The sequence below is a fragment of the Hydra vulgaris genome, chromosome 02 (genome assembly GCF_038396675.1).
Source record: "Hydra vulgaris chromosome 02, alternate assembly HydraT2T_AEP".
NCBI lineage: Eukaryota > Metazoa > Cnidaria > Hydrozoa > Anthoathecata > Hydridae > Hydra > Hydra vulgaris.
Window position 1 is genome coordinate 70,385,413 of NC_088921.1, and position 72,089 is coordinate 70,457,501.

The following is a 72,089-nucleotide window of genomic DNA, read 5'->3' on the forward strand; positions in this document are numbered from 1 at the left end:
TTGTTTTTTTATAACCACAAAAGTATTAATTACTTTATCAAATAAGCGCTCAAGTTACAATTTAATTCATGAGCAAACAAAAATTGTTTTTAATGGATGGTAACCATTCACGGTACATAGGCACGTGCTCAAAGACCTTGCAACACATCCTCAGAAATTTTTTACCAAAGTCTTTTTTTCTCACCTGGGACCTAGGGAGAAGTTACGTATTTGAGAGACATGTGGCATCAATAAATCAATATATTTTAAATAAAAGATAGTACAATCGAGGTGATTTACAAATAGTTAAAAACTAATCTTAAGTAAATACCATTAAATAATACTAACAATACAAATAATAATGATAATAATAATGAAGATAAATTAACAATTATAAGAATAATAAGAAAATTATATAATAATAAACCAATATCAATTTTAAAACAATAATTGAATATTACGCACAAACAGGAAAGTTACAAACAGTTATATACTGACAAAACGTAACAACCTACATTTAACTAAAACAACGACTGCAAAAAAAGTAACAATGATTCAAAAAATATAATAATCCTAATATCAATAATGATGATAACAACAACAAAAGTACTATAAATATTTCTTTAAAATATAATATTAAACAAACAAACTTTTTTTTCCAATAACACTCACACAAAACGTGTCACACACACACACGCACACACACACACACACACATATTTAGTGGCGAAAAGTATAGAGTGTTCATAATGAATGAAAATATTCAAATAAAAAAGAAAATTTTATTAAAATACACTTCTAAACACATATTAAAAAATTATTAGATTTTAAAAATTATTATCTTTAGTTTCTTCAAAAACGGAGAAAGATGATTTATATATATATATATATATATATATATATATATATATATATATATATATATATATATATATATATATATATATATAAATATATATATATATATATATTTTGTTATTTACCTCTTCAAGGCCAAGAAGGCCACTACAGATGAGGAGGCTACTTAATAGTGGTTATAACCCTTTCTCAACTCTATAACTCCGAAACACGAACCTCGTCGAACAAGGCTGCTGCGCGGAGAAACAAGTTGAGCGCGGTACTACCAGGGACGTGGTGGGGACCGAACTCCGAACCTCTCGCTTACGAAGCGAGCGCTTTACCACAACACCATTACCGCATATTATTTAAATACTTTTCATTTTCGAATATCTTTTTCTATTAACTTTGCTTTTTTATTGTCTTGTAACTTTTTTCTTTTTTACCTTTTGTTTATTTGTTTAATTTGGTTTTTAATTTTTTGTTTATGTTTTTTGCTTTTTTATTTCTTTCTTTTTCTTTTCTTGACTCTCTTTTTTTTTATTTTATTTATTTTTCTTCCATTAACCTAACCTTTAAACTTCCACTAACCTAACCTTTAAACTTCCATTAACCTAACCTTTAAACTTCCATTAACCTAACCTTTAAACTTCCATTAACCTAACCTTTAAACTTCCATTAACCTAACCTTTAAACTTCCATTAACCTAACCTTTAAACTTCCATTAACCTAACCTTTAAACTTCCATTAACCTAACCTTTAAACTTCCATTAACCTAACCTTTAAACTTCCATTAACCTAACCTTTAAACTTCCATTAACCTAACCTTTAAACTTCCATTAACCTAACCTTTAAACTTCCATTAACCTTTTTCTTTTCTTTTCTTATAGATTAATAGAACTTTCCTTATAGGCAAAAAGAACTGTTAGTTTTTGTACTTTTTTTTGTCTAATACGCATACTCATGTTTTTAGTATGTTGATACTGGTGTCAAATCAGAACGACTATTTTTTATTTTAATATATTTTGCAGCTTAAAAAAATTTACAACCATGATTTATATTTTACAATTTTTTACATTTTGAGGATCTTATTGTGATGTCCTTTACAATATCGATATTGAGATTTTGAGGATCTTATCTTGGAGTCCTTTACAATGCCTGGTCAATTTTTGATAAAAAAAAAAAAAAGAAAATACAATATCTGAAATGAAGTAATACCACAATACACATTTATTTAAAAAGTTTGAAAAGATAAATTGTTAAATGGAATTATTTTTAGATCTTTTTTGTCAATAGAACTTTTTTTTTTACAAAATTAATATCGTAAAAAATTTACTAGAGCTAGTAGAAGACGATGGTCTTATCATCTTGCCCCATTAATTTCAGTTAAATTTTATAATCAATATCAATAAAATATACAATAACCACAAATTATAAGATATTTGTAGCGCATATATATAAATATATATACAAATATATATAAATATAAAAACTCGTATAGATAAAATAGCCAAGTAAATGTATCTTTATAAATATGAATACAAGTAAATGTATCTTTATAAATATGAATACAAGGGTGTTCAAGTAATGGAAAAAACTACTTAAGTAATTTTAAGTAATTTTTTTTAAATTACTTAAATGACTTAAATAATTTTAAGTAATTTTAGTTATTTTCCAAGCAATGAGAAATTACAACTAATATTACATTTTTGTTTGATACAACATGTGTATGTGTGTATAACAATGGATGTGTATAATAAATCATAACCTAACTAAAATTTCAAGATAGAACGCTAAAAACTTAAAATTTATATCAATTTATCACTCAAAGATGTTCTCAAATTTGTAATGAAAAAAAATTCTATAGCACTAAAGCATCTTTCTGTAACAATTGATGATGCTGATAAAAACTTTAAAGTACAGTGCAATTTTTAAGTATTTTTGGACGGTCATTTGATCCTTCAAATTCAGCCATTTCTTTTTAGATGCAATCAAAAACATTTAAGCAAGCCTTGTTTTTATATTAAATTGGAGTTTTGAGCAAGAAATGGTGAAGTTCTTTAGTCTTATTCTTTTTTCGTAAAGATTCTTTAGTTTCAACATTTGAGGCTTTACATTCCACTGTTGATGCTTTATGATCTTTAAGATCATAAAATCTTTCATAAATACATATCTCCTTCTATAATATCTTATAACTTATATTTTATAATATATAATAACTTATAATATATAATTTCTTATAACTTATATACTTTTTGGACAGTCTAAATCTTTTTTTAGAAAATTTAGAAAAACAAAACCAAGAAATAATCAAAACTCATACTAAAAAAGTTATAACACTTTAATTTTAGGGTTCCAAATTAAAAATCGGACAACTTTTAAACAAATTTTTATAAAATATCAATTTTCTGTTGATTTAATTCGGAGCAAAAAATTACTTGATTTTACGAAAGCAATAAAAATTTACTCAAGTTCTTGATTTCTTTTATTAATTACTTAAGTACTTAAGTTACTTGAAACAGCCCTAAATAACAGTAAATGCATTTGTTAAAATACGGCATGCTTGTTTATGTTTTTTATTGACTGAAGCTAGTTTTGATTGGTAAGTACTTTCCCATGCAACATTTCAGTATTGTAGCTATGAACAAAAATAAAGTACCAACTTTTCAGAAATACTTTAATTAAAATATACTTAGTTTTATGCATAGTTTTTATGCATAACTTTAGATATTTTGTTTTCAAATAACTTGATGTGCCCTTTTCAGCTAATATGTTCATCTAGTATAATTCCTAAAAACTTCACAGAAAATTCTCTTTTTAATTTTGTTTTGTCAACTAAAATCTGGAAGTTTTAATGGTAATGTGTCTGACTTTGATAGTTTTGTGAAAAATGTATTTGTTTATGTTTGCTTTTTTCGAAGGAGTGGCGATGTATTCTTTAACGATGCATCGATGTATCATGTTCGATGCATTGAACAACTTATCGTGTTTGATATATCGAAAGCGATTAGTAGTTCAATGCATCGAACACGATGCATCGAACAAAAATGTACCGGAACGATTAACAATGTGTTATATAAAGAATAATTATAAAATGGTGTATAGTTTCTTAAATTAGTTATTTTTCGATTTACAATTATGTTCCTGACAATGCTTTTACCTTTCACTTGGGAAAAGCTTTTTCCGATTAATAATACATTAGACAACCTATTAATTATAAGATTATCAATACACTAGACAATCTATTTACTTTTTCCGAAAAAGTAAATAGATTGTCTAATGTATTGATAATCTTAAAATTAATAGATTACCTAATGTATCATTAATCGTAAGTCGTTAAATTAAATAAATCGTTTAATGTATTGATAATCGTAAATCGGTAACTTAAACGCCTTATAAATACGTCACACTGTTTAGGCACTTGTTAATAAGAAACATAAATATTACTCATTTTAAATTTTTACGTCATTCAAAAAACACATATCAGTAAATATTTTCTACAACAACCTTGTCCTTACAAGATAAAATCAACAAGGCAGGCTTTTGTTAAAAATATTTCTTTTAAATGTAGCATGATTTTAGATATATGATTTACGATGATAGATTTATTGTTTGATAGATAAATATATGGCTAGATTGTCGGATGTACAATAAATCATGTGCAATATAGCTAAACTACATTTCTTTTTACTTCTAGATGCCAAAAGTTTCTTTAATTTGGGATCATTTCACCAAGATCAATGAAAACAGTGCTATCTGCATTAAATGTGGCGAGGAATATAAGGTGCCTATAGGGAGCACAACAGGGATGAGAGGCTATGGACAAAGCACAAACCCAGCTTTGAAACACTAGATTCACAAAAGTCCTAAGCTTAGGATCAAATGTGTGCACAACAACAACATGCGACGGTGGAACAAATATGAAAAATGCCGGAAAATATAGTGTTATAAATGATGTGTTCTGGTGTGTTGATCATTAGATAAATTTGATGGTACAAAGTGCTGCCTCAAAATGTGTGCTGTGGAGAGATTTGAGTGATAAGCTGAAAGGACTGGTTGGCTTCTCCAATCATTCTCAGAAGTCAAAGAATTTACTAATTGTCAAAGAATTAAAAATTCTAGATATTACAATTTAAAAACTAATTCAATGTTGCTCAACCAGATGGAACAGTGAGCTCCATTAATTACAATCAATTAATAAGCTACTGCCTGCCATCAAAATTGTAGCAGAAAAAGATGTTTCACAAAAACTAGTCAACAAAATACCAGACGAAGAGGAGATTAAACAATTGAGATTAATGATTGAACTATGGAAAACGTTTGAAGACCACCCAACCTTGTAAGTTCAGAGAACGAAGTTTCAGTAGTCCATATTATTCCAAAACTCTTTAATCCGGAAGATGAATTGCATTCAAGATCATATGATCCACCCAATCCTATGATGAAAGAAGTCGCTGGTCATTACTTGTTGCAAATGTATGACAGGTTTCCCGAATGTGGAGCTACAGTTTTAGAATACGCATATGCAAACATGTTGGATCCACGTTACAAAGGATCAACATTGCATGGTATTGGGCAAAGGTTCAACATGACCAAGATATCTTTGAGTAAAGCTGTGTTCAATATGTGCAAGGTCGAATTTAGGAACGCCACATCACCCAACACATCGCAATCCCTCGTAGATGAAACGGAAGATACAATTACACAGACACACAGCCTCAAGAAAAAACATCAGTTGGATACGTAAGAAGATCTTGCAAAATTTTGAAAATCCAAACTTTTGGAAAAGTGGTTAATAACCCGGAAGGAAGTACCTCTTTGATAGCGAAGATAGAAAGCTATTTGACAACAACACCGATTGCCGATAATGGGGATATACTTCGTTATTGGAAGAAGCGTCTTTTAAGCACCTAAAACTTGCCTGCGTCGCCAGGAAAAATTGGCAATTCCAGCAGCTTCCTCCAGCTCTGAACGAGTGTTTTTCGCAGCTGGAAATATTTGTGGTGACTGGAGAACAAATCTGTCTGCGTCTAAAGTTGAAAAACTTTTTTACATAAAGCAAAATAAGACAAATGAAGAAAACGAATGGTGTGAATAACTTTATAGTTTGATTAATTTCCCGATAAAAAAATTATTTTAATTTTTGTAAAATTTCTTTGCCATTATTGTAGATAATTATTAGCAAATAACAAAAACTAAAAAAAATTTAATTTTTTAAATTTAGCTGTTATATATTTTATTTTTATTCTTTTGATGCATTGTTAAACAATCCAGACTTTCGATGCATCATGTAACGATGAATTGTTTGATGCATCAAGCACGATGAATCGTTCGATGCATCGTGTTCAATGCATCGCACACGATTAATCGTTCGATGCATCGTGTTCGATGCATCGCACACGATTAATCGTTTGATGCATCGTGTTTGATGAATCGAACACGATGCATCAATGTATTTAACGATGTCAAACGATACATTGCCACTCCCTAAATAAATGCACATATTTAATCATAGCGGTGAAATTTATAACCTCGAAATCATTAGTTAATCAATAACGTCTTTAAATCAAGAAAAATTGTAAAATATTGTAAGTATTTAATCAAGTCATTTTAGAAATAGTTTTACAGTTTTTAGTAACTTGTAGGCTAATCTAATAAAAATTTAAAAAATGCCCTTTTATCCTAAATGCCCTAAATATAATTTGCACCCCCATCTCTTTTAGGGATGGGGGTGCAAATTATATTTAGCTTTAAACAAAGCTTGCTACGGCAATGATCATCATTATGCTTAGCAAATAATTGGATAAAAAATAATTTTAGAAAATTTTGAAAACAATTCATCTACTTATAGTTGCTACTTATAGTTGCTACTTATAGTTGTAATCAAAAAATTTAACAAAATGCCGAGAAATATGTTTTTCAAAGGGGGCTTTCTAAAAATTTTGTAATCTGCTGCACAATATTTTACAATAAAATTGCCCATAGCAATTGCCTATAGAAAAAATAAAATTTTACCCATTAGTTATACAATAACTTATCTTTTTTTGAAAATTTCCAAAATTTCTAAAATATCTGGGAACTTTTCAATCCTAGTTGAACATAAATAATACATGTCAATTGTATAAATGCATGGTGTATTTGAGACACCATAATTTAATTTTATCAAATTAATTATTTAAAATCACAATAGCATGATTTTGTAAATTAAAAATGCTGTTTCAGTTTTAAGGAAACTTAAGTGCATACGTAGTAAAATTAGAATTGAATCTCACATACACAAGGTTTCGAACACTATCACAAAGACGGTGTGAAACAGAGTAAATTTCCGTGTAACGATCTCAATCGAATCCAATAATTGCATCTATAACAAGGAACACAACAGTATCCACTTGTTCAGTACCAGCAGTTTGAGTAATAAGAATTTGGATTTCATCACCAGTATAATTAAGATTTAGACCTCATGATAATGTTGCTTATGTTGTGTTGAACTACAAAACAAAATTGATCTACTGGAAAAAGAAAAACACAAGTTGAAATCTCAAATAAGCATTTTAGAATCTAAAAATTTTTTTTTTTTTTTTTTTTTTTAATATTTTGCCGTTTAAAAATATTACAATAACCAATTATATTTAACAATTTTTACATTAGTAACGACAGGACTTCTAGAAGATCATGTGGATCTTGTCATGAAGCCCTTTACAAATATGGTTAATTTTTGATAAAAATACAATGTCTTACGTGAAATAATAATAATAATACAACTTTATGCAAAAACATGTAAAAACCAAGATAAAATTTTAAAAAGCCAAGATTAAAAAATAAATAAAATATACAAAATAGAACAACAACGAATAAACAAACAAACAAAACAAAAAAACAGTTAAAAGTAAATCAAAATATTTTCAATTAAAAATATAATTCTTTTAAGTTTTTGTTTGAATGAGGCAAAAGTCAGTTGGGTAGAAAAATCAAAATTTGGTAAGACTATTTTGTTCCAGAGATAAGGACCTCGATAAGAAACAAAAAACTGGTCTTTGCTTTTATGGCAAAAAGGGGCAATAAGATTGTTATTAATTCGAAGATTATATTTGTTTTTAGGTTTCATACAATAAAGATTTTGTAATACGTTTGGCAACAAATTTTCTCTACATTTAAACATGAAACATAAAATGTTAAAGACATTTTGTTGATATACATTTAAAATATTCATTTCTTTAAAAAGTTGTTTCGTATGAAAAAACCGATTTTTAAAATTTATTGCGCGAGCTGCGTGTTTCTGATGAAGGTAAAGAGATTTTAGTTTTGTTCTATGAGTGCTTCCCCATATAATATTCGCGTAGTTTATATGACAATGTATAAATGAATAATATAATTGTGTTAACTGGTGTTTACATAATACATTTCTTGCTTTATAGAGAATTCCAATGCATTTAGCGATTTTATTGTAGGTATTATCAATATGATTTCTCCAAGATAGATTCTCATCAATATATACTCCAAGAAACTTAGTAACTTTTTCTCTTTTTATTATTATATTATCAATTAAAAGGTCTGGCATGATATGAGGCAGTTTCTGTTTTTTTGAAGGTGGATAAAAAAGTGTCCATTTAGTTTTTTCTATATTTAGAGACAATCTATTTTGTTTAAACCAAACAGATACTTTTTTTAATTCATTTGTCATATTAGTAAAAAGCATATTAATATCTTTATGAGACAAAAACAAGTTAGTGTCATCTGCAAAATTTATTGTTGTTAAGTTTGATGATTTATGAAGATCATTTATGTATATTAAAAAAATAAGTGGACCAAGTATGGATCCTTGTGGAACACCACATGTTATATTCATTAATAGATGAGATATAGAATCTTTATTGTAAACAAACTGTTTACGGTTAGTAAGATAACTTTCAAACCATAATAATTTATCTTTAATACCATATGATATTAGTTTTTTTAACAGAATTTGATGATTGATAGTATCAAATGCCTTAGACAAATCAATAAACACTCCTAGTGTAAAACAAGAGTCTTTAAAAGAGTCAGTTATATTGCGCGTTAGTTGAAGAATGGCATGCTCGGTTGAATTATTTTTTTTGAAACCAAATTGGTTTTCGTATAGAATTTTATTTTCAACAAGATATGAGTAGATTCGGTTGTACATTATTCTTTCTAAAATTTTTGAAAAAACTGGAAGAACTGAAATAGGGCGATAATTTGTTATATTTGTACGATCCCCTGTCTTAAAGATTGGAGTTACTTTTGCTATTTTTAGTTTATCTGGAAAAGACCCTTGTGCAATGGATGCTCTGAAGATTTTATAAAGAATATCTTTTATAACATCGTAGGAATCAATCACAATATTTGTGTTAATATCATCATACCCAGTAGCTTTATTACGTTTTAATGACTTAAAAGCAACCTCAAATTCATTAAAAGTTAACTCAGTATAATTTAGATTAGAGCTTATTGATGTTTCGAACTCATCAACAGATTTATCTTTAATGAATGAAATACTATCGCTTAATTTTGTACCGATAGTGGTGAAAAGCTTATTAAATTTAAATGCAATATCATTTGAGTCATTTATTAATTTGTTATCAATTTGTATAAAATTTGGAAGTAAATTTTTATTTGGTTTAAGTTTTCCAGACACCTCCTTCATGATTTGCCAGACGCGTTTTGAGTGGTGCTTATATTTATTAAGCAAGTTTGAATAGTAGTTTTTTTTTGCACTTTTGCGAAGCTTTTCAAATAAGTTTGTATAAGTTTTATAATTTTGTTTATGTTTTTCAGATTTTGATTTTAGGTATTTTATGTAAAGCTTCTGCTTAATTTTTGACGATTTTCTGAGACCTTTAGTAATCCAAGGAGATGATATTTCTTTATCGCTTAAAACTATTTCAATTAAAGGAAAATTGGAATCATACACTTGGTGAAAAGTTTAGAAAAAATTGTCGTAGATTATGTTGATATTATCATTAAAGTTAATATAACCCCAATCTACAAGTGATAATTGTTCTCTGAAAGAATTTAAATTATTATTATTGATAAGCCGTTTTTTTATAAAAACTTTTCCCTGCTTTTCTTTTTTTAAATTAACACATATAGAAAAAAAAATCGGGAAGTGATCGGAAACATCGGTTTTTATAATTCCTTTTTTTAGCGACTTATTAAAAAAATCGGTTGTTAAAATGTTATCAATTAATGATGATGAATGACTTGTGATTCTAGTCGGGCGATTAATTAAAGGTATTGTTCCAGTTTCAAATAAACCATTAAAAAATTTTCATTAAAAAATAAAAAATAAAAAATCGACTGAATCAATATAAAAGTAAATATATACTAAAGTTATCAAAATATGTCAACAGACAAAGAACTGTTTAAAAAATATACTGGCATTGAACATTTATTAATTTGTACAACTTTTTAAATCCAGGAAAAAATGGTGAAAATATTAAATACCACAACTCAGCATTATCTGAAAATATGCACAGGTTAGATAATCAGGCAAAAACTGGTCTAAAAACAAAATTAAACACAGAAAATCAGTTATTTATGTTTTTAGATTGAGTAAAAAATAGATTTACAATTTTGCACACATCTTGGTTATTTAAAATTTCAAAATCAACAACATCTCGTTATTAAATAACATGGACAAACTTTCTATTTTTTTTTTGGGAAGTGCACCTATTTGACCTTCACGCGAACAAGTTAATAAGTTTATGCCAGTAAGCTTTAAGATAACATTTCCATCAACAAGATGCATTATTGATTGTACAGAACTCAAGGGTTAGAGTAGAATAGGAAATCAAGTGGAATGATCTTAAAAAGTTCAAATTTTTTGTTCAAAGGAAATCTAAATAGCCCATTCTAATACGAAATCAGTCCTACAAGTTTTTGCTGTGGGTGTATTTTTATTAAGTGCATTTTTGCTGTATTTTGAGGTATCGCGTAATGACCAATGCTACTTCTGTCTACAATTATTTGCTTATGTCAAATTTTAAATTAAATGGTTATATTAAGAAAAAAACTTTAAAATGAGCTAATTTCTAGTGTCCAAACAAAAACATAATAACATAAACAAGAAATAGTTATGTTTATGAAGCTGTTTTAGTAAATTTATAATTTTTTTAGTAAATTTATAATTTATAATGAATAATAGCTAAGTTAAAAAAAGTAAAATAAGTATCAACTTGTTGCTCTCACGTTTGGGACAGAGGGGTTTCAAATTTTAGGGCTTTTTTTATTCCCAGGCTTTATTCATCACAACTTTTTGAAAAGCATCTTTATTTGACATAAATATAAACCTGCAAAAGTTTGGAGTTTTCTCCATGTCTGGTTAGCTAGCTCATACAAAAAGTTAGCTATATCAAACATAAAAAAATGCAAGTTTTTAAAAATAAGTTCTTTTAGATCATTCATAAATAACGCCAATTTTAAAAAAAAAAAAAAAAAAAGCAACACTCAAAAACGAGGAACAATTTCTTGATTTGTCGACTAAAGAGGAACGGCATTCCCCCGCGTCCCCCCCCCCCCCCCACTTTAACCTCTGACTGAACTGTTTTGTCAGAAACCTTCATCACTGAGACACCAGAGTTCTTTATTCTCTAGTTATAAACATCATGTAACTTACAAAGGATTGTTAGGTATTTCTCCTTCAGGAGCAATAACTTTTATAAGTCAACTTTATGATGGGTCTACTTCTGACAGAGAAATTGTTGTAAGATTAGATTTCCTTAATAAAGAACTATGGAACGAAAATGATTCAGTTATGGCTGATCGTGGGTTTACCATTTCAGATCATTTAAACACAATCAATGTTAAATTAAATATACGATCTTTTTTAAATGGACAACTACAACTAAGTAATGAAGATGCTACAGAAAGTCAAACCATTGCATCATTGAAAATTCATGTAGAACGTGCTATTCGTAGGATTAAAGTATTTCGTCAAATAAGTAATGAAATTCCTTTGGTGTTTCACAGTTCAATTAACTAATTATGGGCTGTAACTTGACTTTTATGTAACATTTTGTTACCACTTATCAAAAAATCAAATCAAAAATAAAAACATTTATTTACATATAGCGGGTAATATAGTTTCTTTGGTATTTACATTATTATCAAATATTTGTGGTAAAAAATAGTTAATGTAAAAATTATTTAACTTAGTCATTAATTTAAGAAAGAACTGATTGTCAAAAGGTGTTCTTATAATAGCAACTCTTTTAAATGTGTACACAACAAAGTCACAAAACTGGGAATTACTTAAGCTCATTGCTATTTTTAATTGTGTATAATAACCAGTGTAATGATCTTTTTTTAAATATGGGTGTCCATTGTCTAATCCAATATAAAAATCATTGTCATTCAAACATTCGGAAATAGACAAGTACTTTTTCATTCTAGGAAATTTAATTTCAATTAAACCATAATAATATTTAGCCTCTTCATCATATACAAGACCATCCGGACTCACAGATAACTAAAATAAATTAGGTTGTATTACAATTTCAGTTGTCCTAACTAAAATATTGCGATTTAATCTATTTTTTAAAGCCTCAATATATTTTTCTCGTGTATGTGGCTCATAAGCAAGTCCATGGTCTAAAAACTTTTGAATAATTTTAGGCAAATCAACTTTTTATGTGTTATTAATTAACTGCTGAGTAAGAGTTTCAAATATTCTTTTGCGTATACAAATTTTATGAGAAGTACTTGAAGTTGTTTAATCTAAGAAAAGCAATGTGGTTTAATCTAAGAAAATGTAGCTGTGGTTTAATCTAGGAAAAGCGATGTTTTCTTAGATTAAACCACAGCTGATTTTTATTTTGAGTAACTGTATCAGCTTCATACTTTCTGCTTTGTTCAGAAGATACTTTTATTGATAACAAAATATCTTTTTGTTTCTTTTTAGGCTTTTAATTATTGCAAGGTACATAGCAATGATTTTTATTATAAAAGCCAATTATAAAAAGGTAAAGGAGGTAGGGTATTAGGCACATTAAAAGAAATTGCTTTAAGTTTTTCAATATTAATGATAAGTTCAAAGTTATCATTTATCTGGAGTTGATAAGATAAAGGAGAACCGATTGGAAAATTTCCAAATGGTGTTTTAGTAAAATTAAAAATGTCAGGTACGCAATGAACATTACCAATATTTATTGAAAAAAGCAACATTTGATTTTAGATTGTAAATATTTTCTTTTTAAGTTTCTTCTTTACATTTTATTCTCCTTGAATCATATAAAGTAGGCTTAATGCCATGCTTAAATTAAAATTTTTGAACATTTGCAATGATGACAGGATTTTTAATTGTTTTAGTTTTATGACCTGAAATATTCCATAACCTTGATTTACTTGTACAAGCAATCTCTTCAGGTGCATACTCAAGTAAATTTAAAGAACATTCTGCAAGTTCAAATAATAAAGCCATCACGTGATTACAATAACCACTATTTTCAGCAGGGTACGAGCAATATGAAGTTCGTGATTTAAAAGTTTATATTAGTAGATTGACAGAGCTAGTCAATCTACTAATATAAACTTTTAAATCACGAACTTCATTTTTCATGCTTGCTTTGCATTTCGCTTTTACTATGATACACGTTAGGTTATATGAAGTGTAAATACTATCTGATGATATATATCGTTCAGATTTAAATCTTTTACCTCTTTCAAATGTTTTTTTGATTGCAATATTTTTGTTTTCAGCTTTTTTTTCTTCTGTAGTTTTGTTTCTTTATGTAGTTTCTATTTATTTAATAGTGAATAGTGGCAAGTATTATAAACTTTTACACCATGTTAAAGTTACAGATTTAAAAATAGGTAATATATTTCTATTTCTATTTATTTCTGAAACAATTGGTAATTCAGTTAAATAACTTTGTAATTCTAACAGAACATCTTCTACTTGAGAGTTCATTTTTTTAAACAACTATTTCGATATTTACCTTTTATCATTGCCTGATGTCATTACATCATTACGTCATTGGAAGGCGGGATACGTCTATTGGAGTTGTTATTTATGCAATTGTTAATAGTCTTACTGGTCCAGTAGGTGATAAAGGAAAGACCAATAACAAATGAGGTGACAAAGGTAAGAACGATGAAAAAGGAAAAACTGATGATCCAAAAAAAAAAGTAATCATGCAACTTACAAAGGATTGTTACGTATTTCTCCTTCAGGAGCAATAACTTTTATAAGTCAATTTTATAATTTATCTTGATCTTGAACGATTTTTAAAGTGGTTATTCTTAAAAGCTGCAGATGCGATCGCAATTACAGATAAAACTTTATATTGGATTTTTTATATATTATATAAAATTATTGGATTTATAGCAGAAAAAGTATGGATCCTTTTCATAGCTGCTGGAGCCATAATCATCCAAATTATTGATAGATTTAACAAGAAAAAATGTACTGTTAGAAATAAAAGACATTAAATTATAAAAATGACTTCTTATAAGCGAGGAACTATACTTATTACCAGATGACGCTTTAGATTTTTTCGAATTTAGATATGCTTTAGTTCAAGATAATACAAGAAATATTGGAAAACTGAGAGAAGATGCTAAATATTATGTTACTGAATCAGATCAGGCAAATGAATTAGAATGGCTACAACAACATCGCATTCCAGATAGCGATGAAAGATAACGTCTAAGATTTGTTAATAAACCACCAGCCGGCAGCGATGGCCAGTACATAGGATGTGGTCCTCATTACTACCCTTTAATGAGTATAAAGAAGAATTTATTTATAAACCTTACAAAGATCTACCAAACTACATTCTCAAAAATGAAGATGTAAAATTGAGTGATGTAATTCATTACACAATGGGAGGAGCAAGTCAATGTCCATTAGCTATTGCCGACATCGAAACCCCATTATTTTTGTTAATAAAGGTTTCAACTTTAAACCAAAGTATAAGAACACATTTTAAAGTTGTAGTTTTAAACAAACTCATGTTTCTCAAGATTATACTGCAATCTCAATGGCAGTTATATATGTCTTAAATTTTGCTGTCTGTTGTGCTTCGGCTTACTGTGATTTAAATAATGTTTTACTGTACTAATCATTTTGCGAGACCTTTTTTAGATTCCATTTGTATTATACTGTACGCCGTGTTTTATTGAAGCTTAGCGTTGTTCTCCCAAATGAAGCACGTGTTTTAATGCGTGGAAATGTGATTTTGATCTGATTACATTTAAAAAAATTCAAATTGAATTTAATATTGAAGCAGAAAAATTTCTAAGGAGTGGGAGTATGATTATGAACCAAGAAGCTTAGTTTAAGACGGAAAAACGTGTAGTTATTATACCATTAATTTAGCGGTAAGTCAGGTTGTTGATAAATCAGAAAGTCTTTCAAAAAGAGACCTTCAATTTATTAGTAAATCTCAACAGGAATATGCAAAGTGTCTTTTTTTCAGCGCAGCTAGCTGTTGGAAGTTCAAAAATTAGTCAAGATTCATCTGCGTTTTCAGCTCAACCCGAGTTTGTTAATGCTTTAGAAACACAAGTTAAACTTCTTATTGACTTAAATGCTGATACTAATGCTTATCAAATTATAATGCAAAATGCATCTCGCATCACAGATTTTGATTTTGGAGGAAGAATATGCATAGTTCCAAGTGATCTTAGCCTTAATATAAATAAATTGGTTTAACTTAATAATAAGTTGCTTATTGCCCCTATAAAAGCTCCTTCAGGGTTGACATCTGTAAATAAAATAAAAGGTTTATAATATACATTTGTAATAAAAACAAAATTGTCTCTAACACATACAGTTGACTACCAGTAACTCAACCGTTACATACACATTAACAATTCCGTTAATAACATCAATCTATTCAGAGATTGAAACTATGCGCTTGAAAATTGAGGGAAAAAGTACTTATAAAATTTTGGAACCAAGCAACTTGAGTTGGCACGCTCTTCAACATTATCAATTAATTAATCAACTTCAATTTAAGTTTTATAAACCCGATGGAACACCAATTAGTTTCTCTGAAGCTTTTCTTGTATTTGAAACTAGACAAAGGCCTTGCTGCAAATTAAAGTATAAACTGAATATATAAATAGTAATAGAAAAATGATTATATCTGGTGCACCAATGGATGAAATACAACTACAACAAGTACCTAAAAATCCGAGTACATGGGGCTTTAATGTACATTAACATGGATTCAATGCATCACTTCTATTTTGGACTACTTTTGCGAAAAAAACATGAAACGTAAAGCAATTTCAAAATGTCTAAGCATAGCTGCTAGCAGTTCTGATAAAACAGGTCTTTTAGCACGTGTGGTCGGTGGGTCTTGCTGGAGCTGGAGCCGAGTGTGGAACTGTTTCAGCTTTGCTTGGATTAGTTTAAAAAAAAAAAAATATTGAATATAGTTCAGCCTAAAAAAACTCCAATAAAAAATAGTTCAGCCTAAGTTGCTCCAGCAATCTCTTTTAGGCTGAACTATTTTTTATTGGAGTACTACTACTAAGGTTTTTTTTATTGATTCAGATGCTGGAGCAACCAGAGCAGCTACAATTGGAGTAACTGGAGGAGCAGCTTTATGTTTCATTAAAGTTTAAATTACCCGAAGAACTCCTATTCGAGATAGGTCCATTGTTTGGGTTTTCTCTTTTTTTTTCAACCTTTACTTCAACCCCTTTTTTAAGAGTTCGTGTTTTCTTCTTCCATTTTACTATTACCAATTTACGATTTTATTTACAATTGGTTACTCAGGATTGCTTAGCTTTTTTTCAGACCAGGATGCTTTTGTTACATCAACATGATTAATCGTAGCCAAAGCAACAGTGAGAGGAGCAAGTGCTAATCCAAAACGGTGGTAGACTTTCCCTGCTAAGACACATAAAGCTTGCTGAAGGACATAATTATTTTTGTGATCATCCTAAAGAGCTATGTGATCACCAACTGAAAAGACCTTTTTAGTAAACCCTACATACGTCTTCACAGCCATTTTTGAAATTGAGTTTCATATTCCACGCTCTATTCTTTCTGCAAGGCTAGTTATCTGTTCAAGAGTCATTTCTGATAACTCTTGATGAGTTAATCGCGGTCCAAGACGTTTTGCACTGTTTCCTTCTGAAACAGCCGCGGCTAAACGTGGTTGGTGAAATTTGATTGAACTATCCTCTTCTTAAGAAAACTCTTCCACATTAGCCGTACCCATTAAATCCTCTAAAAACACTCTTCATTGTTTTTTTTTCTTATATAACGTAATATTTTTTTCCTCCAAATACATGATAATACGAAACTTTTAATAATGATTTCATGCAAAAGCAAATTTATATAAGTAAAAATCATAGCATTCCACTCTTTCTTGAGCGTGGTTAGTGACATGTATTAAAGCAACAGCATTTTCTCTAGATCTAAGGTAATTTTTAATCAAGTAAATTTGTCCTTCCAAAACGAGTTCACCATTTTCATCCATAATAAGTTTAAAGGAAGATTGGTCTTTTAACAAAAGAATAGCTATTGCACTTAACTGATCTCTAATAATCAATGGTACAATATAACGCTGAGTTAAAATCCAAAGGTTGTGTTTTATATGACGACCGCTAATTGCCAAATTTGCTAAATGTGATCGGCGGCTGTCAGTTCAGGCTCAGTGATGCAATCATTGATAAAAATATACATTCATCTCCTTTCATCACCTTACTTATGAGCTTAACAAAACATTGCAAACCACACCGATCAATCCAAACCGTTGAAACAACATAAAACCGCTTATCATGAATAGTTTCGCATATCATGAATACACTCTAAAAAATCCATTAGAAAAAGCAACGGATTTCTTTTTTCCGTTAAATTAACGAAGTAATTCGTAACCAAAAATCACAAAATTAACGAAGTAAATCAAACTATTAATGGATTCTTCGAAATTTCGTTAATTCAACGGATTAAATATTCAAATCCGTTGAAAAACAACTGAGCTTTTTATTTAAAAAGGGTTTCTATAAGAAATTTTGAAGTGCTTATTCTGTAGATTATATTTTTAAGTCTTGTTTGTTTGATTTAGATTCGTCAATATATTATAGTTCTTTATTTATAAATGATGAAGTTTTAAAAGGCATTTTTCTTAAACCACATTTAAGTTGTAGATAAAGATTTGTTGCAGTAAGTTTAATTTGCCATTTTTTAAATAGCTTTACATTTCGACTAAATGTGAAACTATTTAAAAAAAGCGTAATTTAAATTGTGTTTATCCATTTGCTTTTTTTACTAAATTTTAGAGAAAGCAAATGGATAAACACAGTTTAAATTACACTCTGTTATTTGTAATTTCGAAGGTTGTTAAATTTATTTTAAATTTTCTACATATATATTTTTAATTTTTTTTATATGATAAACTAAAGGGTTATTTGGACAATTATTTCTATAATTAAGACTATACGACTTGTATATATTCTTGTGTAATTTTCTATTTTAAACGTGACATATAGTAACTTACGGTATAAATTTAAATCAGTTTTGTTTTTTGTCAATTAAAAATGTTAACATTTCTTTTGATGCCATCAAAAGACCCATCAATGATGGGTATCATTATTTGGGTTAGTTGCAGCTGTGTTTACACAGAGCTAGTTTATATAAGTTTTTATAATTTGCAATTTGTAAGTTTCATCAGTTGTAAAATATTTACTTGCACTTTTTCATAGGTGTTTATTTAGGCTAGTTATAGCAAAGTATATAGGGATTGTTTTAGTTTGTATATTTAAGTTTGTATAAGCTTTCATGATTTGCTATTTTAGACATGTGTAATGCTATATCACACAGTAAGTTTAAATTAGTTGTAAAACTTTTATTTTTTTTCTAGCAATTTTTTTATGTTAGTTACAAATAAGTTTATATATTGCTTGTTTATATTTGTTTATATTTGTTTATTGCTTGTTTATATTTGTTTATATTTGTTTATTGCTTGTTTATATTTGTATAGAGCTTGCTACTTTAGACATTTGGCATTCATTTTCTTTATTGTATTTTAAGGTTTGTTTATCTTTAAATAACCGACAACAGGTTGCTGGAATTGAAATGTGCACACGCATGAATTTACAACAGTATTAAAAATTGAAATCTAGAATAGTAGCAATTGTATACATGTCTGTTTTTTTATATAAATGTTTTTTGACCTTGAAATATAATAACTGCATTAATAAAATATATATTAAGAAACTGTTACTATTCTATTTTGTTGTAATTAAAAGTTTCTATATTGAATTAAATTATTATAAATATTTAATTAGTTTTCAATTAAAAGGTTAAAAAGTTTTTGGAGCTTGCTAAAAAGCTCTCCCGGTCAAGTTAGTTTGTATAAGTAGTACTGCTCGTATCAGATGTTGAATACCATAATAAAATAATCTTTATACTAAAAATAAGGGCTATTTTGTAGTGCAATTTCAGTTTTATCTGATTTAATTCCATTCTAATTTTAATAAAGGGAATAATAAGTTACGCAATACGGTGACGTAGTAAATTCTTTATTTTACCAAAACAGCAAAAGCCGCCCAGCGTAATAATTCCTTTATTTTAACGAACTGTTTGTTGCACGAACGGAATAAATCCGTAACTTCAACGGACTAATATCGACGAACTTCAATCCGTTAAATTTTTTATCCGTTAACATAACGGAGAACCCGTTGGTGCAATAGCGACAGATGCAGTTCGTTGTATATAACGGATTTTTTCTTAGAGTATAGTTTAGATATGTTCAATAACTTTCAATAGTTAGGCAAACAAAAAAGGAGGCTGTTAGCCTCCTCTTAAGAAGTCAAAAATTTTTTTTGTTTTAGTTAGTTACTCCCATAACTTATACATGACCCTGCATATTAAACAATACGTATACATATAAAATACATTTAGTCAAAATGCAAAATACACCTCCAGCTCCTATCTATGACATTTTCCAAGCATTGATGTTTGCAGAAAAGGTCAGAAAAAATAAATTTGAGGAAGTCCAAAAGTTTTGCTTAAATTATACAGTAACCGAAATGTTGATATTGATTTATTTAAACCGAGCTGTGGCATAGTAATCGCTCAATATTTAGCTCTTGAAAAAATTTTCGGAGTTTTATTTATTTTCTATTTGGATGAATAAGTCAATTTGAAGAAAAGCAAATATTATCTAAATAGAATATGAGCATGAGTATCTATAAAAAAGGCGATCTTTATAAAAAGATCTTTGTTGACGTTGTTTATCACATCGTCACCATCCGCCTTGGCAGAGTGGCATTAGCTGCTAATGCTAAAAAGGTTAAGTAACAAAGCCTACTCAGTTTGTATCTCAAATGATAGACCTTGATAATTTTGGTCTTTTTATAAATGGGGGTGAACTCATTTGTCAAAATACGGTTTATATGGAATAAATACCAGCCAGCAATATGAAAATTGATTTTTCTCCAAAACAATAAATTAAATAAACATAAATATTATGTATAACGCATATATTGGCAGGTATTGGAACTATTTTTTTTGGGCTTTTGCAAACGCTATTAGCTTTGTCGGAGCCCAAACAATTTTTACGCCAGGATTGATTGACGAATTAAAAAGACATAATGAAACCACAGAAAAGCTTCAAAAAGCGCTGATTCTCAACAAAAACAAATAGAAGTACTCGATAAAATAAATTAAAAAATTGTTGCTGAAAACACTTCAAAACAAAAAAAAAAACGATTATGTACAGACTAGTATCGAGAAGTTTAATAAGCTAAAAATCTTCAAATTGATAGTTTGTTAGACTTATTAAGAATCGGAACTTAAAGATTTTTACCAACCTAGTAAAGAACAAAAAATAAATGAGTATTTATTCGTTGCAAAGGCTGTTATTTTTGAAGGTGTTGTAGGGTGGTATCTTTTTTCTGGAAAATCTAAATAAATGACAAAAAGAAGTCAGCCTATAAAGACCAACAACAGAAGATTTAAAAAATGATACAATTTCATGTAGTTTTTTTTTATTTTTTTATTCTTATAATTTGTTTATGTTTTTTAATAAAGCATCGATGCTGCGAGTATGCTGCACATATACCTACTTAAGAGAGTTGCTTAACAAAGCATAGTCTCTGATTAAAGCAATATTTTTAGAAACGGTATATGTAAATAATGGTTCGGGGAGGGGGATACCAAAGCTGGATCAGCATTTACAACTAATGCATTCCTAGACAATAGCATCAACGAAATTGGTTTGACTGACGGGCTGACTTACAATAATTAATGCTTGATTAAAAGTCACTAAGCGTGTTGTTACTGGTGTCTGCCATGTCTGATGGGCTCGACTACATACTTTCTTAAGACTATCTTTTCTGTCGAACTTAGCTTCGACTAAATTAAGGAAATGTGTTCGTAAATTTATTACTGCTTGAGCCATTTTGATATAAATACCATCTTCAAATCTTTAAAGATAAAATTTGTAGCATTAGTAATAAAATGGATCTAATTCTTAATAGAGAAAACAATATTTAAAGCCTTGGCCTCAAAAGTAATCTTCAAAAAGTAATCTTCAAGACCGTCAAATTGCTCGATGAAGATCTTATCATATCGAACTAAAGCTTTTTTATCGGAGCCATAAGATATATACATCTCAATATTGTTAAATATTTATATAAAAAATGTCCTTTTAATCAAAAATTTGATGCAAGATGACAAATTGATGCTTTTAGGAGAGTTGTGTATAATCTTAAAATAGTAAAATTTCTCACTAATGAAAAATGGGAGTAGTATTATGCTGTCGGCATTTTTGTTCCCAGTTTCATAGCATTATCTCTCAGCGTACAAAAATTAGGACCATATAAAAATTACAACCCCCTCAAATTGAGGGGGTTTGAACTTTATATGGTCATAATTTTTGAGCGCTTAGAGATAATACTATGAAACTTAAAAATTATCGATGAATATAAGTCTAGTTGAGAATAATACAAAAAATATTTCATCAACTTGTTGCTCTCACGTTTTGGGCAGGTATTGCAAAAATTTTGGGGCTTTTTTGTTCCCAGCATCCAATCATCACAATTTTTAGCAAACCCTCATTATTTGACATAAGTATAATCATGTAAATGTTTGGAGTTAGCTCCATGTCTGGAAGTTAGCTATCTCAAAGATCAAAAAATGCTGGATCTGCCACTGGTTTCAATAGAAAAAGTTTTATGTAACCTCTACTGGGCTTTGTCTTTAAGCATATAGAAAACATTTATGCCCACCTAATCCATGTTTTGTTGCTACAGGCTTGTAATACAGGACTGTGTACATTGTGACTGTATGATTGTATCATATCACTTTATGATTGAATCATATCATATAGTGATATGATGCAACCATACAGCGTATGATTATGTAATTTAAAAACATGGATTGGAAAGGCAAAAACAAATTTAAATATCAAATTTGCTTCTTTAAGCAGTTTATATATTCATCAGCAATTTATATATTTACCTAAATATTTATCTTTTTAAGATCATCTCTTTGTAAAATAATTATTAGAGAAAAGCAGCCAATAGTCTATGCTGCTACCTTAGCCGCAGCATAGAGATTTTATCATGTGCTTGTTATAAAATATCCGTAGCACGTGCCTGTTATAAAGTTAATACGGTTAAATGTTTTATAAAATTCACATATGTAAATTGTTTTATAAAATTCACAAATTATGTTCGGCTTATATCATTTATTATAAAGCTAAATGGGAACTTATAAAGCCAAAAAATATTTCAGAAAGAATTCAACTTTTTAGTCATTACTACCCAAATATGTATATATATATATATATATATATATATATATATATATATATATATATATATATATATATATATATATATATATATATATATATATATATATATATATATAGAAATCATCTTCAATATTTAACGTTTATCTTATTAGCCAACTTGGCTAATAAGATAAACATTATCACATGTTTATCAATGACTGTAATTTTTTTCAAAAAGACTTTCTTCGTGATTTATATTTCTATTTAATCTATATAAGAATGCATTTGACCTGAACTTAAACTATCCATAATGGACTAGAGCTCGCAAGCAATTAGTGAAACATGGCGCTTATTACTTCTATGGTGATTCGTAAGTAACAATACTTACCATTGTTATTGTTGCAACGCAGTGGTAAGTATTGTTGCAACAATACTTACCATTGTTATTGTTGCAACGCAATTTTAGGTTCTCCAGAAGTCATGAGAACCTATTTTTTAATCGATTTACGAGATTTTATGACCTCAGAATAACAGACTTTGGCTTTAGACAAAACCTTTTTACAGTGGTTTCTAGCAATAGTAAACAGACACTTGTTTTCTGGAGAACTATTTTGTTGATCGATATTAAAGTAATGGTTTCGATTGGAAATTACAGCAGCGCAATTTTAGGAATACCACGGAGAAGAGTGAGGCTTGACTTGGAATCGCCTAGAGGAAATTAAAGATTCTATATCAGCCTGAATCCAAGAAGTTATATAAAAAGCACACTTGTCAGCAGGAAGACGAAAGATCTCTACCCCAAAACAATCAAATCACGGAAAGATTTTGATGATGACGAAGAACGAGACTTGAGATATGCATTATTTAGTTTAAATTTACTTCTTTGCAACCGAAAGAAAGTACTATTTACTACTTTATATACTATTTATATGGATTCACTTACATAATTTACTTTTCAGAGTTTCAGAGAAAAGTTATGTTCTAACTTGCTGAAATAAAAAACTTGTTAGAAGATGGAACTGCACAGTTTTCTAATGACCCAGAAGAAAGTTTTAAATAACGTTAAAGTTCGGATGAACTTAATGTTTTGAAAAGAAAAATTGCAAATGGAAATATCTAATACATCACTTTTGTCTGCATGAGTTTCATCTTTATAGTTTATATGTTACATATTATTACATTATTATTTTAATAATAAATTGTCATTAACATTTTCAATGTTTCTTTAGCATTGTTTCTTTTTAGGTAAAACAGTTTTCATTTATTGGCGGTAAAAATCCAGCTGATGCAAATAAAAATATTTTGCTCATGTAAGTAATTAGCATAAGTTTGAATTTTAACATTTATGTTTGACAGTATGACATTTATCATCTTTTTTATATATGGATGACTTTAGCGCCAAACCAGCCTATACAAAGAATATGTTGAAATGAGATAATTAGACGCAAAGATTTAAAGTCTTTAACAAAAGCTACTAAACCGAAAAAATTAAAAGTATTTGCAGTTAAGTGCACTTAAAAATTTTAATTATAGTATATTGGTGTTAGCAAAAAAACTGCATAAATCTTTTTTTAACATAAACTAATTTTTTTTAACTTTGTTGCATAGGCAAGTTTGGCACTTAACCATCCATATGTAGACTGATAACAGACACTGTTTTGTCAGAATACAGCATGAATGGTCTAAAGAAGAAAAAGTTAAAAGAGTTGACAAGTCTTTGTATCGCTATCATTGGTATTCTCATGATCAATGATGGCTCACTTAACTATAATCAATTGTTGCATTTTTTAATTATTTTGCATTTTTCAGTAATTTTCTTTTATTTATAATATACTATCGATTATACTCTACAGAATATATTAGATTTTAATTTGGAAAGTGTAACTTTGTTTGAAAAATTGTTCTTATTTTTTGTAAAATTAATAATTTGTTTTAAACATATCAAATTACACTTCATTTACATTGATTTCTCTTTATACCTTCCCTTGCCTAGATTAAATCAAATCTAAGGTGTGTATTGTAAATCATTGCATTTTTATATAATTTTTAAAAGAATGTCTTGCTCAAATTAGGACGTCTGAATAGGACGTCTGAATAAGACGCCCTTAAGTCTTTCACATGAGACCAGCCAGAGACGTCCATAGAAAGGCTGAAAAGACGTCTCTAGGACGTCTTAAAAAGACGTCTTTAGGACGTCTGAAATAGACGTCCTCAAGTCTTTCATTTGAGACCAACTAAGAACGTCTTATGGACAAGAAATGAGACGTCTTACGGACGTTCTTAGGACGTCAAAATGACCGGTGGAATGGAGCTTATGAGTTTCAAATACATCAAAAAGAAACAATAACTAATATTCAACTTAAACCTAACTCAAACATCAATCCTAATACTTTCACTGGCTGTGTTTAAAGGGTTTTTATATCGTGTAAAGAGAATATGCTCTCGAAAACTTCTTCAACAAGAAATTGATTTCCTAATAGAAATGCTTGTTGAAAACGGGCACGACAAGAACAATCTAACTAATATCGTTTGTCACTTATCAACTAAATGACAAGCAATCATTTTTAAAGTTACCAAGGATTAAAACATGGATATAAACAAAAAAAACAAAAAAACAAAAAACACACACACAAAAACAACAACAAATTAGCAATAAAAAAGATACAACAGTATAAATAATGATGATAAGAATTACTATAGTAATTATTATATATTATTGTATATCTTATATTTGTATATCTTATATTTGTATATCTTATATTTGTATATCTTATAATTGTATATCTTATATTTGTATATCTTATATTTGTATATGTTATATTTGTATATCTTCTAAGATAAAGAAGAGCCACAAAACTCATTTCAGATCTCAAAAACAATTTGAAGACTACGGAAACTAAATTTAACAACTTGAGAACATCACAGAACTACGGAGGATTTGATATTCCAATATAAAATATCAAATGGTTTACAAACTGTGAATTGGTTCAAAAACAAACTGATTTCTTTACTAACAAGCAAATGTCCGTCATCAAACGTACGTGGACACAGTAAAAGAATTGAGTGTGAAAAATTTAAGCGTTTCTCAAGAAATAACTTTTTCACCAATAAAATAATTAAAAACTGGAACTCTTTTCAGAACTATGTCATTTCTTCGAGGTCCGTAAATTGTTTTAAAACTAATTGTGACAATTTATAACATTAGCAGCTGTTATAGCATCACAGTATGCTCTGCAACAATTTATATATTGTTGTTACAGTATATATATATATATATATATATATATATATATATATATATATATATATATATATATATATATATATATATATATATATATACATATATATATATATATATATATATAAAATATAAAAAAACATTCATTTTTTTATTATATTGAATTTATTAATGAAGTAAAATCGATAATTTTCTTAAGTTTTTATTTACATTTCTTTTGGTACCCTTTTTGCATATGTTTTTTTTTTAATTAAAAGTTGGTCTTCCAACTTTTAATTAAAAAAAAACATATGCAAAAGAAAAAAATTACAAATATACATGAAAAAAAGAAAAGAGGTTGTTTACTTTTAAACCTCTATTCATCTCTACCAACGTTTATTTTACTTGTTATATGAATAGTTAAGTTTCCCACAACAACTACAAAATTGGATTGTTGAATAATAAAGACGTGTTAAACTGCTATCTATTAAAAGTTGACAAATATTTCGACGGACTTGAATTAACCAATTATAAAAATATTATATTAAGATTTTAATAATTGGTCTCCGCCTTACCAAAAATATTTTATAATAATAAAAATACCAAAGTTTTTATAATAATGATAAAAAAATAACCGCAGTTTAAGCATTGTTTTTTACTGTGTTTAAAACTGGATTTAAAAGAATTAAAAAATAAAAAATAAAGAAATTAAAAGTTTCGTAGGATATAATGTTTATGCAATAATGTTTATCCAAATAACGCGCCATAAAAACTAAAGTGTATTAAATGTATTTAAATTACAATCTTTATTAAGTTAGACAGTCTTATAATTTTAATAATTAGATAATATCAATAATTGATCTGCTAAATCGCCTCCGTTACCCTCCCATTAATGTTTAAAAAAATAATCAAAATAAACACAATTTTTGTATAAAGAAGTAGGTTTTAATTCCATTAAAAATAATGTTAGAACTTTATTAAAAATTTAATCATTCAAAGTTTGTAAAGCTCTGATCTGTTTGGAATACTTAAGGTATCTTTATATATCTTTCAAATATTAGTTTTAAATTCCTTTCTTTCCCGTTAAATTTCTTTCCCGTTTCCCTTTCTTTCCCGTTAAATTTCTTTCTTTCCCAAAAATCTTTCCCGTTATTTTTTAACGGAAGATAAAATTCTCAAACCTTACTTTTTAAACTTCACCAAGAGCATAACTAAACTAAAAAAGACACAATCAAATTCAATGGCGACTTAGCTTCTCGAAAGAATTATCGAAATTGAACATTAAAAGTGAAAAAAAAAGTTTAAACTTTAAAATATTCAAAAAAATACTTTATTAATTAATAATGATACTTAATTAATCGGGTTACTTGTTGCTATGATATTTTTTGTTGCTGAGTAACTTTCAGCAAGTTAAATAAAAAAAAGAGTGACAATTTTTTTTTTTAATATTTGGGGAATTAATTAGTCGTATACAGTGTAGAAGTCGTATGTAAATTTCTGTTATAGTATTTTTGTAAGAAATATCAGATATATAAGAAAGGTGATGTTTTCGTAATTTCATATATTGATATTATTTATCGAGAATGATTTTATTTATTAGTTGATGTTATTTAATTTTTAAACTTATTTACATAATTTTTTGTTAAATATTGAAAAGAAGAAATTCTTTTCAATATTTAACAAAAAAACATTGCAAAAGTTGTACAACCAGTTTTAAAATTTTATTTAGTACTTTTTTACTTAAGTGCTATTTTACTAAATCTTATAGTATTTATGACTTATAACTATATACAAAAAATAGAAAGATATTAAATTTAAATAAACATAAAAAAAATTTAGAAAAATTAAAGTAAAAAATAATCTCACGATATTCGAAAAAAAAAATTCAAATAAAAAAAAAACTAAAACCATCGACTGTATCAAACGTTACTTAATGAAAAAAATATCGGAAAAATATGATTCAAAACAAATTTAAAATAAAAAATATTTTATAATAAAAGTTAATAGAAATTTAAAAATTTAATAGGAAATATTAAATAAAAGACAAACTGATACTTGCGTTTTCATAGTGTTTATTTAAATTATAATATTTAAAATATATAAATTTAAATGATTTAAATGATTTAAATGATTTAACTTTTTAAAAGTTGTACACTTTTCTACCGTTTTCATTGCAAAGTAATACACGATATATATTCTGAAAATAAATTTTCGCGAATTTATACAAATAGTGAGAAATACCGTATGCAATAGCTTCCTGATTATTTGTTGAAAAAGAAACTGGCAGTAAAAGAAAAAGTTAGAGAAGTTTTTTTTTACTATATTGTTATTGCTCTGTTCTTTAATCAAATCGAATCAAATCGAATATATTCTGAATAAAATTGTTACATCAAGGTTATTTACAAATAGTAATAAGTGCTAATATGAAGTAAACACTTGTCAAATTCAATAATAATAAAATGATAATAATAGTTATAATACAAGTAGGAATAAATAAAAAAATGTTATCAGTGATAACAGTGATTAGTAATTAGAGTAAAAGTAATAGTAATCACTATAAAAAGTATATACTATACTGTTAAATTTAACAAAAGATTTTAAAATTAATATTGTAACATAACAGAAAAGAGAAAAAATATTTGATAAATAAAAGCTCTGAGTTAGGGTTAAAAATAATAAGTTGTAGAAAAGTATATGATTTATAAACAATATTTTTCTAAAAAATAACTAAAGAGAGCAGTTTTAAGTTTTGAGAATGATTTAAGAGATTTTAGTTAAGAAAGAAGATATGTTCCATATTTGTATGCTTTTATGGGTTCATAATCGTAATGAACAGTTCAATATTTAGGTACAGATAACTTGAAGTTGCAAGCAGATCAAAGAATATAGTTACAATTTTCCCTGTAGTTATAAAAATTCATAAATGTAAGAGAAAGTTGATTGTGATTTTGGCTCTAAACAAATAGGCAATTTGGTAGCTGAATAAGGTCACACAAATTAAGGACTTTAGATAAAAAATAAAGTATGTTTCAGTTTGAATTAGTGTGTTGGAAATAAATAAACTTTATAGTTTCATTTTGTAGATAAGTTAGTTTTGCAAGCTGCTTAGATTGTCTCCAAAGTTTACAAGCATATCTGAGATGAGAGTGAATAATAAAATGAATTATATTAAGCAAATGATTAATAATGATGGATTTGGCTGACATGTCGTTCAAATTAAGAATATTGAGCTCTGTTTTTGTAGAATATATTAAAATATTTGGATATATTATTATTTTTATTATTTGTGTATTTATTTCAAAATAAACATAATATATATTGTAAATATAATACATATAAATAGGCAATCAAACAACATGTACAATGTACATTGTACATATAAATAGACACCCTTTGAAATTAAATATAATTAAATAAAGAATAGAAAAAGTAAAAAAAGTAAAAGTAAAGAAAGCGCCATTTATAAAAACTTATTATTCAGATAGTAATAATATTCTAGTAATAAAATCAATAGTGGTGTTTCTTTTGGCACGTATGACAAACTGATTCTTTAAACAGATCTACAGTTAGACATAATAGTGACAAAAGTTGTGTTTAGTTCTAAAAATATCCGAGTGAGACTGCAATACCTTTCATACCCAAAATGTGATAGAAAGAGCTTTACTTTAACTAGGTTGAGCACTTAAAAAAGCATCTTATCAACATATTTGTTTGAATATATAGATTTTCAATCTCATTTTTTTAATCCATATCATCTGATTTATCATTTTTTACAAAATGGCCAAGGTATTTAAAGTTGTCAAAAAGTTCCAGTTTGTAACCTGCTACAATCAATTATGGAAATAAAAGCAACACAATATTTGATTTATATTTTGGGTTAAAAACCAAACCAACTGTCTTCTTGTTGTTAAAAAATACTTTAGTTAATATTGTATTGTAATATCATTAACTCCATTCAATAATTTCTGCAGACAGAACTAAGATGGAGCAATAGGTACAATGTCATCAGCAATGAGCAAGAATATTTAGAAAAATACCTACCATATTGCATACAATATGCATATTTTAAATTTTAAATACCAAATTACAAATATAATACCTAAACAGTCAAAATAATAAAATACCACCTTGTCGTACACCATTCATAATACTAAAACAAGAGTATTTAGCTTTTTGCCAACTAATACTTATTTTTTCATTATTGCACCGGAATGCAATCAGGCTCACAACAGTTTTGATATTCCTTGTTCTAATAGGTTGCAAAACAGTAACCAATAATCAACATTATTAAATGCTTTATTAAAACATAGATGTGAGAACATGATTCTAGATGAGTAGTAGCTAATAGCTTTCTTTAAATAACTGGTGCATAAAGTTGTAAAATGCTTCTGTTTAAAATTGAGTTGATAATCATCTATTTTGTTTAGTATATATTTTTTATAAAAAAAAATGCTTTCAAATATCATTGATATAGCCAGTGATCATTAACCTTGTAGTTATTCGCATCAGCAGTTAGGTGGGTCTTTTTGCACTTCACCAAAGGAATAATGGAGGTTTTATGAAATGATAAAAACTTGTGACTTAAGTAAAGATTGAAAACATACTAATTAAAAAGATGTAACTTTATATAACTTATTTTTTATTATATAACTTATTATTTTAACTTTATATAACTCATTTTTTATTACTGTAAAACCTCATTGACATTATGTTAATATCTACATTACACATTTTTAAACTAGTACTAGAAACCCAAAAATCTTAACAAACTTTCAATACAATTCAATTTAGTTAGATTTTAATAAGAGGCTTATTTTATTATAATGAATAATTTGTTTTTTTTTTGAGTTGCACAAAGTTTGAAGTGGTCTCTCTACTTATTGGCTGTTTTGCATTATCTTCAGTAGCTCATGGCTTACAGCTTTTATTGTTATTGATACACTTTATTCTGCTAAATATTTTTTTTTAGATCCCTGTTATAAATATTTTCTGCCTACTCATCAGCTTTTATTTGCTCATTATGCCTCACAGTATTAACCCTCAAAATTAGGGTCGGCATTCGGCAATGCCGACCTAACTGCCGACCTAACTGCCGACCTGAAATTGTTTGAGGTCTATGAAATTGCCGACCTGAAATTGTTTGAGGTCTAAAATATAAGATTATTTAACTGATGAGGTCGGTAAATTATTGCTGACCTCATTTTTCCTAATTCTGAGGGTTGCAGTATTGAAGAGCTAGTTTAAAGGGGACATGTATTCTTCATTTTTTCAAAAAAATCACCTTGTTTTAGCTTCCCATGTAGAATCCATAGTTCAAATGCACATGTTTTTGGTTACCTTGGACTAACTGATAAATATAAAATTATTACACTCTAAATTATATTGATAAAATATAAGATTATTTAACTGATAAAATATAAAATTATTACACTTTAAATTATTGCATAGTAATTTTTTCTTATGTAATAAATTATATATTTTATGCATTATTTACTTTAATTTATTATGGAATTTTTAATTGTTGTAATAGTTCTTAAAATGCCTGAATTCTGTTACAATAAGAAAATATAAAATTTTTTTATAAGCAGTAGAAACTTTTATAGCTCTTTGTCAAATTTTTTATCAAGGTAATAATAATGTAATGTAGTTAACAAATAAATAGATAGCTAATGTGAAAACCCAAGACAATGCTTGTCAAAATAATTTTTTCATGGCGCAATAAATGATGCTTGTTATGTACATATTCTTGTAATATTAACATATGCTTGTAACAAATATAAAAACAAAAAGCTTGTGTAAGAAGCTGTTTAGAGGAGCAGCTTGCATGTTTTAGAGAGCTTTTCTCCGGTATCACACTTATTTACTCCTGCTGAGGCCTATACATATATATATATATATATATATATATATATATATATATATATATATATATATATATATATATATATATAATTATATATACACCAAAAAACATGTTCTGCATATTCAAAACAACAGGTGTTGTTCATTTGGGTTATGTTGAAAAGGGAGACACGATTACTAGGGAATATTATATAAAAAATTGTTTGAAACCTCTTAAATGCGAAATAAATAATCAAAAACCTAAAACAGGCACTCAAAATTTCAAAGTTCTCCATGATAACGCTCAACTCCATGTGACTCAAACCGTCACAAATTGTCTAAACCAAGCTAGAATTACAAAAATTTGCCACCCACCATACTCACCAGACTTAGCTCCATCCCATTATTGGCTATTCGACTTGATAAAAAAAATCTTGATGACGATACTGATGTCAAAAGTCAAAAAACTTGCATAACAAAGCTACTTCAAAGTATACCCAAAGAAGAGCATAAAAATACATTTGACAAATGGCTTGAAAGGATGCAACTTTGTATAGATAATGATGGACATTATTTTGAACATTTAATAAAATAATATTAAAAATATTTCCTAACAACCTAAGTAGCATGTAACTGTTCACATCAGTAAGGTCTGCCGCTTTGCACTAAACCAAAGGAATGATGAAAGATTTACAAAATTTAAATATTAAATACCTATGCTTTAAAAAGAGATTGAAAAAACATACTTATTAAAAAATGTAAGCTATTTCCACCATATATAAAAGCTTCTATACTTGAAACATGAGGACCAACTTTTTTTTTTAACTTTTATTGCTGTAAAAACATTGACATTATGTTAATATCTACACATTACATTTTTTTGAACTAGAAGACTTAAATCTTAAGAAACTTTCAGTACTAAGTTACTTTTTAATAAGAAACTTTTTTTATTAAAAATTCCAAGAATATTTCACCAAAATATCACATTAACATAACAGGAAGTTAAAGAGCATTATCAACAACAGAGAACATTTTAAATGAGTATTTAATTTTCGTGCAAATTCAATGGAAATCCATTCCATTCAATTTGAATGAAAATTATTATGCTTTGATGTTATAGAATTCCATTTAATTATGGTTGAAATACATAACAAACATTGGAAACTCTTAAGAAAATTTTAGTTACTAATTGAGAAAATAAAACGCTTAAAATAAGTAACATTTGCTAGCCTATATGCTTGGTTTATTTAAAAAAAAACAATATGTATCTTTTTTTTTTTTTTTTAATTTTTTCATTTTAGGTGCCCCAAGAAGTCCTAACGGTCTTGTCACAGAGCACCGCGGAAGTGCATTTAACCAGGAAGTTCACGCCTCCTTCCTTACCGTGACGCGAAAATATTCCCAAAGCTCGTTTCGAACCTGGATCTCCTGCATATAAAGCAAACGTTCTAACCACTGCGCCACGGCCGCACATCTTGTATCTTGTTTTGGCAGCTGCATTTTTAAGTGGTACTTTGTATTTTTTATTGAGCTGAATATTGCTTGAATGTGGTCTCTATATAAAAAGTTATATATATATATATATATATATATATATATATATATATATATATATATATATATATATATATATATATCTATCGAAATGTCTTCTAGTTCAAAAAAATGTAATGTGTAGATATTAACATAATGTCAATGTTTTTACAGCAATAAAAGTTAAAAAAAAAAGTTGGTCCTCATGTTTCAAGTATAGAAGCTTTTATATATGGTGGAAATAGCTTACATTTTTTAATAAGTATGTTTTTTCAATCTCTTTTTAAAGCATAGGTATTTAATATTTAAATTTTGTAAATCTTTCATCATTCCTTTGGTTTAGTGCAAAGCGGCAGACCTTACTGATGTGAACAGTTACATGCTACTTAGGTTGTTAGGAAATATTTTTAATATTATTTTATTAAATGTTCAAAATAATGTCCATCATTATCTATACAAAGTTGCATCCTTTCAAGCCATTTGTCAAATGTATTTTTATGCTCTTCTTTGGGTATACTTTGAAGTAGCTTTGTTATGCAAGTTTTTTGACTTTTGACATCAGTATCGTCATCAAGATTTTTTTTATCAAGTCGAATAGCCAATAATGGGATGGAGCTAAGTCTGGTGAGTATGGTGGGTGGCAAATTTTTGTAATTCTAGCTTGGTTTAGACAATTTGTGACGGTTTGAGTCACATGGAGTTGAGCGTTATCATGGAGAACTTTGAAATTTTGAGTGCCTGTTTTAGGTTTTTGATTATTTATTTCGCATTTAAGAGGTTTCAAACAATTTTTTATATAATATTCCCTAGTAATCGTGTCTCCCTTTTCAACATAACCCAAATGAACAACACCTGTTGTTTTGAATATGCAGAACATGTTTTTTGGCTGAAACCTGTTGCATCTTACTATAGTTCTTGGACTTTCACCTTCACCAATCCAACTAGTGTTAGCCGACTTGTGTCCAACTTGTCTCAAATAAAACTATGACTCATCGCCTGTAATAATATCACATAGTCTCCATGGGCCGTTTCTGAAAAGGGCTAAATTTTCATGTGTTGTATACGGATTTTCTTCAATAATGGCTCGCATACGTTCAATGTTCTCAGCTGTATACGTGGTTTAAGGGTGCCCTGAGCAAGGATCATCTTCGAGACTCTCTCTACCATCTTTAAATAAAATAGCCCACTTGGCATCTGTAATATATTTTGGAGTTTGGTCACCATGAACTAAAGCCAATTCATCAGTTATGGCTTGTGCTAAAACTCCAAGTAGAGCACAGGTTTTAATATATGCTCAATATCCAAATTTTTCCATTTTTAAATTTTTCTCTTAAACATATATAATAAAATTTAAATAACTTTTTTAATAAACATTCAAAATATTTCAACAAATACTTAAAATGTTCATAATTAAACACATTTTAAAATGATATATAAGTATATATATATATATATATATATATATATATATATATATATATATATATATATATATATATATATATATATATATATATATATGAAATAAATGTACCAACCACGGTACGGCACTCACAAGACGACTAGTAACTACTAGTACAGAAAATTGGTGTATATAAATAATACATAGTATCATTGTCTAACCAAGTCAATGCGTATCACAATCATGGACATGATTTAATAATACTCCGTGACGAAATAATACTATTTATTATTTATATACACCAATTTTCTGTACTAGTAGTTACTAGTCGTCTTGTGAGTGCCGTACCGTGGTTGGTACATTTTTTTCAAATATTTAGGTTTTTTAACAATTCTGTGTAGGATTGTCAGCACCACAAGTATCATTGATCTGCCAAGAACGTGAGCTGGTGTGTTTACAAACCTGTGGTATCACATCATCACCCTGATGAGCCCCAAAGGGCGAAATGCGTCCGTGATTGTGATACACACTGACTTGGTTAGACAATGATACTACGTATTATTTATATATATATATATATACTTATATATATATATACATACATACTTATATATCATTTTAAGCTGTATATATAAACTTATATATAAGTATATATATATATATATATATATATATATATATATATATATATATATATATATATATATTGAAAGTAGTATCATTTATAATCTTTTGCTGCATATAACTTTGTTATAGTTTAACCATTAAAACATGTCTTCACCAGTGCCTAAGCAAGATTATGCTTCTATGAATATATCTTCTGGATCAGGTATAAATCATTTTGTTTATCTAAAAGTTTGTTTGTATTTTATTATATTATTTAAAAAAACTTAAATCCAATATTCATTCGTCTTACATAAACTATAAAAAATATCTTACATAAACTTAAAAAAAAAAGTCTTACATAAGGTATAAAAAATAAACTAAAAAAATATCAAAATTTACATAGTCTACTCCTATCTCCAACAAATATTCCTGAAGTTTCATCTCTTATATCTAATTTGAAACCGAAAAAATCAATAGGCCCAAATTGCATTCCCCCAAACTTTCTTATTGATTTTAACGATGAATTTTCAAATATTCTTTCTAAACTATTTAATATATCATTCATAAGTGGAATTTTTCTGAATGTTCTAAAATTATCTTGTGTTGTTCCAATATTTAAAAACAGCTCTAAACTTTTATGTACTAACTACAGACCTATTTCTCTTTTATCTAACATAAGTAAACTTCTTGAAAAACTTATGTATTCTAGAGTGTACTTTTTTTTAACTCTTTTAACTGTTTAAATAAATTTCAATTTGGTTTTTGTTCAAAACATTCTACCTGTCATGCATTGATAAGTGTAACTGAAAAAATCAGGAAAGCTCTCGACACTGGTTATTTTGTTTGTGGTATTTTTATATATTTACAAAAAGCTTTTGATACCGTTGATCATAACATTTTGATTTCTAAATTAGAACACTATGGTATTCGTGGTGTTGTAAGTGACTGGTTTCGCTCCTATCTTATAGATTATAAACAATTTGTAAGTGTTAATGGTTATAATTCTACTAATAAATCTGTTGACTGCGGTGTTCCTCAAGATTCTGTTCTTGGTCCTCTTTTGTTCTTAATTTATTTTAATGACATAAACAACTCTATTCGCTTCTTGTCAATTCATCTTTTTGCTGATGACACAAACCTATTGCATGTCAACAAATCGTATAATTCACTATGTTAAAACATAAATTCGGATCTAAAAGGTATTGTTCACTGGTTAAATGCCAACCTAATATATCTTAACGCAAATAAACTGAACTAATCTTTTTTTCATCTTCTAGAAAAAATCACAATCAAAACAACAATTCTAAAATTAAAATAAAAATTAATAATAAATGCTTATATCCTATAAAAGTTGTTAAATATCTCAGTGTTTTGATTGACTGCAATCTCGTGGAATTTTCATATTGATGAGCTACGCAAGAAACTAACTCGAGCCAACGGCGCACTTTCAATAATTCATCATTATGTCGATAAATTCACACTAAAGAATATTTATTTCGCATTATTTTTATCGCATCTTAGTTACTGTTGTGAAGTTTGGGGTCAAAATGGCAACTATCACATCAAAAAATGTCCTCTCAGCGTCAATCCATAAGAATTTTAAACTTCTAACCTTTTAAGTCAGAAACATCAAATCTTTCAAAAAACTAAAAGTTCCTACCTTTCCAGTGCTTGTAAAATTTGCTAATCTTCTTTTTGTTATTGACTCCCTTAATAAAAATTTACCCTCTTCTATAACAGACTTTTTTACAGAAATTAGAATAAAACATACATACTCTACTAGAAACATATATAATGGAAAACTGGTAATGGTACCATTACCAGTATGGTAAACATTCTGTTGTCTATCAGTGCATTTGCGAATGGAACAAGAGTCTTGTATGCATAGTGAATGAGTTCAAAAAACTACAAATTCAAACACCTTTATCAACTTTTCTTAATTTAAAACAAAATCAATTTAAAAAAATTCTGAGAACAATTTTATTCTAACTTATTGACATGATTTTCTTTAAATATTTAGAATACTCTTTTTTTTAACTATGATTACTACAACTATAATCATTAACTTCTTGTTTGCTTATTTTTTATTATTATTATCAAAGTATGATTATTAAATGTTTACTTTGTTTATGTTCTATGTGTGTATGCTTATTATTAATCATATTATATTTAAAAACTGGCGTCACTCCTTTGATCAGAATTCTGCTTGAGTGACACCATTCTTATCAATCATTTAGTTGTTATTAATAAATACTTATAATTAATTTACTCATTACTATATTATTTTATATTATTATCATTTATATATAAATATATATATATATATATATATATATATATATATATATATATATATATATATATATATATATATATATATTTATTAAGTAATTATTTTTACTTACTACAATCAATAGAGTTATGAATTTTATTATTATTATTGTTATTATTATTATATTTATTATTATTATAACATTATTGTATGATTTAAAAAGGAAAATAAATATCTTCTTGTTGTTGTTGTTGTTGTTTATAAAAATATTTAGTTAATCATACCACTTTTTATAAATTAATAAGCCAGTTGTGAGTTTACATTAGTTTTAATATTATTTAAACAGTTATTTTATGATTAACTAATATTGTTTAGAAGCTCAAAATAACTTTTGATTTGTATTAAAAAAATCTTCTATTTATTGGTTAGAATTGGTTAAAAATCAATATCATCTAAAATTTATATTAAGGTATTTTTATTATATTATAACCAATTAACAATAAGTATTGTGTTAAAAGTTCATTTACACTAAACAGATCAAGTCAGTCAAAAAATAACTGACTGTCATGGTTTGTTTTTTATTATTCAATAGAATTTATAACATTTTGCTATCAATATTTTAAGGCAGATGCTAATAATATTTTAAGGCACTAAAGTCTTGTAGTACTTAACTCAGTAAACCAGGGATGCGAAGCAAGTAGTAAAATTAATTCCAACTTACTTTTAATTTTTTTTCTATCATTCATAGTTTAAAGCAGTAATTGAAATCATATTCATATTATTTAATTAGTCTTGAAATATGGGTTATTTTCCCAAAACATTTGCATATTATGCTAGTGCTCATTTAGAGTGTGTTTGAAATGCCAGAAGCAAGTTATGATATCTTTGACTGTTAAGTTTCAAGAATGTTGCATTTTTTTTTTGTTTTTGTATTTCAACTAAAGATGAAAGGTTTAGCATAACTTGGAGACAAAAGTTTATAAATGTTACATGCGAAAGAATATGCTTGTATATGCTATTTTAAAAGTATATTATTTTTCAAGCATTTATTTAAATGTTTCTACACGAATATAAATGACATTTTCTTATTTTTAAAGTATATTCGTTTGAAATATTAGCTAATAAAGCTAATTAAACTCTATATTTTATATAATGTTTACTTTTTTTTATATGTTTACTTAGCTGGATTAGTTAATAGTTAATATAGCAGTCACTATGACACATAATAATGACACACTTATAAATGTTTACTTAAAGGGATCTTAATGTGCTAAAACAAGTTTAAACAAGTTCTCAGAAGTCATGAGAGCCTAATTTTTGAAATGAAATACAAGATTTTCTGACCTGAGAAAAGACTTTTACGTTAGACAAAACCTTTTTACAATGGTTTCAAGCAATAGTCAATAGACCATCGTTTTCTGGAGAACTATTTTGCTGATAGATATGAAAGTAATGGTTTCGTTTAGAAATTGCACCGCAATGAAGCACAATGAGAGGAAAACCATGGAGAAGAGTGAGGCTTGACTTGGAATTGTTGAAAGGGAATAAAAGATTCTATGCCAGCCTGAATCCAAGAAGTTGTGTAAGAAGCATATTGGTCAGCAGGAAGATGAAAGATTTCTACCCAAGAGCCATCACAAAGTAATTTACGGAAAGAGTTTCAGTCAGCTTTTAGGTAGTTGTTAAAGGTACAATGATAGGGAGATTCTGTTAATAATAGTTTTAGAGATATCAAATGGTGATTAAAAGCACCTAAAGGTGAATGTGGAGAAATTGAGCACTGACTAGGATCAGAAACAAGACATAAGCTAAGTAGAGAAGGTAAATGATTTGGATTGTCTGGAAAGCAAGTTGGAAATTTAACTTTTTGTGTTAGATTGAGAAAGGCAAAAGTTGTTGCTTTAACGCATGCAGAGATACTGACACTAGAGCCATGCCATTCAGTGTGATGAGCATTAAAATCACCAGCAACAACAATATTGGCTGATGGATAAAGAGAAAGGGCTTGGTCAAATCAATTAGAAATAACATCAAAAAAAATGCAGTCTTGAGATGAAGGAGAGCAATATAGAACAAAGAGGAAAGTAATAGTGTGTAGTGGTGCTAAATTAAAGCACATAAAAGATTAGTCTGCAGATTCAAGCCTAGTCTCTCGACAAATGGGTGAGTTCTTATAAATATAAATCCCCAGTCCAAGCATGTGACTATTCTTATTAATATAAATCCCCAGGCCAAGCAAGACATTTTTTTCCCAACCTAAAACATTTCTATGTTGGTAGTTAGGTCGGCATTGCTGAATGCAAATTCAAGTGCAATTTATATTTGAATTTTATCAGTTGAACTACATAAATTTTGAAAAATTAACTAGCACAAAAAAGTCTTCTATTAAAGTTTCAACTATTTATTTGCAGTTAATAGTATGGGATGGTTTTTTTTCATATAAAAATACAATGGTATTCAGCAGCAGTAAAGATACAAATGACCTCTTCATTTCTTTTAAAAAAATCCTCCAATTACAAATTGCTTCAATCAAATTAACTATTTTTGCTTTGGTAAAGAAATCGCTTCGGCTGTACATTTACTAGCAAACAGAAATTATAGACACTGCCTTTGATACAAACATGTTAGAACTATGCCTGATTTTTTTAATAAAAGGCAAAAACATACCCATTTAGATAAGTGATAATAGACTTTTTTTTTGTATACTGGTTAAATTCATTTTATAATGAGTATTATATTTTCAGCATTAACATCAAATGAATGAAAAATATGCTCTATAGATTTTAAAATTTTTTAAATTCAGCTCTTATTTTAGCAGGGTAGCATTTATATTTGCCAAACTTTTCTACACTCTGAACTAAGTAACTTTCAAATCAATTAGGATGAAGAAAAACCTTTGCTTCTTCTTATTTTAGTTGTTTATCACATTTAAAAAAACTATATAACCGGTTCTTATTTTTATTGTTTGTTTATTACTTTCATATTGTTACAAAAATTGTTCACTTTATATATATTTTTTGTAATAACTGCACTTAAAAATACAACTTGTGACATTAATAAGCAACGTTGCAATAATCCTAATTTATATAACAGCGTGTTATTTTTCTTAATAATTAGCAAAGTAATTAGTGACATAAATTGACATTATCACAAGCTCAACAAAAGCTCATGCATAATAGTGACACTTTCAGTTAGAACGTAGTTTTCCTCAAAAGTGAGTGAATCAAACAGGCTGTACCTCTTTCTTGTTATCTTTTGGATAATTTTGATCAGTAGTATTAATACTTCGCCATTGTCTGCAGCATTTGTAAGAAAACTTTCATCACTGCAGGCTTTGTTATGAGATTATTTTTTTCAAAATTATTGCATAACGAAAATGCATAATGCTAATAAATGTAACTTAACTGTGATATTTACATCATTAAAAGTTGAATTGTGTCATTAGCATATTTTAAAGTACTGCACTGTAATTAAATTTAATTATAAACCACATAAAAATAATGTAATATAACAGAAATTACTGATATCTAAATTCAGTATATGAAAAAGATTGTATTTCCTTAATAATTTACTTAAAACAATCTTATTCTTAACATAATCTTTTGTTTCTTTATCAGAACGTTTTTTTTTTTTTCTTTTTTTTTTATGTATTTAATATAATATTTTTAGTTGATTATAAATAATTTATAGAGAGATTTAAGTTACCAATAAGATATTTGTAAACAAAATTAATGTTCATAAATAAATTATTTCAAAAGAACTTTACACTATACTGAATTAATAAGAAACAAAAAATTTTAAATAAATTATGGAAAGAATTCTTTTAAACAAAAACACTTCTCCCTTTGTTTTTTAAAAAAAAGTTTTTAATTTGCTTTCATATTTTGATCTGCGATGAAGAGATTAATGTTTTGCATAATGAATTAGTTTGTGTTCAAGGTAATTCAATGTCAAATGACCCAGAAATTTTTTAAAATGTCACCTTATATCTCAGATTTTACTGATTTTTATACAATCAAGAGTACTTAGTAAAATAAGAATTCCTTAAAAATTTTAGGCTCTGACACCTAGAAGATCTTGAAATATGACCATTTTACTTTTAACAGATGTTGGCCAGTCCACCCTTGTCCCCTCAGAAATCCAGCATTTATTTATAGATTTCAAAAAAAGTTACATAAATTGAAAAAATATTTGATCTTTTTACTTAAAAATTTGTATCTGGCTATTTTCAAGGGTTGCATCCAGCCAAATGATCAGAGATGTAAAAAATTATTTACAAGTATCTGTATTTATCAATTTAAATAAATTTAAGCAATTTTTTGTTAACCTGATTTTGATGCTTAAGAAACTTCTGTGGCCTTAATGATAAAATGTAAATTATGCATCATTCTATATTCATTATTCTTTCAAAAAAAAAGAAAAAGATTTTGATCTGCAAGTATATGAACTGATGAACTTGCATGTTAGGGTTGTTTAAAGGGTCCAAGACTCCAGGAAGGGGGGCGGATTATTGGGGCTCACTTTTTTGTAGCAGAATCTTGTTATTTTTCACTACTTTCTAGACAAAATGGAGCTCTGAAACTTTCAGTATTTGTGTAATTCTGATGAATGTTTGTTAAAATTGTTTCCAGGGCAGATAACCAGAAGGTCCATAAGGCTGGGCTTGTGCCCCTTTTTTTCTTTTTCACATTTTTAATAAAGTATAGATAACTTTTGTAAAGAAAGTTTTTTTGTTTATGTTTGTTCCATTCGGTTTTTGATCATTCTGTATTCAATGATCTTTCTAAAAATGTTTTAAGAAAGTACATATAGAATAAAACTTAAAAAATTATAAAGTTTATAAAATTTTTGATTGCAAGTATATGGATTAAAAATAGTCATCCATCTAAAATAATAATTTTAACAGGAAATGTATAATTTAAAGCTTTTTGAACTTTTTGAAAAGAAAACAGACAACAATATTAATCTGTCAGACAACAACAATTGAAGAAAACAAATTGATGTTATCAGAGGCAATAAACAAGTTAACAGCTCATTCCTGCATTGAAAAATGTCAAGCAAGATACCTAAGTATCTTAGGTAACAAGAAAAATTTGGAAAAAAAGCTCTGGCTGGTTGTTTGAAAATAATATTAACACACAATCATCAGGACTACACAAATGCTGAGAGTTTCAGTGCTCCAGTTTGTATGGAAGGTAGTGAAAAATCTATCACATTCATTGGCACTACAGAAATGCCAAAATTTTCAAGCTCCAGCTAGTCTGGAAGATAGTAAAAAATCAATTGCAATATTCCGCTACATAAAAGGCAGAACCGTGTTCCGTTATCCATATATGGAAATACATATACTTGCAGATCAAAATCTTTATATTTCTTGAAAGATCAATGAATATAGAAGGGTGTGTAATATTTTTTTGTTGGTACTGTGAAGGTCACATGGGTTTCTTGAGCATTAAAAACAGGTATATAAAAATTGCCTGTTTAAATTTATAATTACAGGTGCTTAATAATAATTTTTTACACTTCTGATCATTTCATTGGATTTGCCACCACCTAAAATAGCGACTTACAAATTTTTAAGTAAAAAAATTAAATGTTTTTAAAGTTATGTGACTTCAAACCTCTAAATAAACATTGATCATTTTCTCTTTTGATAAATACTAAACATATAAATACTAAAGTTTATATAAAAATGAAAGGATATTGTATGCCAGCATATAAATAAATAGCAAACATGTATGTTTATATCCATAATATGTCTGCATAAAGCACATCTCAGAAGCTTTTATTCCTTCTGGACTAAAAGTTTGGAAGCATCCTACTCTTCAATTTTAAGTCAAGCCTCATTCTGCTCCACATTTTTCACCATCTTGAGCAGTTGCTTTATTAAACATTAATCATTTTTTTCATCACAAGAACATCTCTCTTAAGAACAAATGTCCTTTTATTATTCCAAGAAGCCAATGTAAAAAGGTCCTGTCTAATGTTAAGGACTGTTAATCTCAGTTTACTAAATCTCGTATCTTATATAAATGTTAAGTTCTAGATACTTTTGGTTAGTCTTCAACAATGTCATTAACTAAAGTAAGTCCAACATTTAATCTCTAATTCATAAGTTTGACCTTTTTACTTTTCCCCAGAATAAAGCAGAGTTATTTGCAAAGAAATGTTACTCTAATTATACTCCTGAATATAATGGCCATACTCTTTCTGTCAGTTAAACAGATTTACTCATTGTTAAACAGCCAAATCACTCTGGTTTCCGATGCTAAAGTTCATTCTTAATTAAACACTTCTACAGTTTGTGCTTCAGACAAGATTTCCATCATAGTCTTAAAAAAGTGTTCTCTAGAGCTCTCTTCAATTTTTGCTAAATTTTTAAGTGCTAAATAAATGGTTCCAATTTTTCAAAACTCTAAAAAACACTTTGACATCCCAACTATCCTACGATTTCTTTTTATAAAAGTTTTGAGATTATTAAATTATTTCTTTCAGTATTAAAGTTGTTCTTGAAGGCCTACACTCTACTTTATTTCAAGTATAATCTTCAACCAACTTTCCAAATATTTGAAGCCATTGTTGAATTAACATTTCGCCTTGCCCAGCACATTTTACAGGTTTGTTATGAGTCAATTCAGAATTTGACCAACTGAATACACTATGAGAATTAGTTTTAATTAAGACATCACTTGGGTTCCATTTCAATGCCATATTTGGACCTTCAATATATGCATCCAATTCAGCTATGTTGATATGCATTGCATCGGACTTTGGTCAGAGCCATGTTGCATCTTCTATTTTTTTATCACCTTGCATTATCACATTTCATTTTGCCAGCAAACTTGCATCACACCATACAGTTAGATATGCATTTGGCTTAACATTCCATACACTTTTTGTCGGATCACATTTTATGACTTTATCTATAACTTCCTGCATCATTTCAATAACATAATTATTTGTAATAGATTCATTCCAACCTGCTTCGTTTATAGATCTCTTTATAAAGCTGCATGTGAATCTCAACTATTCAGCAACTGGTAGATTAGCAACCAGATTATCACACTTTTAATAATAGGAATCTCACATCCTCTCTTCCAAAACATTTCCTTTGTTCTTGCACTAATCCTGAATGCATGAACTGGGTTTTTGTCAAAATATTTAGTTGTTTATGCATGAAGACCCCATATCTTCATATGTGCCACCAGCTTTCTCCTATTTCCATTGGTTGCTAAGGTGTTATTTATGTATCCTCTTGTTGATTTTGCTAGTGCAGAATTTTGTTGTAGAACATATTGCAGTATTGGGCTCATCGTCACCGGTGCTAAGTTCAAACTAAAGCCCAAAAGTGTAAGCGCAAATCGCTGATTTTTGTATATGACAGTTTGATAAGGCCAATGTCTTTTATGCACATGAATTTGTAGGTGTAGTTGTTTTAGATCTACCACCAAGTCATTTCTATTTTTACTCATGAATCTCGAATCCCTCATTACATTGTTGATGACATCTGCATCCCTTGAAAATGCTTTTACATAGGTGTTAAACTCGCAATAATTAACCACAGGTCTTTTTTTCTTTTTATTATCTTGAATGATGCACATCAGCAGTAGTAGACCTTTAGCCTTTTCCATAATTTCCTTTTCATATTTGATACTGATTTGTTCTTTTTTTTTATTTTAGGTTCATTCTCCCACTCAACTTACAATCCATTTTTTTTCCATCAAAATAAGCTTTGCTTGCTCTAATTTCAATCATCGCAACACAAGGTTTCTATGACAACTTAATCAAAGAATTAATAAAATTTCAATTTTTAGTCACGCGTCTTTAATAAATCCATACCCATAATCATGTTGTATTTGTTTATTACTTCATCCACACTTAAAACTAACTCATCCACCAAGCACCTATTCATCGGATGGCACTAACTTCTTTTGATTTAATTATTCCGCCCATTGTTGCAACATTATACAAATCACTTTATAGTCAGACGGCAGTGACTTCTTGGTGATGATTGATTGCAAATAACTAGTATCCACAACCACTCTAGGTTTTCTTTCGTTTATTACCAAGTCGATAGTAGGTAGTATTGTTTTGGGATGAGTTTTTATAAAAATACCTAATTCAAACTCGTCCCATTTAAGTTTTTCTGGTTTCGTTGACATTTGTAGCAGTCTTTCCCAGCATGTTTATGTGAGCATTTTTTGTATAAAGAGGTACATTTATGTGCAAAGTGATTTAATGATTTCCAGTTGAAACATCGCTTTTCTCTCTTTCTTGTATATAACTTGTTATTTCAGTCCTAGTCATCTGGTAACTTGTATTTACTTCTTCTTTTACAGATAAACATGTTGCATCTAATCTCGTTTGTGCAACCATGGATGCAGTCTTGAGACAATTGTCAAAGCTGAGCGCATCTTCTCCCTGAAGAATAGCTTATTTCATGGTCTTGTAAGTCTTCAACGGCAGAGCAGCAAGCAAGAACGCTACCGTCTGAGGTAATATTGTTTGTTTTGAAGAAAGAGGTCATCTGTCAAATAAATTGCTTTGGCTGTCCATCTTCATATTTTGGAGATAATAGACACGTCCGGTTAGCTTGTTGTTTAACGCATTTAAAAGCCTTTTTTTTTTTAATGGTATTTCTCTTACTTATTAACAATCTTGTCTTCTTACAAAAAGTTGTTTGCTATATATAGCATTTAAAAATACAACTTGTGACTCTTGTCAACAATTAATGATCATTATACAAAACGTTATAATAATAAAAAAAAATGCAACAAGTGACTTTTGTCAATAATTAGCAAAGCTTATTAATGATGCACATTAAAATCATTTACTTAAGTTACACTAAAAAAAAACTGTTTTGTTTAAGAGTTTATTAAACGTTTTTGTTGAAAATATTTTAACCATTTATTAACTATATTAATTTTAATATTAGTAGTTATTAAATGTACAATTTTTTAAATTCTACAATTTATTAAATTTATTAAATTCTACAATTTTTAATCAATAATCAAATAATACTCTAAATAATTTGATTTAAATACTATTTTTGAGGGCTGACAACTTTAGGGGGAGGGGCAATGTACCCCCACATTTTTTTCATAAGGACCTTTTTTTAAAAAAAAAAAAATCTAGATATTTCCAGATATAGAGGACTTTTTTGAGAAATTGACAGTTGTGGCCCTCCACTTCGAAACCTGTGTCCTTGACCCCGTTTAAACAATCAAATAATATTTAAATAGTTTTTAATCAATATTAAAAACTGCATAATATTTTTAAATTTAACGTAATAGTAAGTTTGCTTATGCCTAGTATTTGAATAGTCATTATCTATATATAATGATATTATATATTAGACAATAACTTTTTTTTACAGTGCATAAAATAAACAATATATCAATATAATAGTTGTTTATAATATAAATATTTTATATATGCATATTATGTTACAAGCAAAACCTTCATCCTTCATTTTTAGATAAATTAACTGACAAATAGGTAAACATGCAAGAAGTGTATATACATCGACTGACAAATAGTTAAATCATACAAGAAGTTTACAAACATTATTTGACTAATAAGTCGAACATACAAGGAGTGTACATGCATTGACTGACAAATAGGTAAAACATGCAAGGAGTGCCGCTACATTGACTAAGCTTTTGGGACTTCAAAATTGTATTTTTTTAATTTTTTTAGTGGAGTTTTTCTCAGGAGGATTTTTTTTTTTGGGGGGAGGGGGTTCTCAGATCCAACACTCAGTTAATAACCGAATGACAGTTTTAAACGTTGAATGAGTAATGCCTCATATTTGCTTTTAGTTACGCCATGTAAATTCATTGTCCTGAAACAGTTTGAAGTAGCTAAAATAAAGTTAAAATTAGTAATATACTACTATATTAATCTGAAAATATTTTTCTTATTTATTATAAAAAAGCAAAAGAAAAATTACTATTGGGCGCCAATACCGCTCCAATGGTGTCAAAACAGATCTGGGTTTATCCCTGGCTTTGTTTGACAGCATAACTTGTATTTGTCATACACTCATCTACTAACTGTCAGAGTTTATATTCTATTAGCTGAGCTGTTATCTTTTAAATGAGGTTTTTTCTGACTACGAATTAATAATATTAATATCATTATTATTAGTTTTAAAGATAGCCTACAGTTTAGGGTTGCTAAAGAAGTATGTATGAGTGTGTATTTTAAAATTAATTGAATAAAAAAATTTGCTCCATTTAAAAAGCTATTAGTTTCTTACATTTAATTTTTTGTTTAGAAACAACAGATTTTGGTTTTTGTGCTTGGGTACTAACAATATTATCATTTATTGTTGTGATATGCACCTTTCCATTTTCACTTCTTTTTTGTCTGAAGGTATATGCTATAAATTTATGATGCTTTTGAAAAAATATTTCTTTACCTTTTATCTATTTTTTTACAAAGTACTTGCTATAAGTTTTAAAATTTTATAGGTAAAATATTTCATTTTTTTTCACTAAGAAAACTTTTATAGAAATAGATATTTCATATCTATTTCTATTTATTTAAATTAATGTATATAAAATGTATTTAAAATAATGTATATAGCTGTGTAGCCTATATAGCTAGTATATAGCTGTCTTAGCTTATATAGCTTGTATATAGCTGTGTTCATTTATTGTTTTCAGATTGTGCAGGAATATGAAAGAGCAGTTATTTTTCGAGTAGGTCGTCTGTTAAAAGGTGGTGCTAAAGGTCCAGGAATTTTTTTCATACTTCCATGTATTGATAACTATTCAAAGATTGATTTGCGTGTCATTTCCTTCGATGTGCCTCCCCAAGAAATTTTAACTCGAGACAGTGTAACTGTTTCTGTTGATGCTGTTACATACTTTCGTATTTCCAATCCCATTGCGTCTGTTTGCAATGTAGAGAATGCTAGTCGCTCAACTCAGTTACTTGCTCAAACAACTCTTCGCAATGAGCTTGGAACAAAAAATTTAGCTGAAGTGCTTATGGAGAGGGAAAACATTAGTAAAAATTTGCAACACATACTTGATCATGCAACAGAGCCATGGGGCGTTAAAGTAGAAAGAGTTGAAATTAAAGATGTTCGTCTTCCACAAATGTTACAGAGAGCAATGGCTGCTGAGGCAGAGGCTTCGAGAGAAGCACGAGCTAAAGTAAGTAAAGTTAATTATTTATACTATTTTAAAACATTTTCAATAGTTTTAGTTTTGCATTAAAGAACAAAATAGTTAATAAAAAATCTCAATTTAATTTATTTTATTCAACATTTGAAAAAGGTTCCTTCTTTAGCATAAAGAGAAAATCAAATTGTTGTTGGCACATTCAATAAAAAAAAGACTTCACTCAATTTTTTGATTTTTATTTTTTTATTTGGCTGGAAACAAAAAAGTATTCATTACTATAGAGATGAATGATCAAGAAGTGTTTAAAAGCATTTAAAAGGAAAAAACAAGTCTATTTTTTTTGTAGGGGGATGTTTGTTTCCTGGTTAAATTCCAACTATTATTTCTAGGGGGCAGGTGTGTCTCTCTTTTCATTGTGAATAAAAATTTGTTATTACAATAAAAATAATCAATCTTGATTTTTAAAATCTGCAATCTGCATTCTGCAAAACAATTTAACGCCAGAAATTGCTTTAACATATTGTTGTTGGTAAATAAAAATGTCATTATAACTTGTGTGATTTGATTCCACACTTGTGTAACCAAATTACACAAGTGTGGAATCAAATCACACAAGTGTGGAATCAAATCGCACAAGTGTGGAATCAAATCACTTAAGTGTGGAACCATGGGTCTTAAACTTTTTTGATCTTCTTTTTTAACAAATTATCTTTATACAAACTTGTTAATTGGAAGCAACTAGTGTTTAGGTTTTAAGAAATTAATGAAAAAAAAAGTTAAAGAACAAAAAAAATAAGACTGGTTGACTCCAGCAGTTAAAAAAAATTTTAATTTTTAAAGAAACTGAATCTCTAAATTAGTTTTATTTTTAAATAGATTTTTCCATCATAACATTGCATAATAATATTTTACGGATTTTTAGTTGGGTTTTATTTTTTTTTAAACAAAATAATTCTGTTCACTATATAATTTTAAGTTTTTCACGTTTTCTCAATACATAAAATGAAGTAATATTATATTACTTAATTTTATGTAATAAATATTTCTTATCAAGTTTATCAATTTTAATTGAAAACATTTGAATTAAAATCCAAATATTGGGTCAAATAAGTCAAAAATTTATTATTTAATTGTTTTTTTGACCCTTTTCAGATATGTATTTCAAGTTTTTCTTACTTTTTCTAAGTTTTACTAATAAAGGATGCAGTATAGTGAAATAAATGACCGTATTGTTTTATTTTTTTTATGTAACATTTTCAAAACACAGCAGTTTCACAGAATCGGACTGGCACTGAGGGGCCATGGGGGACATAAATAAGGATATAAATTATGGTGGCAAAAAATTTAGCAAAAATAAGTTAAACCCTTAGTCACATAGTTTTTTTGTTACAAGAGTATAGGAAAAAATGTTTTTCTTTAAAAATGAGAAATTTTTTAGATTAACTTTTTTTACCGTATTTAAAGCTAAATTCCAATTCACTATATATATTTTTTTATTAATACAAAGAACTGAAATATATTGTTTACTAAGAAATAACAATATTTTAAATAATAAAATCTTCAGCCCCATTAAATATTTCTGAGCCTCTCTGGTTGGTAAGCACTGGCTTCTTTTAAGCCAATTCTTATTATTGTAATTATTAACATGTTCTTAATATCTTATTAAAATAATAGTCGTAAAGACTATTTACAACGTAAAGACTATTTACAACATATTTACAATATTATTATAATTATTAACATGTTTTTAATATCTTAATAAAATAATAGTCGTAAAGACTGCTTACAACGTGCAAAATAATTTTGCACCAGCACATTTTTATCCTGTCCAGGGCCCTGGACTTATATAAAGTATATATGGATGACTCGATAAAAACATGAAATTTAATGTTTTTTTGTAATAAATTAATTTTTCAGTCTCTTACTCAAGATAATTTACTCTACCACTAATAAATAATAATATAAGGCTACTTTACGATGTCTTAAAATATAATTTATTTTTATTAATAATTTATATTTTAATCTCAGAAATAAACTATATTTATTGTATTGTCTTTGCTAAATTGATGTATATATACGATAGGTAGTTATTATTAATTTGTATTTTTGTGTGTTTTATTTGTGCATCTTGATTTATAGTGAGGCCCAGTACCTTCAGGCATGGCAGGGGCCCGGGGAGAAAAAAACTCTCGTTAACTCTGAAAATTTATAAAAATAAATGTGTAAAGTAACTTTAAAAAATTCTGTGAATTGTAAATCTTTTGTTTGCTACTATCAAATTTAGGTTATTGCTGCAGAGGGCGAGATGAACGCAGCTCGTGCTTTGAAAGAAGCTTCTGATGTTATTAGTGAGTCACCAAGTGCTCTTCAACTTCGATATTTACAAACGCTTCAAACAATATCTGCTGAAAAAAATTCCACCATTATTTTTCCGCTTCCTATCGACTTTATGAGTGCTTTTTTGAAAAATCGTTAACAAACTTTAATTTCTTCAAAAATTTCTTTCGCTAAATTATATTAATTTTTTTCTGCTGATTTATTAAAGATTATATCGAAATCTTTCTATTTTATTGATATCTGATATTTGATATTTTCTGACTAAATAGACAGAATTCTTTATCTGTGAACATTTTTTATAGTTATAATATTGAAGGTTTGTAATTAATTTGTATATTTAAAGTTGTTATATTGACTTGTTAAACGTTTTATTTCTCAAAACAATCTGTGGTTACTGTGTAACTCAAAGTAACTTTGGTAACCTGTGTTTTGTAGGGGTACTTTTAGCTTAGACATATTAGCAAAGCGTATTTGTATGTAGGATGTATTTGGCTGTAGGGTGTATTTGTCTGTATTAACAAAAAAAATTTTACTTTAATTAAGATAAAATAATAAAAAAGCAACTTCAAGACTACTTAAATCAAACAGTGAAGCATTTTCTAATTGCTCTAAAAAATCCCGATCACGGTTGCTAAGCTATGCAAGATATAATCATAGTTTATAGACTTAACTGGTTTGGAAACTCCGTAAAATCTATTGTTTAACCTTTTGACACAAAAATAGAGCGTAAATGAAGCGTGACAGTGCACACAAACTTTTTAACGGCGTTTATTGCTAAGTGATATTGCAAACAGATTATTCCTTTATTTCACAGATTATCTGTAGTGATTATTTATAAGTTTTTTTGTACATCATTGATCAGTGTTGATCAATTTATGAAGATATTATGCCAGGTGCTAATTGTAGTATAACGAACTGTGGAACATCAAGAAGAACAAAGGGGATAGGAATATTCAAGCTTCCTTATTCAAATCCTGCAGATCCTGCTCATCAAAATTGGCGATCTGAATGGTTAAATTCAATAACTAAAGGACGTGTTATTGACCAGCAGTTTAAAGAGCAAATCAACTCTGGAAAAATTTATGCTTGTGAAAAGCACTTTAAGCCAGATGATTTTGAAACACGTAAGCTGTTAATAAACTCTATGTGAGTGTGTGTATGTGTGTGTGCGTGTGTGTGTGTATGTGTGTGTAAATTCCAAATGATTTTATCTTCAGATATTGGTCTCAAAATGACAAAAAAGATTATGAAAAATAGAGCTATACCAACTCTACTACTACCGACAAAAAGCTGTAACTTAACTTCACTAAAACAAAGTATGCCAAGAAAAATTATTTTATCTGAGACTAAAGAACCAATTAAGTACTATAATAAGCTTAATGACATTTCAATTTGAATTCCAAAACTAAAACTTTTAAATGGTTGGATAACAGATGTGAAAGAAAAAGAAATATCTATTTTGAAAAATGTTTCAAATCAATTTGTTCTTCCAGAATTTGAGATAACAATAGATGAAAGTTTAGGCTATAGTTTGGCAGTATATGGGTGGATGGTTTCTGAATGTCATCCTATTTACTCAGACTACAAAAGAAGTATGCAAAATATAACTGTGACAAATTTAATTCATGTGCTTGAAAGTTATCAATTATGTATAGGTTTACCAAATCATGAAAAGACAGCTAGTACCATACACCATTGTATACCTTTTAAAATAAATCCACATTCTTGGGACACAAAATCATCACCATTTAATCATTTGTCATACTATAAAAATATTAACTGCGATGTTTTACTTAAAACTCAAACAGATGCAAAAAATGTTTATTGACAAACAAATCAATAATTTATTCAAAAATAAAGAAAGTTGAGCGTCACAATGAGCCAGCCAAACTAAATGCTGCTATCTCTTTGACAACACCATCGAGGCTTAAATTAACAATGCAGCTGCACCGTCTTAAATGTGCACAATTACAAGCTAGAATTGAAGCAATGAAAGAAGAGCTTATTAGCTCAAGTGTGATGATGGATTGCGATTTACATAGTGATTTTCTTTCAATAATTTCTAATACTAATCATGACATTAGTGATTTCATGAATTTGTTTTGGCAAGAACAAAAAAAGTTATTTAGTGTCTCTCCATCTGGAGTTAGGTACCATTCAATGATAATAAGATACTGTTTATCCATAGCATCAAAATCCCCATCTGCATATCAAGAAATAAGAGATAGCAAAGTTCTTGTGTTGCCGAGCCTGAGGACACTCCGAGATTATAAAAAATGTATTACGCCAAAAGCTGGGTTTCAGGAAGGTATTGTTGCTGAATTATGTATGCAAGCGGAACAGTATACAAAAATTGAAAGATACATTGTGCTTCTTATTGATGAGATGTCCCTAAAATCTAATCTGGTTTTTGATAAGAACAGTCATCAGCTAATTGGGTTTGTTGATTTGGGAGACCCAGACCTGAATTTTGCTACATTACAAAAATGTGAGCTTGCAACTCATACTCTTGTTTTCATGGTTCGTGGCATTGCAACATCGCTTAAGTTTTCACTTGCATATTTTACCACCATTACTGCCACAGCAGTGCAGCTATTTAGTTTATTTTGGGATGCAGTATGCATTTTAGAAAAAAGATGTAATCTTTATCTAGTCTCTGTAGTGGCTGATGGTGCATCATCAAACCGAACAATGATTAAACTTCACCGTTATATGTGTGGAGATATGATTACTCCTGTTATTCTAATCTGGTTTTTGATAAGAACAGTCATCAGCTAATTGGGTTTGTTGATTTGGGAGACCCAGACCTGAATTTTGCTACATTACAAAAATGTGAGCTTGCAACTCATACTCTTGTTTTCATGGTTCGTGGCATTGCAACATCGCTTAAGTTTTCACTTGCATATTTTACCACCATTACTGCCACAGCAGTGCAGCTATTTAGTTTATTTTGGGATGCAGTATGCATTTTAGAAAAAAGATGTAATCTTTATCTAGTCTCTGTAGTGGCTGATGGTGCATCATCAAACCGAACAATGATTAAACTTCACCGTTATATGTGTGGAGATATGATTACTCCTGTTATTTTTAAAACAATAAATTTGTATGCCAAATATAGATACATATACTTTGTAGCAGACCCACCACACCTGATGAAAACTGCTCGAAATTGCTTATTAAACTCTGGCGCAGGAAAATGTACACGCTACTTGTGGAACAATGGAAAATACTTAATGTGACAGCACATTACTCAATTGTATTATGAAGATTTAGACAATGGTTTAAAACTTATGCCCAAGTTAACTAATGAGCACATACACATAAACTCTTACTCTGCTATGACTGTAAAACTAGCTACCCAAATTTAAAGTCAAACCGTAGCATCTGTTTTGAAAACCTTTGGAACTAAGGAACATAAAGAGACAGCTAGTTTTTGTGAAAAAATGGACATGTTTTTTGTTTGTGTTAACAGTAGATCTCTTGAAGAACATAAAATTAATATAAAACCTTTCCTTCAAAAATACACAGACCAAAATGATTTACGATTTAATTTCCTTTTAAATGATTTTTTGGATTATTTTAAAGATTGGAAAAGATCTATAGATGAAAGAGTGGACAATACTTCTAGTTGTCAATACTCTTATGAGGCTAAGGCTAAAATGTTCATTTCACATCAGACTCATGAAGGTTTAATAATGACATGTAACTCAATTGTGGAAGTTACAAGGTTTCTGTTAGCAGAGGGTATGTCTTATGTACTTACTAATAGATTTTGTCAAGATCCATTAGAGAAATATTTCAGTGCTCAAAGACAAATAGGGCGACATTCAGATAACCCTGGTGCTAAACAGTTTGGATACAATTCTAATGCAATACGCATCCAAAGAAGTGTTTCGCTTAACACTGGAAATACTAGAGGCTCTTATATAAAAAAAAAGTCTTGGATAAATGTGTCTGAAGATCTTATACCAAAAAGAAAGAGAAAAAAAACATGATTTACAAACTACTTATATTATAACAACTATTTGTATTCAAAACTTTTATAAAACTACATATATATAAATATATATTATTTGTCTTTCAGTTTATGTGATTGTTTCATTTTAGCACGTAACCCTTTTTTAGATAGTTCTCCTGTTTGTTTTTTTTGCTTTGTGTTTATTAAACTCTAAAATATAATCTCAGTATTGAACACAAAGTAGATTTTTGTATATCTTTTTCAATTTTTAAATCACAGCTTTCAAGAATAACCCTGTAATATTCATCTATATCTTGATCATATAATGTTTTTTCTGTCAAGAAATCTATGTCTATGCTTTTAGTTAATTCTGACTGTTCTGTATATAAACAAAATGCTTTTTCTGCTATAACTAATATTTGCAGGGCAAGAAGAAGACTAATTTAGCCTTATCACCGAGCCCTATTCTCACGTATTTACAAATATAATAATAATATTTAAATATCTATAGTTAACAAACTGTTTATAAAAAAAAAAATAAAAGTAAAAAAGTAAAATAGATAACAATTCCTTATCATTTAAAGAAAAACTTAAAGAATAAAACTTTAAGGAAAGAGTAAGATCATTTTTTCAGAATAAGAAAAAATAAATAAGATATTATCATTTATTTAAGAATTAAAAATTTAAAGTAAGATTTAAAAATAAAAAGTAAATAAATTAATATACACCATAGTAATAACAAAAATAAATTAGTCAACTTCATAGAAATAACGTAAATAAATTAGCAAACGTCATAGAGGTAATACCATAATCAAGATAATAAAAAAAAAAAAAAAAATGTTGATACACTCAGTGACATAATTTTGTATTAATTATTTTATGTATTTGAGTTTTAATCAAAAAAAACATTTAAAATCGGATATATTAAAATCCATAAGTAAGAATGGTTGTTTTGATTCATTTTTAAACTGTTCTATACTAGTTTTATGTGTATTTACAATTTTGGGAAACATTTTCCACAAGTAGGATCCACGATAAAGAACTGAATATGAAGTTAGTTTTGAATTATATTTTGGGACATCAAAGTTGTTACTTGAAAATTTTGTTGGATATTTATGAACTATTTTGTCAAAATAGGATTGAAATATTTTAGGAGATAATCCTAAATTTGTTTTATACATGAACATTAAAACTTGGTGTAAGTTGATTTTATATATATTTAATACTCCAAGTATACGCAGAAGAGGCTCGCAAGGTAGTGTTCTATTAGCTCCAAAAATTATTCTGCACGCGTGTTTTTGTTTACAGTACAATTTTTTTAATTTTGTATGGTTTGTACTTGCCCATGCAATATTGCAGTAAGTTAAATAACAATGAATAAAAGAGAAATATAAACTTTTCAAAGAACTACTGCTTAAAAATGGTTTAGCCCTATATATCATTGCTAAATTTTTTGATATTTTATTTTCAATACTTTTTATATGTAAACTCCAACGTAAATGTTCGTCTAAGATTACGCCTAGAAAGTTTACTGAGTTTTCTCTTTTAATGTAAGTGTTATTGATTATTAGATTAGGCAATTTGATGGGAATATTTTTTGATTTATTAACTTTGTGAAACAAAATAAATTTGGTTTTATCCACATTTAGAGAAAGTTTATTACTTTTGAACCACTCATTAACTTTCAATAATTGTTTGTTTGTTGTTTCAATTAGTGTATTAATATCACTGTGGGAGTAAAAGAGATTGGAGTCATCTGCAAAAAGAATACAATTTAATGGGTCTGTTGCTAAATTTAAATCATTAATATACACTAGGAACAACAGTGGTCCTAAAATAAAGCCCTGGGGAACCCCACAAGTTACGGCAGTCGGAAATGTTTGTTTTTGTTCATAAACTATAAATTGTTTTCTATCGGCCAAATAACTTTTGAACCAAAATAAATTGTTATTTTTTACACCATAGTGTTCAAGTTTTTTTATTAGTATATTATGATTAACGGTATCGAAAGCTTTTGACAGATCAATGAAAACTCCTAAGGTAAAGTAGTTACTACTGAATGCACTTGATATTTGATTTACTAGTTCAATCACTGCATGCTCCGTTGAATTTTTTTTTTGAAACCAAATTGTTTTGAATACAGCATGTCGTTTTCTGATAAGTGATTAAAAAGTCTATTGTACATTATTCTCTCAAGTAATTTTGAAAAACAAGGTAAAATAGATATTGGCCTATAATTAGAAATATTTGAGTCATCTCCGGGCTTAAATATCGGCGAGATTCGTGCAATTTTAAGCTTTTCAGGGACGATACCTGTTTTAAGTGAAAGATTAAATATGTGAAATAACGAGGGTTCTATTATATTATATACTGATTTTACAACATTAACGTTAATTTTATCAAATCCAGCACTTTTGTTAGTTTTAAGGCAAAAAAAGGCGGTTTGCAATTCAATTAGTTTTAAATTAGGTTCATCCATGACTTTATCGTAACTTTTTAAATAAGATTCAAATGGTGTTGAATTCATAGGAATTTTTAATGCCAAATTCGGACCAGTATTAGTAAAGAAGCTGTTTAGTTTTTCAGCAATAATTGATTTATCATAAATTGTGTTTTTACCAATTGTTATTTTTTTTGGCAGAATGTTTCTCGCATGAATATTTTTTCCTATTATTTCTTTAATTACACTCCATGTTTTTTTAGTGTTTCCGGTGGCTTTGCTTAATAGCTTTGCATAATAAAGCTTTTTTGAGTTCCTTTTTTTTTTTTTCAAATATATTTTTATAATTTTTATATGTCATTTCGTTTTTATAAGTTTTTTTTTTCAAGTACTTATCATATAACTTTTGTTTTCTTTTTGAAGATTTTAGTAACCCGTTAGACATCCATGGAGTTAAAACAGTTTTGGTTTTTACAGTTATTTTTTTTTCAGGAAATGCTTTATCATATTGCTTACAGAATTGATTTAAAAATAGATCATATGCGTTGTTAACGTCATGTGACTGCAATACCAAATTCCAATCAACGTTGTCTTTTAAAAGATTTTGAAATTTTTTTACCGAGTTTTCATTGATCTGTCGCCTAAATATAATGGATTGAGAAAGAATACTGTTAAATAATATATTGTTAGTAACTAGAAATGTTGGGAAATGATCTGATAAGTCAGTTTTGATTATGCCTGTGTAAAGACTGTTATTAAGATGGTTATTAGTTATTATATTATCAAGAAGTGTAGAAGAGTTGTTAGTCACTCTCGTTGGCTTGTTTATTGACGGAATTAAATTATATTGAAGAAGAGTATTAATAAAATTGTTAACATTATTATTTGAAGCATGGTTTATTAGGTCTATGTTAAAATCCCCAACTAAGTAGGCATGACTTCGGGTTTTATTAATATTTGTTAAGAATGGTTTAAGATGAGTTTTAAATTTTTTTAAGCTAGAAGATGGAGGTCTATATGTGGCATTTATAATTATTTTTTTTGTGGTTTTATTTATTATTTCAATGCATAATGACTCACAATCTTTTTGATTTACACAGAGATCGTGACGTAAATTATAACTAATTGAGTTGTGAACAAAAATACATACACCCCCACCAACACCAAAACCACGTGGTTGATGAACTGATGAGTAATTAATTAGTTCAAATTGGGCATTTGTTTCACCACGCTTACACCAAGTTTCCGTTAGACAAATAATTTTAAAATCGTGTTTTAATTCATCCAACAAAAACCTTAGATTTTCAAAATTTTTGTTTAAACTTCGAATATTAATGTTTAAAATTGAAAAACTATTTTTATTTTTTTGAAGATATTGAGAAGATTCAATAACTGTATAGTATTGGCTTTCAATTTTTTGATTAAAGTTATTTGAGTCATCGACGTCACTGAGTGCGACATTTTCATCTAGAAATTCAATTATAAAGTTTTCCTCCATTTTAAAGTAACACATATATAATTAAACGCAAAAATAGTTAATAAAATAGTTAGGAATAGTTAAAAGAAAAGTAATGAACCAAACTCTTACTGACACGGTTTCGGGATTTCTTTCGTTTTCTTAGACACCCACTCGCGTACAATCAGCTTATCATATCATATGTATGCAAATTTTCCCAGCTGCCGCTCAATTTTCATTTTTTCTCTAAGATCTTTTCTTATTAAGTTCGTTTCGAAGCAAAAATCTTCGTTTATGTAGATATTTTTACCCTTTAGTTTAAAAGAATTTTTTAAAATTTCTACCTTATCTTTGTAGTCTAACAGCTTAATAATAATTGTGCGTGGTGTTTTTGCATCTCGGCGTCCACTACGATGCGCTCGTTCAATTCTCACATTTTTCACCCCTAGAGTCTCCTCAAAAGAGTTTCCAAACCAGTTAAGTCTATAAACTATGATATAATTTAAACCTCTAATTATTTATTATCAAAGATTTTTATGTTGTTACAGGGTTCTTAGCAAATGGGGGGAAAATCTGGAAAACCAGAGAAATTGTTTGAAATTTAGAAAATCAGTGAAAACCTTGAAAAGTCAAGGACTTTTTTTCTGAAAATCATTAAAAAAAATTTAAAAATTTTTTAAAATAACCTTAAGCTAAATAATCAAGCTAATTTTTTATTCAGCTTGAAATTATTTTGCTATATCCAAATTTTGAATCCTTATTATTTAAAGATGACATAATTTGTCAGTACAAAATAAGATTTGTAACTCGATTTTCACAAAGCAATTGTAACTTGGCTTGCAGTTTAAGTCAAAGTACTTTGACTTGAACTGCAAGCCAAATCACAACTAATCATTTGCTTTTTTGCACGGCAATTTTTATTGGACTTAAAAGCCTGTTTTTATTTTTAGTTAAAGTAAAGACTTCGCAACGAAAAACTTTCGATCTTAATTGTTTTGTTCATTAGTTAAATTTAGCGTTGCGTAATTTTTCGAAGATTGCTAAGCATATTGTATTTTGGCAGTAGAACGTTATACCATTTTTTCCAAATTCTTTATTTTTTAATTGCACAGCCTGGTTTTGATTTTTAAATTTTTCTAAGTAAGGATTCTATTCTTTATTTCTATAAATCTCAAATTTGTCTTAGTATAAGATGCTGTTGCCACATCTGGGGCGGATCTTCCAATGACGGCCTTTCTCTTTTAGTCAATGTGCAAAAACGCATTGTAAACATAGCTTGACCTGCTCTTGAAACCACCCTCCAACCATGGTCTTAATAATCTTCTCTTTCACTTTTCTATAAATACTACAATGGGCACTGCTCTAAAGAGCTAGCGCCTTATGTGCCATCTACTAAAATTAATTCTCGTGTTACTCGTCATTCAATTAAGTCTCAATAAAATTCTTATTCGTCTAGTTTTTTTCCTTTAACATCAGTTCCATGAAATTTTCTTCCTTCATATTGCTTTCCTGACTCATATAATATGCAATCTTTTAAGTTGTCTGTCAATCGTTATCCCTATAAACCTCATCTTTTCTCATCCAGTAACTTCCAACTCTAATAGTGGTTTCTTGCATTTTTGTTGAAAGTGAAAATGTTGAAAAATAAAAAAAAATAAAAAAAACTTACATAAGGTGGATTATAATGAGCTGTATTTGGTTATAGACGCAAAAGATAATTAAAGCTGTGAGTGCTTCACAAGAATGTTCTTTAATTGCGAAAATTCGGATAAAGAATCCAGCATGAAAAATAAGATCTCAAGTAGAAAAGGTTCAGATAAGTGTTACGTGTTGTTTTTAAAAATATATATTTAATGGTCTTAAAGTATGGAGTTCAAAGCAGCAATGTTGCAAATATTCATAAAGAAAGTTGCAAATACTCATAAAAAAATTTAGTTTAGGTATTGCGTGTACATATATTAAAAAATTAAGTTTTGAATATGTTTTAAATATGAATTTAGATTTAGATGGCTAATGAGTATTTTATTTATTAAGTCAGAAGTTAGAGACTTGAGACTTGACTCAAGTATTGAATGGAACTGACTTGAGTGAAAAGACTTGACAGACTTGTGACTTGTAAAACAGTGACTTTGTCACAGCTCTGGTTGCTAAAGTATTATATCCTTCAACATTATCAGGGAAAATCATAAACTTTTCATAACCTCGGGGAATAAATACTTGAAAACAGGTGAAAATCAGAAAATACTCAGAAAAATTAATTTTCAAAATTGCTATGAACCCTGCATAATTGTCCAAATTTTATCAATGATGAATCATCCTACTTCATTGCTTTTTGACTAAACAAAAACACAGCAGGAAAATGGCCCAAAACAATACAATATTTTTTTACCTTTTTAGAAATTGAAAAATATTAAGCTGGAACTTCAATGTTTTTATAGAACAGTAAAAGATGTAATTGTTATTTTACTTTTTGATGTGACATCTTTGGTACAATTAGAGTCTCTACTACCAGTGCCATCAATTCGCAATTTGACATGTTCCTAATCTAAGAAGGTTCTATTATGTCAGTTTTACTCCACTTTATCATTAACTGCTACTTTAATGCTTTAAAATTTAGTTTAGGCACCTGGAAAAGACGTACAGTAGAAGCTTGATGGTGATTAGCTCTGGCTTTAACAACCGTTTGAACATTATCTATCCGGTCTGTTTTATGGAATGAGGCTGTTCAGCTATCAGAATTTTTTTTAAGATGGGCATAAAAAGCGTTCCCTTAAACGCATCGCTGTATGATTTTCTTAGCAGCTTCATTCTCTATTAACTCATATCTTTGCATTAGGAATAACAGACTATGTTATTCCTAATGCAAAGTGGACTATTAATCTCAAGCTTAAACACTTTACAGTAAACCAGGTAAGAGCATAAACACATATATATCCAGTCAAAATTTTTAAAATCGTTAATGATTTTGTTGTACAGGCTACAGATACGGCATGCAGTCGTAAGCCACATACTGTGGCTACATAATCTAATCTTCAGGCGCCCTAAATTTTTATCGTATTGACTGGAAATGAGCGCTAATGTAATTCTTTACATGTATTTCTAGTTTTTCGACAAATACTTCCAAACTTTGTTGGGCATTTTAGATTAAGGGTAAGTATGACCAAAGCTTTTGTATTTGATGACAGGATAATTCAAGACATCTGGTAGTAACTTGCCAATAGGTCAAGCAAAAGTGTTAAAACCTGTTGTTAAATTATCCATCTCAGTGGTGATGTGCTTTAATGGCATTTCATTTGCGTTACATTGCCAATGCTTGCATTACATTGCCAATGCTTGCATTACATTGCCAATGCTTGCATGTCCAATGCTTACTTCAATCAAATGATTAATAAATGGTTAATTATCCCTTCTGCTCCAACATTTATGTTAGTTCCATCAGTTACCAAGGTTTCAATTTGGTTAATTAATTTTTTTTTCTTTTAGAAACTGAACGAGATATTCAGCTACAACTATAACTTAGGAACAAAGAACTTTCCATCTAAAAGTGAAAAAGCTGTAACATGTTTCTTCATTTTCGTTAATGATAGTGTTTCTTACTTACTCTCCCTGTTACTTTAAGTTCACATCTTTTCAACCACCGTAACCAATTCCACAATACAATACTAATTGTACTGCATTGTCTTCTTCTAATATTATATTAGCAGCTCTTTGAACTTTTAATTTGAGTGGCATTAACAATGGAAGCAGTTGCTCTTTTAGAGAACAAATTACACACCTTTGCACAGTGGGCCAGTAGGTGGACAAAATGAGAAAAATTTTAGTTGTCTAATCTTGAAAACCTATTTAATTTTAGTATCTACATATATTAGGAGAAATCTATTGATAATTTATTTATATTAAATCCCTTAGTTAACAGGACTCTAAGCATTTGAATATTGAGATAAAATTAAAAAAAAAAAAATTATAAATAAGTAATTAACGGTGACATCAACGTTGTGTTATATTTCAATTACATCTACGTTTTTGAAACAAAAAATTATTACATGTTATTCTAGAGTATTTAGAGATAAGAAAAACCAATGTGTGAAATAAATTTGTCATAGCATGTTATCTCAGTTATACTTTGAAAATCACAGATTAAAAAAAAAAATTTCTTAAGAAACTTATTTTTTGCCGCACAATAACTAATAATTACCACAATTTGCCATGTGTTGTGTTATATTTATTTGAGCTATATGATGCTTCAATCGAGTTTTAATTGATTGCTCGTCCCCTTAAATCCCCGTTCAGATTTTATGTATGTTTTAACTTGGTTGCTATGGTACTAAATTTTGCATAGCAACAACTCATTTTTACATTAACGTTGTTTTAACAGTATTTTACTTGCGCTAAATACACAATATTGGGGGTATGTATTAAAATGAGATTCAGAATTCTTATGAGGTTAACTTTTTTTGGTTACTATGGATACCTTGCTTTGCATAACATAGCAACAACATATTTTCGGTAGTTGTTAGTAATTTAATTACTAACACTGACAGTAATTTAATTACTTTTAATTTTAATTACTAACACTTGTAGTAACTTAATTACTAACAAGTATTAGTAGTCCAGGCGGCATATATGTTATAACATTTTACTTTTAAATACAAAATACTTGTTACAATAATTATTTAGATATGGTTTTGTTAAACTTAGACATTCATAATTTTCTCCAAAAAAACAATCTTAGTATTTCAAAACAAAATATTACTGAAGATATATTAAAATTTATTCAGCCAAAATTTGCTGATTTTAAAGACGTTGATTTTAGACATGCTGTTCAACGATTTGTTTACTTGTATAAAAAAAAGTGGAAATCTGCAAACTATACTGTGAAAAATTTTGAAAAGAAGTTTGTGAACTGGCTTAATGAATATTTAATTGTCAGAAAAAAAGACAATGAACCAACTGCAATTAGACGTGGTCGAAAACCAGTTGCATTTGATAATAGTTCTAATAAAACTAAAAAACGGCGTGTATCTTGTTTAATTGAATCTCATTCATCCAATGAATTATTTTTTGCTGCTAATAAAAAATTTAGAGATGAATCTGTTGTTATTGCTGCCAAGAATGTTTTAAATATATCAAATACAGATAAAGCAATTAAATATTCAGCAGACGAAGCACTGGCTTTAATAATTGATGCAAGTCTGACAAAAGCTTCCTATCAATTGATTAGAAGCGGAGCCTTGGAGAAAGAATATAACATCTACCCCGCTTACAATGATGTCAGAGATGCAAAATTGAAATGTTATCCTGCAAACATAACAGTGGAGGACTATTCAGCTTCAGTTCCTTTAAAAGATTTAATGACTCATACTTTGCAAAGAATCTGTGCAGTTCAGGAACCTGTGCTAAGGCACTTGATATTGAACGACAAAGCAATAAAAACAATGACACTAACGTGTAAGGCTGGTTTTGATGGTGCTACTGGCCAAAGCATTTATAAACAAGTTTTATCAGAACCCGAAATTAACAGAGATTTAAAGCGTGAAGAATCATTATTTATTGCTTGTCTTGTCCCATTGGATTTGACTGGGTTTAACAACAGCAACGAAAAGGTGCCTATTTGGAGAAATCAAAAGTCGTCCTCCACAGCCTATTGTACACCCATAAGATTTGCATACAAAATGGAATCCAAGGAATCTGTGATTGAAGAAGATCAGTACATTAAAAGTGAGATAGAAAGCTTGGGTATAATTTTATTAGAGGTTTGCGGATCTTCTATTGAAGTGAATTGTATTATTGAACTTACAATGATTGATGGGAAGGTTCAAACAATATTATCTGAAAAAAATAACTCATACCAATGCTGTTCAGTGTGTGGTGTCTCTCCAAAAAATATGAATAGTCTTGATATCCTTAATATAGATTATACTAACAGAGAGTTCAAATATGGTCTTTCCAGTCTTCATGCATGGATTCGATTTTTTGAGATGTTATTGCACATTGCATATAAAAAAGAAACAAGAAAGTGGCAAGCAAGATCTAAAGAACACAAAGAATAGGCATCTGTAGCTAAACAAAAGATTCAGACTGATTTTATGAACAAAATGGGACTTGTTGTTGATTTCCCTAAAAGTGGTGGTTCTGGAACAAGTAATGATGGCAATACCTCAAGGCGTGCTTTTTCAGCATATGAACAAACAGCTGAAATTCTGGGTATTGACCAAAACCTTATATTCAGATTTTACATTATCTTGGTAACGCTCTCTTCAGGATATGAAATAGACTGCTTAAAGTTCAAGGATTATTGTTTTGACACTTTTAGACTATATGTGTCCCTTTATCCATGATATTACATGGCTCAATCAGTTCACAAAGTATTGATACATGGACATGACATAATTAAAAGCCTTACATTACCCATCGGACTTATGTCAGAGGAAGCTCAAGAGGCTAGAAATAAAGACTTTAAATCTTATCGCGAAAATTTCAGCCGAAAAACATCCAGAAAAGCAACAAATACTGATCTTATCAATAGACTCCTAGTTTCCAGTGATCCTGTTATTTCATCATTGCGTAAATCAACATCACACCAAACAAATCATAAAGCATTTCCTTCAGATGTTTTACAATTACTTAAACAATCTTCAAACGATATTATTGTTTTATAATTTTTTGATGTAATTTAAAATTGATAACGTTTTCTTGCACTATTTTTTGCTTTTATTATTCCTAAAACATTATTTACCTAAATACTCAATTGTTATTCAATATAGGTGGGTCAAAAATTCGATAAGATATTCAAATATCAATTTACCACTTTGTAACTAAGGAAAGTATCCGGTAACTAAGCAATATAAGTATCCATAACAACTAAATTTAAAAAATTATCACTTTTGTAAGAAGTGTGATCTTATATTGGTACTCATGCCAAATTTAGTGAATATAGCCTTGTAAAATATCTGCAGATAACAAAAGTTATCTGCAGATATTTTATAAAAAAAATATTACCTTCATAAAAAGCGCAGACATCATATTAGTATTCATACTAATTTTAGTGAATATAGCTCTAATATTAAATTAGTTATGAATTTTGTTCAGTAAAAGTGCATTCTGGCCCACTGTGCTTTGCTTCTATTACCTGTCGAAGATCTCTTCCTAAAACATTAAAAGTAACTTCTATAAATTAACAGTACTTGGAATTTGGCTTTCTTACTTTACTCTTTCTGCAGTTGTTTTTTTGTAGCCTCTTTATTTACCTAGGATATTTAGAACGATATCTAGGATGAAGAAATATTTTCTCGAAGATCACTGATCTTCAAGAAAATATTTCTCCATCCTAGTACCATTCTAAAATTAACCTTTTTATTTTTGAAGTAATCTGAGAGATCATTGGGATTTGAACACTTTGGGTTCTAATACATTCTGGAAGTTGGTATTCCAATTATACTTTGACCTTTTTTCAAATACTTTAAAAACACGGGCCTGAATATTGTCTTTTTTAACTGTTGGTAAGTATACATACTTATAAACGCTTTCAACTTGTGACACGATAATATATGCAATAATAGAATTATCAGGTTCTTTTTTTTCCACGGGTTTCTATCATCCATTTTTTTTTTCAGACAAGAAAATTCTAACAATATCTAATTATATTGGAAGTACGTTTACAAGCAACTCTAACGGCTGACCAACTGGCAACTGATCTGTTGCCGTTTCAGTAAAAAATGTTGTTAAATTTGTCATTGTATTTTCTAAACAAGAAAGAATATTGATATCCAAATGCATACAATGAGAAAATCGTGTGTAAAAGATATTCATGAAAGATATTATGAGATTATATCCTGCATCTAGGGTAACTTGATGTTATTACGCCCATCACTTAATCTCGCCCACTATCTTTGATCGCTTATAAGTCGGTGAATACACCACTACATCAACAAAAAGACACTCATTCAGTGCAGCGAACCAGTCTTAATCAAAATCAAAACAACCTCAATGAAATTAAAGAAAGATTTGTCAATGAAATTTTACCGATTTCGAACTAGCTTATCTAACTCAACCGAATAAATATGTTGCTGTGCATTTTTTTGTCCATAGTTCTATCTTGCCCACAGAATGAATACAGTGCTTCCATAAAGTATTAGCGCACTCGTAATTTTTTTTATTATAGGCAATTTCAAATCAATATAAATTGAAAAGTGATTTTAATTTTGATCTAGTTTTTTTTTTAATTGAAAGATAAAACTTGCACTTACAATTTTTAAAATATTCTTAGACAGTTTAATATTCTATGTGACCACCTTTGTTTTAGCTTGGATTTGCGTCTTGAGCTGCGCCAAGTTAGTGGGCTTGCTTTTTTGTAATTTGCAGCCCATCCAACTCCAAAAATTCTCAATAGGATTTAAATCAGGTGAGCAAACGGCCTAAGACATTAGATTCAACTGTTTTTCTTCCATGTGTTGCTTAATTGAGCGTGCTGTTTGGTAAGGAGTGTTATCTTGTTTATTTTGCCAGGTGGAGTCAGCTTTTAAAACGTCCATTGAAGACTTTAAATAATTTTCTAATATCTCTTTATACCAATGTTGATTAAGGCAATCAGTGTAAAGATCATTGCTAGATCCAGCGATACAACCCTAAATGCCAATTGAACCTCCTCCTCTTTGAACTCTTGACATGATAAAACGGGGATTATATTTTTTGTTTTTGTATTTGCTCGCAACAACTCTTTTCTTGCAATTAACAAGTTAAAAATATGACTTTTGTTGTTCTACAGTCCATGCATCTCACTCTTTGCACCATTTTCTTTGCTTGAGACGGTCTTAGCAAACCCTTTGACACTGTTGACCACTATATTTTATTAAAAAATCTAGTAAATTACGGAGTCAAGAATGCAAATATAGTTTGGTTAAAAACTACTTGCCTAAAAGAAAGCAGTATGTTTCTTATGATGGTAATAAAACTGGAAATATCCATGTTAAGACCGCTTTTTTTGAATAAAATCAATAACGATACAAAGCCAATTATTTTTAAAACGCTATTTAAAGAAATACAGCACAAGTATCTTACTAGACATGCAAACAATAATTATATTCAAGTTAAAACTCATTTTGAAGCCACTAAGTTTTATATCGCAGCTAGAGGTCCCCAACTATGGAGTATAGTAATCAGAAACAACATCAAAACGCTTGCAAGCATAAATATTTTTAAATCAAATTAAAAGAAATAATTTTAATTAATCAAAACATAAAGGACTTTTTGAGCTATATTTAATTGTTGCCCTTAAAATATAGTATAGTATACTTTCATTTTATTTGCAAAGATTTAAAAAATTTGTTTCTTTAAAAACTTTTTTTTATCATTATACAAAACTAAAATTCTTTTTTATTTTCTTATTATATAAAACTAAAAAAAAATTTCATAAAATTTTTAATTCTTTTCAATATTTTAAATATTTCTTATTCGGAATTCTAAATCGCAATAATTAAAAAACTGTTTTATAAAGTTTTGAATATTTTCTTCATTTGTTTGTTTTTTTATTTTTGCTTTGTGTTTGTTTTTTATTTTTGCATTTATTATGGAAAATAAATTTTAGAATTTTTCATCTTTATTTTTTTCTTTTTAATTTTTTTTTTTTTTATATTTGACAACATTTTTAATGACAAGATTTGATGGCTATATTATTTACGGATTATTGAGTCTTGGCAGAAGACTATTTTTTCTTCTTCTTGGCACCGCCATGTCCTTTTCTGAAATTTTTTAGAACGACCAGAGCGACTTTTGTTTTCGACTGTTCCAAATTCATTATAGTTTTTAAGCGTTGTTCTAAAGCTACATTCAGTGATCTCAAGTTGACGTCAGATTTTTTGATTGCTGAGACCACTTATGTGCACGCCAACAACTTACCACCTTGTTTTGATTGATATGCTCTTTAAACCCATACTTTTGTTGTGCAATTTTGAAGTTTTAGCTAACTGTATTTCAAATGATATAATTTTGTCACTTCAATTTATGCTTCTTATTAATTATATATATCAATTATAGTGTTATATTAATTAGCAGAGAGTAATTAACAATATAAAATTTTCTCAAAGGAATTAAACGAGTGTAGTAATACATTTTAAATGAGTGCGCTAACAATTTTGCACACTTAGTTTTACACTTTTTTCCGAATAGTTGTTAAACTTCTAATTAATTCAACAAAACAATTAGGTTGTCTTATAATTGACATTATAATAAAATTTAATCAGTTATACCTTTCATTTAAAAAAAACTAGTTCGAACTTAAAATTAATCTTCAATTTATATTAATTTGAAGTTGTCTATAATTGAAAAAATTACGAGTGCGCTAATACTTTCTGGATGCACAGTATATTCTCGCCCAAATGCGCAAGGCATCCAAAGCAAGGGTGAACGATAATAGATTAAGGATATTAAATAAACTAATATTGCAGAGATTTACCTGAAATTTACTTTGAATCATTCACGAACTGTTTTTACTTAGTAACTTCCAGGTTCTGGACTTTAGTACGTTACCCGTATTTGTTACCAAAAATCTAGGATTAGATTTTTGGAAACAAATAATAACATATGATTTTTAACATATGGAAATGATTTTAGCTTTTGTAAATTTTGAACATTTTGTTAAGTCAATATAACATTTTGTGCTATAATATTATTTATATAGGTCCTGTCTTGATAGTTAACATGGTTAAAGCAAGAGGTGGGAAATGTAGATCATTACTACAATCACCCAGTGAGTCTGTTGGAAAAACTGGTTTTATAGCAAAGGTTTCAAAAAATTATCAGGCAACTCATCTTTATGATGGCGCAACTCCTTCAACTTCTGATAGTAGTGCATATAACATTTGTTAAATGAAACAGTTACCAACACATAATATTTCTTTAACATGTGTTAATAATACTACTCATTATATTGATCATTCATGGTTAAGAAACAGGGCAAAATCATGAAATGGAGTTAAAAAAGTTTGATGAGTGCAATTAACCATGTCAGATCAGAGTCATCATTTTCAGAACGTAAGACAGCAATATTGTACAATGTACCACATATCACACTGAGAGACCACAGTTTCTCTGGGAAAATTGCCATTGGAGCAAAGCCAGGAAAAAAACCTACTCAAACATTTAGCCTGGAAAAAAATGTATCGATTATACTAACGATTATAAAGTTTTTAAATTATGCTAAGAAACTTGAAAGAAAAAACAAGTTTTAAGGCGTAATTCTTAATAAACATATTAGCTGGAGTAATCATATCAAAGTAATAGAAAATAATATATCTAAAATTATTGGTATTATGTATAAAACAAAACATCTCCTAAACATAAATTGTTTAAAAAATATTTATTTTGCATTTATTCATAGCTACATCAGCTACTGCAACATTATCTGGGCAAGTACTTATCCTTCAAAGTTAAATATGATCTACAAAATATAAAAACGAGCAAGTTGCTTAATATTAAATGCAAATAAATACGCTAGTGCCAGATCACTACTAAGTGAAATTAGAGTGCCTAATGTCTATAAAATAAATATTCCTAATATACTTATTTTTATGTTTAAATTTAAAAATGATATGCTACCAAGCATTTTTCAAACTTTCTTTTTTTCTTTAAACTACAAATACGAAATTAAATACTCAATAAATAATATTTTTATACCAAAAATAATTATCAAAACAAACTAATTTTTCGATATCTTGCCGAGGGCCGCGGTTATAGAGTGCCGCGGTTATGGAACTTGCTTTTAACAAGTAATATAAAAACTTTAACTTCAACTCAACATTTTAAACAAAGCAATTTGATACAAAGCAATTACTATCCTTTTATTAACATTTTTTGATAAACTTAATTATTAAACGTCTTATATATTGACGCAATATCTTAATTATATTGTATTGTACTTAAAACATGTACGAAATTATTCTATTTTACAATAATGACGCAATTTGTAAATGCAATATTTATTATATCTTACGCAATTTGTAGATGGAATATAAAACAGATTTATTCGGTTTTGCATGTATATATGAACGGACACATACTTATGTGTATGTGTGTGTGCGTGCTTGTATAATATATTTGTGTGTGTGTGTGCGTGCGTGCGTGTATTATAAAAATAAAAGTAGAATAAAATAAAAATTAAAAAAATAATAATAATAAGAAATAATTAATTTTTTTTCTTTTTTTTTGCAAATAGGAAATTGATTGTTAAATCAGTTTTCTCTTTAGTTTCTACTTTCCTTTTTCATTTTTATCGGCTGAATTTTTTAATTATATTAACGGGGCTGGATGATAAGACCATGTCATCTGCCAGCTCCGGTCGAAACTTTTATGTTATATTTTTATGTTGTAAAAACATTGTAAAAACTTATTTTTTTTAATGACTAAATTAAATAAATAAATAAAAAAATGGGCATAGATTTACTCTGCGACAACCAAAGGGTTGCCAACGACAGCTTTAGTACGGCATCAGTGCATGGATAAAGTAAAAGTGTTTAAGTATTTTAGTGCGTTGAATATTGTCATGATAAAATATTGTTTGCATGGTAAACCAAGAAAAATGGTTGCACCAAAAGATATAAAAGCTCTCTATAGTCAAACATGTGAAAATCGAGAGTCAACCACTGTGATTGCCTGCGTGAATGCACTTAAAATAATTTGTTAAGTATATGTAACTATAATAAAAAACAACACGTGTATATTATGTATGATACGCATTTTTTTTGCTTGGCAAAAAAAGTATTTTTTAATAAAATTATTTGCTGTTACGAAACAAACCACTGTACTGTAAGCTATATTTTATACTATAAATTTATAAACATATATAAATTTATAAACTGTACTGTTGGCTATATTTTCCGACAACGGCTTCATAAAAAATATCAGAATACAATATTAGAGCTAGCTGAAGATTTGAGACTGCAAGAAAACGAAGACAGTTTTGTTTGTTAGGCTTTCTACTGCAAAGCTTTGCTCCAAATCGACTTCCAACGACTGGAAAAATGCTCAGAAGGTTTTACTGGCTCAACATTAGAAAAGAAACTAAGCAACATCTGAATAATTTTAGAATTTTATCTGTTCATTTGACATAAAATTTTAGCACTACCAAGATGAACTGCAAGGTTGGATATGCACTGCCTCAAAGGATGCATGATCAAGAAGGCGGCTATTGATTACACATTTCAAAAAAATGTTAGTTTGGCTGTAGAGAAAGTTTGTTAGTTTATCAGGCTGCCACAAGCAGTAAATGATGTTGAATAAAACTTAGTGGCATGTTTATTCATGAATGCTGCAAAAGTAGGCAGAGATTTATAACATTTTCTAAGTACTATCTGTTACGCGT

General features: G+C 28.4%; 1 protein-coding gene across 3 annotated transcripts; it reads left to right on the forward strand.

The window, feature by feature from the left end:
* The first annotated feature begins 27,199 nt into the window (after positions 1-27,199).
* On the forward strand, positions 27,200-51,236 carry LOC100212020 (mechanosensory protein 2). 3 transcript variants are annotated; one of them, XM_065791835.1, is made up of 6 exons: positions 27,900-28,053; positions 34,933-35,068; positions 35,288-35,360; positions 47,689-47,786; positions 48,080-48,574; positions 50,829-51,236. In XM_065791835.1, the coding sequence occupies exons 3-6, from the start codon at positions 35,303-35,305 to the stop codon at positions 51,018-51,020; spliced, it is 843 nt and encodes a 280-aa protein (XP_065647907.1). In that variant the 5' UTR covers positions 27,900-28,053; positions 34,933-35,068; positions 35,288-35,302; the 3' UTR covers positions 51,021-51,236. The 3 variants fall into 3 exon arrangements, with proteins under 3 accessions (XP_065647908.1, XP_065647907.1, XP_065647906.1); XM_065791836.1 differs by lacking the exons at positions 27,900-28,053; positions 34,933-35,068 and adding an exon at positions 27,200-27,295; XM_065791834.1 differs by lacking the exon at positions 34,933-35,068 and having other exon boundaries at positions 27,918-28,053.
* The last annotated feature ends 20,853 nt before the right edge of the window (positions 51,237-72,089 follow it).

What these genes read in the sequence shown, in the direction of transcription:
- LOC100212020 (XM_065791836.1), top strand. Translation starts at nt 35,303, where the DNA reads ATGTCTTCACCAGTGCCTAAGCAAGATTATGCTTCTATGAATATATCT. An exon ending in GAATATATCTTCTGGATCAG is followed by an intron (nt 35,361 to 47,688) that starts GTATAAATCATT and finishes TTTTTTGTTTAG; the next exon opens with AAACAACAGATTTTGGTTTT. An exon ending in CACTTCTTTTTTGTCTGAAG is followed by an intron (nt 47,787 to 48,079) that starts GTATATGCTATA and finishes TATTGTTTTCAG; the next exon opens with ATTGTGCAGGAATATGAAAG.